The 72,089-nt window shown below is 37.2% G+C and overlaps 1 protein-coding gene across 2 annotated transcripts; it reads left to right on the forward strand.

The window, feature by feature from the left end:
• Nucleotides 1–17,854: 17,854 nt before the first annotated feature.
• Nucleotides 17,855–59,323, forward strand: DICER1 (dicer 1, ribonuclease III). Of its 2 annotated transcripts, XM_026046975.1 has the most exons (28): nt 17,855–17,911; nt 18,787–18,887; nt 22,990–23,182; nt 24,636–24,798; nt 25,216–25,346; nt 27,299–27,433; nt 27,969–28,129; nt 29,142–29,310; nt 30,341–30,813; nt 34,242–34,374; nt 34,835–35,077; nt 35,176–35,330; nt 37,261–37,393; nt 37,846–37,921; nt 39,045–39,184; nt 40,711–40,890; nt 41,705–41,918; nt 43,152–43,305; nt 44,941–45,123; nt 45,402–45,507; nt 45,612–45,787; nt 46,033–46,816; nt 48,246–48,401; nt 52,278–53,157; nt 55,195–55,463; nt 58,008–58,170; nt 58,254–58,329; nt 58,627–59,323. In XM_026046975.1, exons 3-28 carry the CDS (start codon nt 23,039–23,041, stop codon nt 58,790–58,792), a joined length of 5,763 nt encoding a protein of 1,920 aa, XP_025902760.1. In that variant the 5' UTR covers nt 17,855–17,911; nt 18,787–18,887; nt 22,990–23,038; the 3' UTR covers nt 58,793–59,323. The 2 variants fall into 2 exon arrangements, with proteins under 2 accessions (XP_025902760.1, XP_025902768.1); XM_026046983.1 differs by lacking the exons at nt 58,008–58,170; nt 58,254–58,329; nt 58,627–59,323 and adding an exon at nt 57,160–57,184.
• Nucleotides 59,324–72,089: the final 12,766 nt, after the last annotated feature.

The raw sequence follows: 72,089 nt of genomic DNA on the forward strand, positions 1-72,089 counted from the left end.
TTATGGAGGCTGAGGTTCAAATAGTCACGGCGGATTACCTCAGTGTTTGGGAGCAGAATAAACTTTCGCAGGAATATGGGCCCAAACTTTGCTTTGAATTCAAGCACAGAACAGGAACTGTTGTAGTTAGTTAATTTTCTCTAATGAGGGATAAAAGTCCTCTGCTAGCCACTGCAAACAAACCCTTTTCCTTGCTGTGTAAACATACTTTTTGAGACTGAAAGAAGATGCAACACAGACAATATGCCCATATGGATATAAAGTAATAATCTTCTTGAATTGCTATTTGTATTGATGTTACAAACATTATGACCAGGAGAACTCATTGCAATAATTAATGAAACACCTTGTAGCGACTAATTTCACTCCTTGGTTAGATGATACTACTAGCAGTTTTCTACCCCAGACAACTGTACCCATTACCTTGGCATATAATGTGACATATGATCAAAGCAAAATATATAGCTCCATCTGCTGTAAATACTTTGAAGTGATTATTTTTGCATTATTTTTTTATGACTGATCTGTGCCCTGGGGAACTGATTTATCACTTTGCTAATACAAATGATCTGCTTGTTTGCAGGAATCATCTTAAATGTAGCAGCTAAGTACATTTATAGATTGTAAAATGGTATTTTTATTGATTGTTGGCCAAAAGTTTGTTAACTAGGGCATGGTAGATCTTTCGTACTGTGCCAAACGGTCTCTTTTCTGCAGGAATTCACAGCCACGAGCTGGTAGCCAGGCAAGGGGCTGATTGAGAGGAAAGTCTTGGCTAAATTTTCTGAGACTGGATGCAGGAAAGTTGCCTTGCCAGAAACTTGCTTAAGACACTATGGCCTGCAGTATCTTCCTGGTAATCCTCAATGTATCACTGGGATCCTGTGGGATGTAGTGACAACACAGGGACACGGCTGGTAGCAGCAGCAGAGGACAACAGAGGTCACCATAGACTTGCAGGAAGGAGGATCTTCAGAATCCATTTAAACCTCAAGGCAAAAAACAAAGCAAAAAGCCTATTATGGTGACATCATTTCAGAATTCTATAGCTTGATCAAGGCCAATTACTGTAAAATAGCCAGTTGTGAAGAAGTTGCATTTTTGTCATTTTCTAACTCAAACATATTTTTTTGTCTCATATGAACAAATAGAAACAAAACCTACCAGCCCTTACTGATTCCATTTCTGGAAACAGAAGGGAGAAAAGATCTCTGTTTCTTGATGTTTTCTTGATTATAAGAAAATAACTTCCAGAATTTTTCTTTTTGGCATTTATGTGTATTGCTTTCTGTGTTGGAAGTACTCTACTTGCCTTCTCTTTGAACCTACTTGAATTGGGAAAAAAAAAAAAAAAAAAAAAAAAAAAGATTTAATCATGGCCTCCAAAGGACTAGGGAGGGTTTCTTTCTGCTCTAATTTACATTATAAATTAGAAAATGCCAATTTCCCTCAGTACTTCAGCTAAAATTGGAAAAACAGACACATGTGTTCTGACAGCTCCCACTGGACAAGACTGAACAGCTGCTCCTCTTCCTAAGGTTTTGTCATGGGATAGAATTATTCTTTCATCCATAAAAACAGAAGGATGCCCCTTGCATGCTATAAAAATACTTAAGACTTTAATATTTAATAACATTAGTATTACAAAAGAAGAGTTCTAAATGGTAACAGAGGTCTGAGCCAAGGAAGGAAAACACTTACTTTGGTAATATTTTAGGCATCTATTTCACTTTTTTTTTTTTTCCTGAAATAATTTCACTGAAGTTTAAACCTTACAGTGCTCACGTCAACTTTACCTCCTCGTAGTGTTTTTGTACAACATAGCCAGCTACATTACAGAAGGCAGTAAATCTCAGGTTGAGTGGGGATGCAATAAAAAAGGCTGTGTCTCCAGTGCCACATGTTCCATTGCCCATGCACAGTGTTCAGCACAACTTAAAAGGAGAGTTGTTGGGCAGAGGCAGCTTTTTATTACATATATGACCTTATTATTGTCTCTTTATTGGGCAACAAGGAGGATCTCCAATCTCTGTGTAAGCAACTGTGATCTTAGGACAGTCCTAACTTGCACACCTGGACACCTACAGATGTAACTTGAGCTGTAATTGAACACCCGAAACCTTGCAGTGTTTTGCAGAGCCAACAGCATCAGCGATATACAGTACACAACCAAGTCTATCCACTGGGGAAGGGAGGTGCCAGGAGCAGGCAGAATATGGCCAGGTATGTAAATTTACATTGTTTAAAGATTTCCTTGCACAATAATGACCACATTGCCCACATGTGGCTAAATCTTTACATTGTTGGTGTGGTGATGTATGAGTAGTCCATGGACCTGACTTTTCATTAGTGCTATAGCTATGTTTGTGGTTTGTTCTTCTAAGTGTGTTTGTTGCCCCATCTCTGAAGCTAATGTGAAAAAATATGTCTTTTTTTCCTGCACAGACAGTAGGAAAGCTACTTGAAAATAATGATGCTTTTGGATACGTGTATGAATGAAGGACATGGAGAAAAATTTAATGGGGAAAACTGAATCTTAAATATAGCTTGTTGGAACAATTCTCCACAACTTTTGTAACTGATGACTGGGAAATCAGCAGAACAATTGTGGTTCCACAAAAGTACAATCTATACAGGGAGGTGGCATGATGGTCATAGCATGTGATTATTTCATATCCATATCCATTCTCTAATTTTTCAGCAGGATTCACATAAGACTTTCAGACTCTAGATTTGAATTTGTTGAGAATTACCTTTACTTGCACTAATACTTTGACTTACACACATACATTGTTTTCCTTAATAAATATGTGATAAACGCTGTAGCTGTGGGTAAGTCACGAGGTAATCCAGCCTGGAGGTCTGATTGTTACCTACATCCACCACGTTAGGTGGATTCAGTCTTCTCACCAGCCACAAAGGGAACGGTATTGCCAAGTGATGCCATGGGAGCTGAGAAGAACTTTAAATTACTTAGGATTTGGAATTAAAATAAACTGTAAGGAAACTCCTATGTGCTAATTCTGATAACCTGACTAATACAACTCCAATGTCCCGCTTGAATGACCAGAACTTCAGTTATTCCTGAGTCTTCTATTTAAACCAAGGGATGGCATTTTTTAGTACAGTTGTAGTTAGGAAAGACACTTAAGCAGGTGAAAGTGGACAAGAAACAGTGAGAAAAGCAGTGCTCCAATCATCTGACACTGTCCTAAGCAATGGCAAAAGGAGCACAAGGACGTGACCACCTCCCTTGGTCCTTTCTCCTTCCATTGTCATGGACTCAGGGATGTTAAGTGGTATCTCTCTATTTTTCTTTATCTTTGGTACCTGTGGTTTTTTTTTTTTTTTTTGGAACTTATTTGACTATTTGCCCCCTGGTGACAAGGGTTTCCAAGGCCTTTCACTTTTTTTTTTTTTTTTTTTTTTTTTTTAATTATTATTATTTCTTTCACTGCTATGGAAAAGGCCTGCCCGCCCCTTTGCAAGGATGCAGATGTCCTTGCAATCACATACACAGTTCACCAGCTGTGTGGAACTTCATCGCTTCACCACCCCAGCAGGAACTAGTGAGCAGAGCTGGATGCTACTGGCAGCAGCCAGACCCACATCCATCTTGTCTGGCACTGGTGCCAGCACATGCTGAGGCACTACCTTCTGCAAGGAGGGATCTCCCCATGGAAATGACTGCCTGTGTACAAGGAAGGAGATATAGCAACGGATCAGTGAGGGAGCCTCCGTTCCTGACCAGCCCTACCAACTCCCTCCCAAGATGGCGGGCGCGGCCTCGCCTCAGCGGAGCCGCCCGCCGCCCCCGCGAGAGCCCGTGCGCATGCGCGGAGGGAGGGTAAGGCGGGACTGAGCACCTCACGCTCCTGCGGTGGGGGAAGGGAGCACGCACACACGTGAGCTCCTGCGCCGCCTCCGCCGCCGTGTCCAGCCGCGGCATTGGCTACGCTGTGAACCTTTCACCTTTTACCCGTCCCTCTAAGCCAATCGCGTGGCTCCTTCCATGCTGCGGCGCCGCGGAGCGTGCAGGCTGCGCAGGGGCCATTCTCGGAGCGGGCTTGCGCCGCGGGCGCGGGGCGGCCCCTGTGGGTACGGGTGGGAGGGGAGAGGGAGGTGCTCCGTTTGCGTAGCGCCCGCCGCGCAGGGGCAGGGAGGGAGGGGCAGGAGGCTGCGCCGGGCCCAGGTGAATGGAGCAACCTGACAGTTGGGGGGAGTGAGGAGGCGGCGGCGGCGAAATGGCGGCGGCGGCGGCACAATGAGGCGCGGCCTGTAGCGGGGGGAAGCGCCGCGCCGGGGCCCGTCCGAGCAGGTAGGAGATGGCGGCCCTGGCGCGGGGGCCGGAATGGCGGCGGCGCCTCCCGGGCGCTCCTGCCCCGTCTCCGCCCCCTTCCCTCGGGCACGGCCTGCGGCTCCGGCCCGGCGGCTTCTCCCGCCCCGCGCGGGGAGGCGGCGGCAGCGGCGCCGCGCTCCRGCCCCTCGCGCTTTGTGTCGCGCAGGGGCGGCCGCGGGGCCGCCCGCAGCCGCGGGGTGCCGGGCCGGCGTGGGGGGCACGAAATGCCGGGGCGGGGGGGGGGTTGCAAAGAGGTTCCCCCGCTCGGTGCTACGGCTAAGGGCAGTAAAAATGGGTAATTCATCGCTCCTTTTCCACCGCCTCGCGTTTAAGAGAGGCCTGTGTGGAAACAGGGGCAACGTGCTGAGGGCTACCTTGTGATCTGAGGCTGAGGAGACAAAAGGTTAAAAAGACAAATACGTCTCGCGGTAGGATTTGATGCAATTTAGGTGCTAGGTAATACATAAAACCCTGAGAAGATACAAATGGTGTATTGATACTTAAAAAAATGGATATTTTGTTTGTTACTATTTAGCAGAAATCATTGTTTCCAAAGGCAAGGTGTTTTACGGTCCAGCTGACTTCAACAGCTCAAAGTCTGGAGGCTGCTTTGCGCCTCGGATGATGGAGCTGTGAGAGTTTTTAATGTTAGGATACTGAGCTTCAGGATATACAGAGCCTCAGCTGATGAGAGCTCGTGGGTTGGAAAGGGAGGGATTATCACCTTCAAAGGAAAAAGACAAAATGTTTACTCTTAGCTTGGCATGCGCTTGGCTTCCACAGTGTAGTGCTGCGTCTTAAGAGGCCTCTGATTCACAAGCCTTTTCAGGTGACCAACTAAAGTGCAAACAGCAGACATGGCTTTTAAGCAACCCTTGGGTTTGAGGGTCTTTTGTGTGCCTTTCTTTTTGTTGTTGTTAGCTAATACAGACACAAATTGGAATTGGTTTTTATTATGCCAGATTTTTTCCTTTTAAATCCCTAAGAGGGGCTTCTCTGTTGCTAGTCTTTACAAGATACATTGTATTCTGCATACTTCCTAAAAGGCTTGAAGAAGCTGTTAGAAGTTTTTATAGATGTGCATGCAGCTTCCCACTGATCTCCCTGTTGCTTTGTTTCTTCCTAATCTATAGAACTTAGAAGTTTTTATGTATTTGTTCAGACTCTGAATTAGCTACTGCTATTTATGAAAGTATCTTAGTGTAATACAGTTCTAGAAAAATTGCAACTCAATGCCTAGCACTAATAAGCAAATAATGTTAGAATTGACAATTAATTGAGAATAAAATTACATCAATATATGATTGCATAAGTCCATGCCAGACTCTTATATTTAACATAGCATGCAGTTTGGCGGTTTTGCCTCTGTCTTCCACGTGCAAAAGATTAGATTAAGAAAAGGAAGAATGTTGATTAACATGGTTAAAGGACTAGAACTTTTCCTACAGGAAAGACTTGACAGAAGAAAGAGGTGTCTATGAAGTATAATTGTGCCAAAAGCAGTTTGGGAGCAGTTGTTAGGGTTCCCCTCCACTTTTTTGAGGTTTCTGTAGTTGACAATTTTTCACATTTTATGTAGCTAAAATACCTGTTGTAACAGTGTATTGGCAATACCATGAATATGTATAAAGGTCAAAAATAACTGGATTATAGACAAAACTCATTGGAGACATTCATCTTTTGACAAAGTAAATATCAAGGTGACTGCTCAGTGGGAAGTTGTATCTACACAGCTGCTATTTTCCTTCCTAGGTGTCCCCCATGGGTCACCAGTAGAGGAAAGCCAATAGATTAAAAATTGTTCTTGTTCTTATGTTTTTACATAAATTACACTAAAGAACACTTACTGTACTGCAGCTTAAAGATTAACAACAGAAACAAAAAACTGAATTTGTAACTCGAAAAACTGCACACTCTTTAGAGCCTTCTCATTTCCCATTGCAAAAATTCGCAAGGGCACTTTCCCATTTTACAGAAAAGGTCACATGGGGCACAAAGTTGCTTTTGCATCTGCAATTGTAAGCTCCAGGTATCACTATTTTACACATGTTGCCTTTAACTGACTAAACTTGTGTTGCTCTGTAACCAAATGCCAAATTACTGTCAAAGACTAATATTAGAAAGTCTTTATTCTCCTTAAGAGTCAATAACTTAGTATTTGAGAGTTGACAGTTGATTTATTTTGTAGATAAACTGTAAAATAGAGTTGATAGCAAGAGTTCAATTTTGAAAGGGATTGTACATTTATAGACCATAAATGTCATATAGTATGTACTGAGAACACAGACAACATCAAAGCTTTCTTGAAATGGATTTTTTTTATAATTCTCTGTGTGAATGTAGAGAGTTTGGGGTATTTGTGGGTTTTTAATTGTTTGTTTTCTGTTATGTAGCTGCTACAAACTGGAGAGTATAGTGATCATGAGATGTAATCAGTGGGCAGTGAGTTTGATCCCATGCTCAACTATTTTGTTGAATGCCTAGTGAGTATTTGTGAAGCCACTGTATCCCATCTCTGTCGTGCTCAACAGTAGTTTCTTCACTCTGATAGTCACTTCTTGGAAGAAAAATTACCGCTTCTGCCTTTAAAGAGAAAAAGTATGATTATAGTCTTATATGGAGCAGTAACTTCTACATGTGGTAGGATATTAGGATATTCTGGGGTGAAGGCTAACGGTGGCTAATGACTGGAGCGGGCAAAAGTGAGATTTCCTTACGTCCCCTGGACTTCTTCCTTTATTCTTTTGCGTTTCATAACGTACATATGAAATGTGCTAAATCAATAGAGGAAAAAGAAATAGATGCATAATAAAAACAATGTTTTTTAGCTGAACCTGCTGCAGTCTTGGGTAGGGATTTCAAGTCTTAGTGTTCCGACTGTGCTTCTTGTTTGATGGAATGGGCGGGCATGGGGAAGTAAAATAACTGTTCTAAAAGATTTAATCCATAGGATAAGACAGTGCACACTTTCTTCATAAAACCTTATGATAATCTATTAGTGATAATCATCTATTAAGTGAGTGCTCACCTTTTTGGTAGATCCTGCATGCTTTATCTACTGAGTCATAAATTTTCAAGCTTGAAAATGATATCTAAAATTCCCTTATTATTTCTACACTTTATTGTGAGCTATATTAGCTAAGTAAAAATTCTTTGTTACTTGTTGCATTTTATACTGATCCTGCTTTCAAAATAGCAAAGTGGAAAACTGAAGCTTTTATCAAGGAATTCACTTGCATTGTTGTGCTTGCTTTTGTGGAGAAATTTGGGAGCTGGTGAGATTTCTTTCTCATGTAGAATGGAAGATGATGATGATGAAGTTTTTGCATGAATACTACTGAAGCCAAGAGACTCTTGTACCTCCTGTCATGCCTTTTACTTCAGGGGTTTCACGCTGGTGAATCTGCTCTTGTTGTTTGGCTTGGTATAGATGTTACTTTTGGGTTCCTTCTTACCAAGAAAATGGAACTAAAAGTGTTACCTCTTGATTCTTGCCATGATGTAGTAGTAACATAGGAAAAAAGGAGGTTGCTTTCATGTAATTTTTCCACTTAAAGGTAATTGCTCAGTACGTGCAACATTTTCATGAAACCTGACTTAATTGGTCTCTGCCCAGGTGCTGCATGTTCAGTTACCATCAAAAAGGCTGAGTTCCTTGATTGGGCTCCCCAGATGAGCGTGCACAGATGTGCATACATCTGGAATACAGCAGAGGGCTGCTGGCTGCAGGGATTGATTGTTGGGGGCAGAGGTGGGCAGGTGGGGGCTATTTAGCTGCTGGTGTTATTGAAAAATAGTTCATCACACTAAGCCTTTGCCATTTTTATTTCATTTATGTGTATTCCCCACACCCCCCACCACGCGTGCACTTGCACATGCGTGCACTCACACGCGCGCACTCACACACATTAGTGTGAGTTTTTAAAACCTGTTTTTTAGTGTCCGGTCCTCTCTGGAACCTCTTATTCCTAGTGAAAGATGAACTGTGTAGCAGCCTTTCACTAAGTAGAGATGTGATGTTTGGAAAGAGGAAAAAGAGGCATTTTCCTCAAACTTAGAGGAAATTATTCTTTGCTTATTCCTTTCTTTATGAAAACTGGTTTGGAGGCTTAGATCTACCCACTTACTGGTAACATACATTTCCTTTCCTTAGCAAGTGAGGCAAATAGAGCCTTCTTTCACAAGCTAATTTCTTTGACTCCATGGAGGTGATTGGGATATGCAGATAACAAGCCATTACCACATGTCTGGGCCAGTTAGCTTTGCAATTCATGTTTCTCCTTTGTTTACTGCAGTCTGCTTTGTTAGCTGTGAGCCAGATCAAGTGTCTTGCTGCTTTCTTGCAACTCTTACTGGCTGTGTGTAGTGACTTTGACCTTTTTTTTTTTTCCTTATCCAGTAATTAGCATATAATTAGAAGCATATAGGTACCATTAGGGACTTCCAAATCTTTTAAAAATATACTTAAGCTGAGTGTTTTCTTATTTAGGAACGAATGAAGAAGGCTTACTTAAAGTAATAGATAGCTTTGTAATTGATAGATGTTTCAAAACCTGGTTTTTAAACACGTGGTTTAGGATTCAGGAGACCTAAACGTTGCTCTGAGAGTTTTAGCAAATTAATTCAGATATCTTTTGTTTCAACCTGTCCTTCCAGTTTAGCTTTCACATGCTTGACTCGGAGAACAGTTACTGTGTTTGCATGCTCCATTTATGCCTTAAAATACTTGCCTCCATTTAGGCAGACTTACTAATTGTGGCTTTCTGAAATGCTCATTAATTTCGTATTTGGTCATTCTTAAGAATATTAGTTCTACTTTCAGAGTTTTTAGTTCTGAACAAGGCAGACAGATTTGCCTGCTAACTTCACCGTGTGAGTAAATTTGCTTTTGAAGGAAGATGGTGAAGTAAAATAGTGTTTGCACTATAATTAAAAGCATTTAAAAGCTCTGGCATTTTCTTTTCTTTCTTAATAACCTTTTTCCATCTTTCTACTGAAGTTAAATACCTGTGTTATAAATGGCTACATAAGGTTATTAATCAAGAAGTGATACGGCCTATGTGAGAGATTTTTGACAGAAAGATTTTTTCTTGGTACTGATGATCATTTTTAGTTACTGTATTAACACAGTGCTGTCTCACAGTGTTGCTCAATATTTTAGAAACTGTGTGACTGTTAAGGGGCTTGAAAAAGCACACTTTTTTATTGTTTTGAGATCTCTTTTACTGCTTTAAGTTCTGTGAGCCCCTGGGAAGGGATGAGGGATAGAGGTGTCTTGTAAGTTTGTTTTCACTAAAATGTTTTCCTGTTTACACGAGACTAAGTGAGAAAATTGACCTCAGGAGATAAGTAATTTCTTCCAGTTTAGTGATCTGCGTGCAGATCAGCATGCCAGTCATGAATCGCAGAGGCAATGTGAGCAAAATGGCAGTAGCAAGGGGTTTTATATTATTTCTCTTCTACTTTTCTCAGTTATTTCAACAATTATTCTAAGCAAGATCTATATTTTCTGTTAGCCAATGAAAATTAAACAGTCCTTTCAACTTCTTGATTTTTTTAGAGATGGTAAAGATTTTTTTTTCCTTTCCTCATTTTCTTGCTAGAGTCTTGAAATTATCAACATCAGCCTCCTGACTTTGCTTGTTTGGGGAATAAAGGAATATGGCAAACTGTAACCCTTAGAAATGGACAGATTTTTTTGCAGCATGTTTTCAAAGATAAATACGGTAATTCAGGTGTACTTTCAAGTATTCAAGTCCATGGTTTGTATGCTGAATAGATCAGTCGATTTGTTTTCTGTATAATCAGAAAGACCTCTGGAGAAATGTGACTGGAGTATTTACTTTGTTACAGTATTTGAAAGGAAGAAGCTTGAGCTGTGGTAGAGACAAACCTGGAGATGTTGCTGTTAGGGAGGAAATGGGCACCAAATGGGTCTGCATTTTTATGATGAGTTCAATGCAAAGGACTGGGAGAATGCAAAAGAACATATAAGCTCCCTAAGCCATGGAAAAATGTATGATGAACTCCCAAGTGATGAGTAATTTTCTCTATGGTTTTCTTTGCATAGCTAATGCTTTGCTATCTAGAAGTTGACACGTGAAACCTGTTTTAATTAATACTGAATTTTCTGGAAATGTTCTCCAAAGTACATGTTACCTCAATGAAAAAGATGAGTTTTCAGCAACAGAATACATGATTTAGCATGATTTGTCTTGGTGGATAAGAGTCTACAAGAAATTGCTGAATGGTTTAAGGAGATATAGTGATTGGCATAAGGATGAAAGAGATGCTAATTTCTGCCAAGTGCTTTAAGTTGCATGGCAATAATGCTATTGATATATACTTTGCCAACTACTGTTAAAAGCTTCTGTCAGTTTGCCTTGTTAGTGCTGTCTGCTGCCAGTAGACTTTCCTTTTGTTGCATTCAGTTAGTTGGTCTTGAAGTAGATGTCAAGAAGTCATCCCCTGGGCCTTCAAGTTTATTGCATTGTGTATTGTAATGCAGTTTAGCAATAGTTGCCAGTAGAGACAGTAAGTCTGATTTTGAGTGACAGTCGAAAACCTCTTGAATCCAGTTTGCTTATTCTCTGTGGTGTAGGTAATGCAATGTCTTGTTGCTCTCAAAATAGGTAACACTTTCTATTACTGTCCTTGCTAGTATGAATACTGCCAGCTCAGTATTCATTGGCTAACTAAATCAGCTCACTGAACCATCAGAAAACTTCCCTAGCCAAAAATAACTTAAAGAAAAATCGCCGCTTTAGCAGCTAAACTATTTTTATTCCCCATTTTCCCCCCTGGCCCTCCTCCAGACAAATGGTAAAGCTGGTAAGAGAAGGGAAGGAGTAATGAGGGAAGTAGGACTCTTTCATCTAGTGCTAGGTTTCTGAGGGTTTCTAAGATCGGCAGTCTCTTGAAATCTAATCCCCAAATGCTTCCTCCCAGCTGATTGTCTTGCTTTGTATGTGAATATTAGTTTCTCTGTCACTTAAAATATTTACCTTCCCCCCCCCCCCAGCTCTTCACTTTCTCACTTATTGTTAGGTTTTTGTTACATACAGGCTTAATAAGCTTGGGTTTCCTGGGGTATGAGAATCAGGATCATTTGGGAGATTGGTATCCAAAGTTAGCCAGTGTAAAACCTCTCATTTTCATCTAGTAGTAATTTATAGATATGACACCATAATTAAGGAGCTGTGCAAGAAAATACTTGAAACTTTAAAGCATAGCTTTGTATTTTCCTTCAATCTAAAAATTATAAATTCCACAGTAGTAATATATAAACAAATACAAATCAAAGTCTAATAGTCTAACTCTTGAATGTTTTCCTTTATCCAGTTCTGCATCCTTCAGAAACAATCTGTATTTAGTACTCTTTGTGTATTTTTGTTTTTAGACACAATATGGTTAGCTTGGAGTATGGTGGTTAGGCTTCAGGGAGGGGAGGACAAAGCATTGTCCTGAATTAAAAAAAAAAATACACAAATTCCTAACTTCTTTATTACGAGTGAGATGTAGAGACTTGCAATTCTTAATTGGAAATCAAAGCTGAAGAATTCCAGCCTGAAGGCTTTAAATAATTGTGGGAAATTCTCAAGTAACAAGTTGAACTAGCTGGGGACAAACAAGTCATCTTTGTAAACCAGGAATATTTCCTGATTTTCCCTTCCCACCTGCCAACTTCAATACAGTTCTGTTGCCCCCACTCACTCATTAACTTACCTTCAGAGTAAAAGTAGGGGGTAAAACTAGGCTATGCAAATTTTCAAGACCTTAGTTTTTTCTGATAGGCCTAGGATGAAATTGTAATGCAGTTGCTTAAAAAAAAAAAAAACAAACAAAAACCCTTTAAGCAGTGCTGTTAAAATACATTAAAACTTTGAGCAAGAATGCTTTATACAAGTAGAAGCATTCTTTGATAGCCAGGATGAGCTACCATCGTTGAAACTAAGAGGGGGTAAACCTCTGCATATGCTCCATGCTTAACATGACTTAAAAAAGGCCACTCTTGTGAGTGACAGCTTGCACATAGCACCTATTGCACTTTTCTTTTAAAGAATTCCCTTATTTAATTGATTAGTCTGTCTAAGCTCTGATCTGCACAGCAAAGTCAAAGCTTTGTAAAACTATGTACTGTTAAAATTTCATTATAAACTATTTTTATACTGGAAGGTGCTAGTGGCTTAGAATTGGGATTCAGTCAGTTTTGGGATATGTATAGAGGTGTTAAAGTAGCCTTTGTAAATTATGAAAATGTCTATCTTTTGTATGAATTATTTGTTATGAGAAAAGGTTTCTATATGTTGAAACATTATGGAGTTTTTACATGTCAGAACTATATCCTGCATTCAATAAGTATCTTTAAAATGAGGAAAGCCAGAGGGTTTGTTTTTTTTTTTCTGCCAGAAGATAGTGTGTTCATTTTTATCATGAGAAAAGGTGTTCTAACTTATCTGTAAACTAAAGAGAAGCTGAAATTTTCCCAAAGGTGGGAAGGCAGTTGTAAGGAAAAGCAGGAAGTCTTTCTAATCTCTACATAGTTAAGCAAGTTAGGTCAATCTGTTGAAATCATTTTGAAAGCCATACCGGCCTGTAGTCTGTATCTTTAGATATCTCTATGCTTCATTGTATGCACAGTTAACTAAATCATATAATTAATTACAGCTGATCAAATCAAATGATTCCTTAATGATACTGAAAGCCAAATATATTTAAATATCTATTCAGCATAATGTTAAATTCTGTTTAAAAATTCAACTTACAATGTACATCTATATGTAGTGGAGTTATAAATTCTTCCCAATGCACCTTAATATGCACAGAAAAAACTCTTTTCTATGTACCATCCTGACTTATGAGAGGCCAATATTGAATATGAAGCTGTATGTAATTACATATCGATTATTAAGTCAACATTGGTCTAAATAAAGAGGGTTTTTTTTTTCTAAATAAAACTTCCAAAGCTTAATATGTTTCTAACTGATAAGGTTTCTTGATGCAAATAACAATTAGGGGATGTTAATGCCCTTTGTTGTATTCGAGCCTCCTCTATTGGGGTAGTATGGTTGAGTCATTTTCTCTAGAATGCTATTCCCCTGTTTTTTTAACCTAAAATCTTTGGTATCTTATTCTTTTGTTAATGCTGGCAAATCTCTACTTTTCCCAGATTTTGTTTGGAATTATGTTACTCTGTTGAGCTTTCACTGCTCTTTATCATTTAAATACTGGCATTTTTTTTTCCTAATACTGCTTAGTAGTTTATGTATTCATTATAGCTGCTGGGTCTTCCATTCTCTTTTGTGTTGTTTCATGGATATTTTCAGAGTCTGGATTTGATTGTCCTTGAAGATACATATTCAATCAGTCTGACCTACTGGAATTGGGCTGGAGCAGGGCATCCTTAGGATAAAAGAAAGCATGGAAATGCTCCTAATACAGACTTGCTACAAAGTGAGAATAATGTAGTATATGCAGTGCTGCTCAAGGGTCAGATAAGCTGTCAAGCACTGTTTGCCCAGTCTGAGAGCACCAGAATGAGTGAGACAATGTAGAACACCAAATTTCCACAAATCTGAAGAAAGATTTGGTAACTTTCTGCGAAAGATGTGTGAATCTGTATTTTCCTTCCCCAGTTTGAAACTGGTGGTGATGCGTTCTCCTGCTCATCCGACTTTTGCTCTTTTTATTCCTCATGTCTGTTTTCATCACCAGGACTTCTGCAGTGAGAGCAATTGCTAATCTATCACTTCTTTTAGCAGGCCCTAATACATCCTGAATAGACACTTAAGACAACAGTAAAAAGGGAAGATAATATAGTTTAGCTGATGCAGCTCTCAGACCTCCCAAAATCTTTTCTTCCTTCTCCAGAAGCTAGGAATGGGAGAAAGCAGTAAAACTTTTCAAGATATTTTACTATTAGGTAGCCAACAGCTGGCAGCCAGTGTTACTGAAAACAAACAACCTGTGAAGTTTCTGCAATTAAGCCCCTAGCAATTTAGGTAATATTAGGCAAGATGACAGGAGGGTTGACAGCTTTCATGCAAGCTACAACTGTATGTAGTAAGAGCAGAACCAAGTTATTTCCTATATCTGTCTCTTTTTCTTTTTTTTTTTCTTTTCTGTCCCCAAATTACCGCTATTTGGTAACCAGTGCCATGAAGCAGGTAATTCCAAGTAATATGAAACCTAGAATAGTGTATTAAGAAAAGAAGCTCTGCTGAAACTAGCCAAAAATACTACAATGCTCAGTTTGTAATTAATTATGAGCTTATCAGGGCATAATGCTGTCATATTTTCTGTTGTGTTTTGGTGGGTTGCAGTGTGACACAGCGTGAGTGCACCAGCCATTTGTACAGTGTTTTTATGTGATGAATATATTCATACCAACTGCAGGAGGCTTGATTTCTTACTGACAGTAAAAATTCTTGAATAACTTAAAATGCAGATATTTGTACTTCTTGCTTTGTAAAATTATTTTTTCAAAGCAGACCTCTCATATTCTAGAACACCGGTAGTGACTTTGAATGTTCTGTCAGAGGTGACAAAATTATCAGACACTCATGTTTTGGGGAGTTTTGCTTTTTGCTCTGTGAAAGAACTAACAAGGAGAAGCAACTGGGTTTATATCTGTGCAAATAAAAGGCTTGAAATCTCCACATGGGGATATTTTGAGAGGGCAGCTGCTGCTGTTACGAGACTAAACAGTACTTTGGAACTGGATCTGACAAACAGCTTCTCTTTGGATTGAGGAAGAGAGAAATCTCTCCCTTAATGTCTGCCTGATCTCTGCCTAGTTGCCTTTATGCCCAAAGACTTAGGTGTTGGAAAGGCTTGATCATAACCTATATGCTATATCTTTACAAATGACTTCTTGCTTCCAAATTAAGGAAAAAATGATAACAGAACACACTACTTAGGAATATCCATCACGTTTTGTGATACTCATATAATAAATTTATTAGAATACATACATTTAGACCTGATTTTCTTCTTGCTCTGTGTTGTTTGGGAAAGGATAAATTGTGCTCTTAATAAGCAGCAATGTGAGGGAAGTAAACCAAGAGTTGCATGGAATGCAAATGTAGATGTTGTGATTACTACTAAATATTAAATATCTTTTAGAGTGCTATTCTAGCTTGCACTCTTTCTATATTAAGAGCTGTCCTGGGCACGTGGATTTTTGAAATTTATTTATTTGTTTATTTTGACTTTTATCGGAGAAGGCTTAATTTATAGGATGTTAAGTTTTGTTTTGGAATTAACCTGAGGCAGTAAGGAATATGTAATGCGGTTTCTGTTAAACTTTACTGTCTATATCAATAATTAAAAAAAAAAAAATCAAAATTTAAGATTGCTGACATAATATATTAAAGAGAAGGGCTGGATCCTATTTTATAATCCTTTTTTTTTTTCTTCTCCCATTTCTCCTCTTACTCCTCCCTCTCTTCTTAACATCAGTTCCTAGCTGTTAATAGTGATGAGATGCTAGCCAATTTTCTCCAAATCATACAAATCATAAGGGCAGTTTATACTTTCTATCTTTTGGTCATAGAGGACTTTGATTTGTTCTTTCATATCTTCAGGAAGATGAGCATCATAGTGTTGTTTTGAGCGTTAAACCAATTGTATATGTGCCTTTGAGAGATAAGAATTTCATTTTGCAGGTTGACAACAATTTATGAATAATAGTTTAATTAAATATAGACAAAGCTATTGAGATGGAGGGAATAATAGTATAACTTCGTGCTGTAGAGGATGTTGATTATGGCATTTCAGAAGGTCTTTTTTTCTTTCTGAAATTTCAGTAATCTGGTAATTTCAGTAATCCTGGTAATCTTTAATCATAACAGTTAGATATCATATAAACATGGTCATATTTAAATACTGACTTAAGCTGCACTACTTTAGATGGTGTCTGATATTATCCTGAGCTTTTAATTAAAACAACAATATGAAAGATTTTTTTAAATTTAGGCTTCTAGAACATCTTTTATTGTTAGCAATTTAAGTGTTATGGGGCAGAGTTGGGGATATTAGCTAACTTACCTGCTCACGATTTTCTTTCTTTAACAATTCCTCAATCATAGTACAGAAAAATGTGATTTTTTTTTTTATGTGGCTAAAGAAAACCTTTATCAGATTCCAGTCCGATTCCAAGGCTGTTACGTGCTGGAGAGGTGGAGGAAGTTGTGTGCAGGACAAGCCTTAACTGTGTCCCTTGTTTGGCCACGATCATTGGCAAAGGCTGCACACGCCTGGGGCCTGCATGCAGTCAGGGTCGCGCTCTGCCGCAACAGGCTTTTGTGTGCATGGGCACCAGTGCCTTTTAGATGCTAATGTGATAAAAGCTGCCAGTTTTGTACGAGAACTTGACTGCATCTCTGGAATGTGGCCTGTCTGGTTGTACCTTGGCTTCGCATTAGAAGGGCCTACTGTAATTCATGCCTTCCAGTCAGCTAAAGCCAAAGCTGAGACTTTTCTACTTGACAGCTTTGGCATGCCAAAGGAAATTGCTGGGGCTAGTGTTGAATTACGTACTGTTTTGGGTCTCCCAAATCTTACATACTAATATGGTTGCTTTTTGTTTGCCATCTGTGGTTTTGGAATAAAGTAATTTTAAAATATTAAGAATTGAGCTCTTTTTTTTTTTTCCCCATCCGTGCTTGTTATATGGTGCAGTAGCTGAATTTTCTAGTTAGATGGTCTCTTTTATGCTTTTCTTGTAAGGTGAGACAAAATGTATGTATTTTTACAGCAAATAGGACAATTTTTCTGGCTCAAGAGAATATACTTTTCTGGTTGGTGTATTAGAGATAGTGAATAAATGAATAGCCTAGGCATAACAGGAATGTGCTGTATAAAATTTAGATGCTACTCTCTATGTGTAAGTAAGGATTTGCTGTACATTGTGCAGAAAAAGTATTCTGGATAAAAAGATATGTATATGATGCAAATGCAGAGTTGAACAGCCCTGGTGAAAAAAAATTGGCTAATTCAGTTTGATACATGAACACAGTACTCAGTAGATGTGTGTAACACTGCACTTCCTACCTTTTCTTGTAGAATGAAACAGTAATTATTTATTTTGCCAACTCAAAATGTGTTGTTTAAGCTTATTCAAATGTACTGAATCTGAAGTTAGTTGAATCTCAAGTTTCTTTAAGTTTTCATCACAGAGTTAAGTGAGATGAGCTTGAGGAGAGCACAGGAGAAGAAAAAGGTAAAGCTAAGAGGACTCAGCTAGAAATTATTTTAACAGATCAAATAGAAAATATTCAAATAACTTATAAGCACTTAAGATCTCCTTTCTTTCACATCTTTCAGGCGTGCACAGTCTGCAACCCTAACCAAAAAGGGACATATGCTAAATAGGTTTTGAAGGACCGTGTGTTGTTGCTACAGAGCTAAATGTTAAAACATAAGAAAGCTGACTGACCGATGGTTTTTCATGGCAGTTCATGTTACAATGCCTTTTTTTTTTTTTTTTTTTGTATTGGCTTTTAGGTTACCTAGAGTGAAACAAAATTACAGGATTGGAAACTCTGGAAAAGCTCAGCATCAGCATTTGAGGTAAAGAAAAAAAAAGAGCATACTGAAGTAATCCTGAGAGTGTCCTTCTTGTTAACTGCATGGAACTAATTGGAGTAGAAATTTTCATTGAGATTCATTTTGCATTTAACTTCTCAATTAAGAAAAAAAAAAAAAAAAAGACTTTGAAGTCTTTTTACCTCTGGGAAAACTCATACTTGGGTGAATACATAGAATAAATTTTGTTCCTTGAGTTTTTGAAAAGATGCTGTAGGTCTGTGTCGCTTTTGTTTGTTTGTTTCAAGATTTGTAGAGTTGCTGCTGTGTTTGTACGAAATGCTGTGACTCTGGGGAGTGGCACTTTCTGTGCAGTGTAGCTGAACATGTGCAGTTAAGATGACAATCTGCATACATATATAATATTTTTGTATTTATAGTATTTATGCAGTAATGAACTTGATGTGTTTTTTTGAGATGGCTCTACAGTGTTTTAAATTTGAAACTACAATAAAGAGATAGATGCAATTTTTTTAAAAAGTTCATTTAAATCTTAAGTAAAAGGAAATACTTGTGAGCTCTGAAGAACATAGCAATTATACAGAACATTTTAAATCTATATAGATGATAGAATCATTGTTCAGGTTTTGGGGAAGTATCTTTTCTATTAAATCTCAGCTCTTTAAATTGTTCTTTAAATTTTTATTTCTAATACTGAATTAAAATAATTTCCATGCCTGAAAATTTCACTTTCCAAAGTGAGACCAAAGATGCGCTCTGAGACAGCTGAAAGGTTTATGAGCAATTGAATTTCTAAAAATAACCTGACCCTGTACTTTTTACCAGTTCATTTTTAGCATTCATATTGGTGGTGTTGACATGTTTTTCCTTGTTTGTTTGTTTATTTTGTATTTTTTAAGAGCTGAAGCTTGCAAATTATGTGATTAATCTACAAGCTGATATCATGATGTCGAAATGCAGTTCAGGAAGCATCAAGACAGAAGTTGCAGATATTAAAACGGTGAGTCTATACTTTGTACCATGGCAGAAATATATATAAATACATAGCATTGCTTTACTGTAGTCTCCTATTTTATATTTAAGACATCTTTAGGTCCGCATTTGGGAACCAAAGGTAAAGTAACTTGTCTGTGAGGTTTGAGATCTACCTCAATTTATTTGGGAAGAGTAATGAAACTAGCTGATTTATTGTTAAATAAATAAATAAGGAAATTGCAGAAATGGTAATAAAGGATATTAGTCATGAAGCACATTGCCTTGTTATTTATTAGGAAAGTGGATATGATTAAAAATGCATTTTTTAATTTAAAGGTTGTTTGGTGTTTAGTTCTTGTATTTTTGATTCCAAGGTGCTTGTGTTGGTTAAATTTTATCAGAAATTTGTTTTAAGAGGGGAAAAAGAAAGAGAGGAGAAGTGAAGGACTGGAATTAGAATTAAACCCATCCCAGGTAAAGGGAGGTACATACAAGTTAATAACCCAAATAGGGAGAACGTATGATTGTTACTAAGAAATCGTGGGGAGGAGGCTTGTTAGTTAGGATATTACTTTTAATAGTTTGAATTGTGCATCAAAAAAAAGCAGAAGAGCATATCCTGTTGAAGTTGTGCGGAATAAATAATTGTGTATTTTGATGGCGTAGTGAGGCATGTATTTAGTTTCACTGCATCTCAAGCAGCTGTCGCGTTAGATCTTTGATTCCAGGCACGTCACCTTTTATCTTGCCCCCCATGGTAATAGAGGAAGAATCTGCATAGCAGCAGTTTTGCACCCCTAGTTAATTAAGTTTATAGTTAGACTTGTGAAGATGCTTATACACAAGGTTTAAAGAAATGAAATGCAATTTGTTCGAGAATCTGGCAATATGTCCCTGTTTGCTAAGGAAGAAACATTATCAGATTGTTTTGCCTTAAGTACTGGGACCAATATATAGACATGTGAAAAGACTAATGCATTTATTATTTTATTTCAGTAGTGGCAAATGCCTTATCGCAGGCTATTTTATGCTATTGTGTAGTGTTAATAGCTATTTTGCTTTAAGAAGTGGTTCAACATAAGCAGCGTAATTTTGTTGGTGTAAGCTGTCTCTCATCAGTTCTGTCTGATGGAACTAGGTTAGTTACAATAGAACTTCATAAAATAAAGAGTAAATAGAACCTCAATGTAGACTTTAAGTCCTGTAATAAAACTTTTACCAAAAAAAAAAAAAAGGTAATTTTTGCCACCTTTTGATGTGCTGCTAGAGACTTGTGTGTTGATTGTGCTTTTGGACTGTTCTGGTAAAATCAACTTGCAGCAAATACAATTCTTGTAGCACAAGATGAGCATTGCAATGGAGATAGATAACTGCAGCATACTGTTAATGAAAGAAGCCCCACACAGGTTCTTAGTTGTGCTCTGTTTGCACTGCTTGAAAGGAAAAAGATTTAAATCTTTGAATTTTCTTTATTTACTATTGGAAGACCAAATATTAGAACTTCTGGTAGGTAATACATTTGTAAATGGCTTTCAAGGATAAAGGTAAAAAAAAGTTTTCCATACTTTATACTTTCTGGTTAAAAAATGACATCTGTTACGACCTGTGAATTTTGATTTGGGAGCAAAAATTTCAATACTTAATTTTCAAAGTATCCTAGATATTGTCTACTAAAGGAATGGGGAAAAAATAAGCTATTTCCACAAAAATGAGCTTTTTTGCTTGTTTCTGTGCTATTTTTTTGAACAAAAAATATTTGGTGTTCAGTTTCTTTTTTGTCTAGGAAAACTAAAGATACAGGAGTAATATTTACTTTTTCTTTCTCTCTTCCTCACATCTGAAATTCACTCTCTTTCTCTGATGCTGAAGTTGTTTCTAGAGCATTAAGTAAAAATTCCTGGACGAAGATAAACCTTCAGCATCAGGAATAATATTTGCCTCGCCAGGATAAGGTCAGGTAGAATTCTTAGATGAATGTTAGCAACTTTTAGGGCATTTGAAAGTAATAAATTTGTGTTGGCATTTGAAGTTACAGTTTTGATTACCCTTATATGATTATAATGTATCCTGTGCAAGCAAACTGCATTTGAAAATTTGATGTTTCTTTTGGTCTGTAGTTCCTTCTCCATTTTCTTCGCAGCATCAGTCTCCAAAAGTTTCTAAAAGTCCTTGGAGCAGGACTAGATCCAGATGTTCTTTTCCATGCAAGTGCCCTGCTTGATTTGGCTTGTGTTCCTTAATGCATTCCTTAGTGTAGTCCTTGTTTTGCACGGTGAGGGGACAACACGTTCTACTTTGGTATCATCATGTGATGGAAAGATCCACAACAATTTCAGATTGACTGAAACCTGCAAGAAGCTGCTATTGCTTATTGTATATTTGCACCCTTGTGCCCTTCTGAAATATTTCTTTAAATGGTAAAACAGGGGTTAGTTTCAAGCTAAGTTTGCAACTCACTGTCCTCCTCAATGTGCATGTTAAGAGCATCAGATTATGTCCTTTGCTTTTAAATTCTCATCCTTTGTGAGCATAAAATTAAACAGTATTTTAGTAGGATAAGGTCAGACACTGTTCTGCTTTGTTCAGCTTTAGTGGCCTAGCATAGCAGTTACATGAGAATTATTTCTTGTCTTTGATTTTAAAAAACAAAACAAAAAACCCTCCTTTCTCACTCCAAATTTGACCTTAGCAATCCTTCTCCCAGTTTCCAAAATAATGCAGCAGATAAAGGTGAAACTCCTTAGCAGGTATTTGTTCCTCACGGTGAATTAGCAAGACCTTTTTCTGCTTCCTTTTTAAATAGTTTCATGATTCAGTTGATTTCTGTCCATAGAAATTGAATACAAGTATTTGTATCTCAAATGTTTTCAATTTAAAGCTTGCTTTTCAAGTGGATTTTTTTCTCTTTATAGATTGTCCTGTACTATTTTCCTTTTAATGAAAGAACTTGATATTTTTCCATACTCTTGAAACAGAGACTTAAAATGAAGCAATTACTTCATTATTCTGGCTTCCTTCTATAATAACGTTGACATTGGTCATGTCAGATCTTATATATCTCCAGTACAAACAAAGGCCAGGGCTAGGAAACTTCAGCACAGCAGAAAGCAGCATTAACAGTTTAGGGAGGTGAATGTTTTTACCTGGGCCACCATACAGTAATGATACCCATGCATTTTTGCTTTGTAACGATGTAAAGCAATGTCCTACTGATTAAATTTGTCTGTTTAGATTCTCTAAAAGCCACAGCTCAAACAGTAGCTCAGGTTTCAGCTAAAAAAGTGAATGGGAAGCACTTGTAAGATTTGGAGGAGTTTGGAGATTCGTTCAAAAACAACTGAAAAAAAAATCAGATGGGGAGATCCATTGGGATCCATTGAGCTACAGTTTTATCTCATTGCTTTCTGTAAAGTAACTGTATAAATCTACAAAAGGAAGGATCATGTAATTCAATCTGTTGCTTTCTCTTTCTTATGTTGTGGACTTGAAGGGGAAAGCTGGGGAGAATTGACAGCTTTTGTTCAGGTTTCCCATAATGGTTTAATATTACATCAGTGTTTCATCTTGACGTACAGTTTCTTTTTTTCTTTTTTTAATCACAACTGATTTATTTGTACTCTTTTGCAGCATCATTCAGTAGTTAATGTTCTCTACTAGATACTATTTCATATTTCCCTCAGCCTGAGTTTTTCTTTTGTGGTACGCTTAACCAATTACTTTTCTGAATAGCATAATAGAACATATAGAATAGTATTTAGCTCTCCTTATGTATTTCTAGTGAATATTTAACTTTGAAATCATGGCAAGTTCTTCTGAGATTTATGTTAAAATGAATATAGACTGCATTTGGGAATTTTGGTAAAATTAGCAATTAGAAATGTTGATTTGGCTAGGTGTGTTATCTGATTTGCAAAGAAGAAAAAGTAGCATTAGAAAGGGTTCTCCAGATTTTATTGTATGTGTATTTGACTTATTCTCATCTGTTTTATGTGAGGAAAGTGCTTGTGTGGTTAAAGTAAGGTACGTGTTAAGGCAAGATTTAGCACTTTTAATTTTGGTTATACATTAAGAAAGCTTCTTTAATACTGTACTAATACAGCTGTTACTGTTTCTCTTACTTCTCATAGTAAGCTGTGCTGGAACAAAAATGCAATGAAAGAAACACTGGATGAATGAATGAAGAGCCCTGCTTTGCAATCCCTCAGCATGGCAGGACTGCAGCTCATGACCCCTGCTTCTTCCCCGATGGGTCCGTTTTTTGGACTGCCATGGCAACAAGAAGCAATTCATGATAACATTTACACGCCAAGAAAATATCAGGTACCAATGATAATACTGGTATGCTAATGCTTCAGAAAACAAACATAGATATTTGTCTTCAGAAGATAGTTTTTCATGCTTAGGTGTAATTTTTATTAAGTAATTTCCAGTGTGGTGTTCCTACTTCAGTTATTAGATGTGTAGCGGTGCTGACTTACTGCTGACCAACAGAGATCACAGCATGCTTCAAAATAGATTTTTTTTTCTCAAATAAACAAATCATCTATGAGGGAGGGCTTAGGGAGCAATGACTTGTATTAATTTCTGTGAATACATGACTTCAAGCGATTTTTCTATATTTGAAACATTTATTTTCAAATGCATCCTATCCCATGTTTGACTAACTATCACAAAGATATCCAGAACAAAGTAAGTTCTTGCCATTTTCTAGTGTATGCAGTGCATTAGACTACTGTGAATGAATTTAGCTACCAGAAGGCTCAGTTAACTTAGGGACTTGGAAGCAGGATGGCTGCTCTTGCCTCCCACGACTGCTGTCTGATAGCTGCTACCAACAAGCAGTTTTGGCCACGGAGCTCTTGTCACAGTTCTGTCCCCTTGCTGGTGAGCACAGCGCAGGTGGAGTGCTGGCCCAGCTGGTGCACAATTCTGTAGCAACATCAGCGTACTTAAGGTAGGGAGAGGAAAGAACCGGAATAGCCGGAGCAGCACAGGTTGTGCTCAAATGTTCAAATGGCTCTCATGGCTCCACCTTTTGAGAGGTAATTTTGTCATCTCTTCCCCTTGCTTGGTTGCATCAAACTTTATTAATATCCACCACTCCTTTTTCACAATCTATTTTATTGAACTGAACAGAGTTAAGGTTACTGCTGTCTTGAAAACACTGGAGGACAAATGTAGTAAACATTACTCAGTTTCTAGGTTGCATTACACACAATCATGATACATCCTTCTCTATCTGATCTTGTTGTGCACAGACTTAGTCTTTCTTTTAGTACATGTGTTAGTCTAAGCAGATTAGTAATGCCAAACCCTGACAGGCCTATCTGATTTTTTTTATTTAAGAAATTTGTTTCTTAGGTTCTAGAATTTTACTTCTGTTTTCCAATGAGGTGCCTGAAAGCTAGTGGTTGGTCAGTACTACCAAAAAGAACATATCACCTTAAGCTAATATTTCTGCGGAATAAATAAATGGTTCTTTGGACAGCTTATATAGCAACATTAGTTTTAAAAGATATAGCTAAAAAGTTATTTAAAATAGCAGCAAATTCTAATACTAGGGGAATTTAGCATTAGAAGTCAGGCTACATATCATATATTAATATTTTTAAATGACTGTGATAATGCAGTATTCGTTCTGTGTCACTGGAAAGATCTCTGCAGATACTACTGACATGTCTAGAGCTCGTGTACCATTTCTGTGATGTCTTTTTTTGGTCAGCTATTTTTACTGTACTGCTGGAAGTAATGAGATTGTTACTCTTAAACCTAGGTTGAACTGCTTGAAGCAGCTTTGGATCATAATACAATAGTCTGTTTAAACACTGGCTCAGGGAAGACTTTTATTGCAGTACTACTCACTAAAGAGCTGTCCTATCAGATCAGGGGAGATTTCAACAAAAATGGAAAGAGAACTGTGTTCTTGGTCAACTCAGGTAAGAGCAGAAAATGTACCAAGTTCCCAAATGTATTGACACATCTTAATGGAGTACTTCTTAATACATGTCATGTAAATTAATTTTAGATGAAAATTCTGTGTATAGTGCACAAATGGCATAGATGTATGTTAAGCTGAATGTGGAAAGTAATAAGTTTTGTCCCTTGCCTATAACCCATTTAATTAAATTGTTTTAGATTAAGTTATTAAATGTGAGGTACCGTTTAATCAAAAATCTGTTTTCTTACTGTAGCTGTACAAATACTGCTTTATATCCCTCATTTAATACTGTCATAGCCTAAAGGTCATATTGTGAAACACTATAATATGATGGATATCTTAAGATTTAATGCTTATGAGATGTTGCCAGTTTGTGATGAAGGGCATTTTTTTTTCTTTTTTAATTTTAATTTAGCAAATCAAGTTGCTCAACAAGTGTCAGCTGTCAGGACACATTCAGATCTTAAAGTGGGAGAATATTCAAGTTTAGAGATAACTGAATCATGGACAAAAGAGAAATGGAGTCAGGAATTCTCTAAACATCARGTAATATTCTAAGCATAGACTGTAAGCATAAAAAATATAAACTAAGTCTTGATCAGAAGTGATAATTTCTTTACAATTTTAGCTAAACATTCCTCATAATAGACTTTTCAGCATAAACATGATGTTTTGCCTCAAAAACTCATATACATATACTTAAAAGTCATGTTTAAAAAGCTACCTTTAATTCTGCTTGCAGAAGGAATTTTCAGTGTGCACAATGTACTTTGAAAGGTATTACATGATGTTTAATACTGGATAATAAGTATCATACTGAATACTGAGTAAAAGATTATAAAGTTGAATGCTCCCTGGGGAAGCAGTGTATTATCTCCTTGACATGTCTTTTATTTCTATCTTTTTGGAAAAGTTATTTCTGTATCATTCTTTTCATATGGAAAGTCATTTACTTCCAGAACAAGTTTTTCCTGAGTAATGTTTGTCCCTATCTGTTGCAATCTATTTCCAACATCTACGTTAAGTATCTTGCACTAATGTCAGGGTAAAACTCTTAGATTTTTGAAATCTGTAGGGTTTGTGTGTGTGCATTGTGTGTGTGCAATGTTGACAGAGGCCCATAAATAAATCTCTGAACAATTCCATCAAATGAACAGGCTATTACAGTTAGTGAAGTACAGCACCAGCATAAAACACTGGATAATCTTACCAAGAAACTCAACCTCACTTCATGTGTTATAATCACATGCTAATCTCTTCGTCTTTTAAATCATTAGACTAAGGTATTAATAATATATAATTAATTCTAAAAGGAATTCTGGAAAACCAGAACTGAGCACTCCGAGATACCTGAACAATAGCAAGAAGATAATACAGCACTGAATCATCCGATAGTTTTTTTTTTTTTTTTTTAGGATATTAGGGCAGAATATTTATTCTCTAAAGTAACTTCTCCAAATGCTTTGGTTAAAGATGTTTCAAGAAAAATAAACTTTTTTTAAAAGCCTATTTTAGATGAGACTTTATCCCATTCATTTACTCATTTTTCTTATCAGTTACTTCATCTTTAGATGTTAGAATTCATAATTGGGGCCTAATTGTGGTGTCCATATTTAAAGGAATTCCCTGATAATGGATCACAAGCTCCAAAGTCTGAGAAATAAGATGAGCTAGACTAATTTACCTTCAACTGTATTGCATGATACGCCTTTCTGACTTACCTACCGAAAGCATTGCTAAAAAATTGTGACGTTAAAATGATGCTGTCTTTAAATAGTAGCCATTTAAACTTTCTAGAAAAATCTTTGCGATCTTCTTAGAAGATTAAATGCAGTTTTAAAAATGTATAGATTTAGATCAATAATTTTGCATTAAAGGATGTAGTTTCTGAAATTTTTGTTATCATTTATCTTAGTGTTGTCTTTACTGCTTTTATGTTTCACTTTTTTAACTAAATTTTAGTGAGAAAGACACTTGCACATAGGAGCTATTTGTGTCCAAGATATCACCAAGAAATGGACTCAAGAAGTGGCAATCTTTTGCTAAATACTTTTTTGGTGATAAAACACTGCTTTTCTGCTGCAGTTGCAAGTAGCTTATGAGTTCATGAAGAATTTTCTTGCCAGAGACACAATGATGAGATTGTTTAGGGGGATATCAGCTGTTTTTGCGTTCTATAAGATCTGCTCTGTGTAGTTTGGCTGGAGTCCAATATTATCTGTTATATTCATTTTTTTCTAGGCATGTGACTGGAGGCAAGATTTACTTCTGTTGTTCTTACCTTCAGCCAGATTACTTACTGAAGTGTGTGTAACCCTGGAGTAGCAAATATGTTCTTCTCTTTTGTTCCAGGGTGGTGTGGGTTGATGAATAGGAGGAGTTGGTGTCGGCTAGGGCTATTTAGCAAGACTTGAAGAGCTTTTCTTCATATAGTCACCAAAGATGGCTTGTACACGTTATATATTGACTTTTCTTTTCCTTGTTTTCATTTTGCATAGGTTCTAGTTATGACATGTCATGTTGCTCTGACTGTTTTAAGAAATGAATATTTATCCCTGTCAAACATTAATCTTTTGGTGTTTGATGAGTGCCATCTTGCAATCCAGGACCACCCGTATCGTGAAATTATGAAGGTAGGTTGCCACTGTGTGGCTGCTGCAACAGCTGGTTAAGGAGCGTGACTCAGAAGGGAGGGGTGAATGAGTGGGAGATGATTTAGCCAGCTTTGCTACAGAGAACAACATACATGGAGCTGTATTTTAGCATATTCTGATATTGAAAATTTACTGTAATGAATTCACATTTCAGAGATGTTATGAGAAAAGCATTGTTATCAGGTCTTTAAAGTGGTGATTTATAGAAACACCTGATAGAACACAGAAGCCAAACAGGCTTGGGGTATTTTTCAAAGTTCATTGATAAAAAATATTTGATAGATGGCTAGAGGTTGGGAATGGAAAGTACTATTTTTATTATTATTATTTTTAAAATATTGTTTTCTAGATATGTTTGTAACTTTGAAAGATCCAAGTTTGCTTCCTTGTCTAGAATCTGCTCTTGATATAATAGTTTTCAGCTCTTAAGTATCTAGATTTGCAATCTGCTAGCTGGATGGTAAGCTTGCTGAACAGCAGAAGATAACTGTACTTTTAACTGTTGACTACACAGATCTGTGAGGATTGTCCGTCATGTCCTCGAATCCTGGGATTAACAGCTTCCATTTTAAATGGGAAATGTGACCCTGCTGAATTAGAGGAGAAGATCCAGAAACTGGAGAAAATCTTGAAGAGCAATGCTGAAACTGCCACTGATCTGGTGGTCTTGGACAGGTATGTTTTAATATAACTTTGGTTAATTTGATACCTCTCTTTCATTTTTGGATACATTAGAGAAAGAAATCACTAGAAGAAGTAAGAAGTCTTACGAAAATTTGCACGTATGTGATGCTGTCACTTTTACTGGGGCTGGGGAAGGAAGGCCAACTGTTAAACTTTCTGAGTAACCAGAATTGAGGTTTTGCTTTCTTTAAGGTTGCAAGTATGAAGGCTGCCTGACATTGAAATCTTCAGAACTTCTACATAGTCTTAGTGGGGAAAGAGAGGGAGGGAAGAGCGAAGGGAGAGAAAAAGAAGAGGAGAAAAACCAAAACAAAACAAAAAAAAAAACCCTTCGTATCTTCATATTCAGATTTCATCAGATTTTCAATCTTGTAAGATTGACTGTCTTATGGTTGAAGAGTAAATTAGAGTCCATTTCCAGTATATACCATAATCTTACTAATTTAGAAAAATGTTGTAGGACCTATAGCAAAAGATATTCATAATACTCTAAAGCTTCTTTCTTTAATGAGTAGCTTGTTGTTTAGAAGCTAATGAAGTACATTGGAGAATGAGAAACAACAGCAAAAGCAATGCTGAAATACTACAGAAAGTGGTCTTTTTTTCTTTCCTGTGTAGAACGCTGTGGATAATGTTAAAATTAGTACAAGTTGTCATAATTGTGATTATTGGCTATAGAGAAACAATTAACATTGAGTAATTAATGTTGCATGTTTTCTCACACCAGCTAGATTGCATTGTGTGGTCTTCATCTAATGCAAAGATGATTGTTCTTGCTCTAGAGGAGTTCTTTAAAATATATATTTTTTTCTGAACGTGTGGAAGTTATTTTAAGAATTTTGCTCTCATAGCTCTGTCATTTAAGAAGAGTCACTTGTGTAAGTGAAGGTGTTATGTACTTGAGTCTACTTCTTATTGTCCTTACTATTTGCTGTAAAATAAGAAGCCAAAAGTAACTGGCTTACAAAAGCTGTATTTGACTTGATGTTTGCCCTCAATTAAGATATACTTCTCAGCCATGTGAGATTGTTGTAGACTGTGGACCATATACTGACAAAAGTGGGCTGTATGGAGGACTGTTAAAGGAATTGGATGAAGCACTTACCTTTCTAAATGACTGCAACATATCTGTACATTCAAAAGAGAGAGATTCTACATTAATTTCTAAGCAGGTAAGCATTCAGCTATATGCAAAACCAGAGGAATTGAAATCTTTGCCATTGTTTTACTTCGTGGTATATGTTAAATTACTGAAACGCTTTTCAAGCCAGCCAGCCTGGAGGATCTGTGGGAGGAGGGAGCATCTTCTAACTTTTTTTTTTTCTCCATTAATGGTACAGGACTTTTCCTAAATATGAGTGGGTCTTGAATATTAACTGTTTGATTCCTACATGAGAACTTCATTTGATTTGAGAATTCTTTGTTCATGCTTAAGGCAGTGAAATAATTCTATACTCTTACGTTGTTGGGGCTTATTTCCAAGGTCAAGAATTTGACATCATTGTGACCCCCAGTGATACTTGAATAATTCAGTACAGAAGAGGAAATGATACCAAAGGAATTATTCAGAGATGTTATACCTAATTGTTTTTAAAATAAAGAATTCCAGCTTATTCCAGCTAAAGCCTTGCAGTTTCCACAGTTTATCTTAATGAGAAGAATATAACCAACACCATTTGTTTTTTCCTATGAGAGGCTGCACTTACCAAGATTAATCTTCAGCAACTACACAACTTCCTAGTTAGATATTTTGAAACCATGGCAAGTGTCAATAACAAATAGCAAAGTAAAACTGTCCTTAAATGTTTATTATGATTATTGGAATTGTTACTAGCTTTAATGTTAATAACTAGGAAGAGCATTTTCTGCTAATCTTTTGAGTTATTTTGGTTTTGTCATTTGAAATTTACCTTAAGATAATTGTTAATTCCATCAGAGTGCAAAATAGTAATTAAAGTGGCTTTTGTTGCAACACAGGAGTGTACAAAGTAGCAAGTTGTGATAATTTCGTAACAAAAAACTCGAGATGTTTCTTCATCAGCAACAAGTTCCAAAGTCTACTGAATGACAAAAGCTGATTTCTAAAGGTTTTTATGATAAATTAATCATAATGTTGATGCTAAAAATGAAAAACAAAATCACAGTCTAAAATGAGTAGTTAAATAGACTCTTTGAACTGATACTTGAAATCTTTTATTGTAGATACTGTCAGACTGTCGAGCTGTGTTGGTTGTTCTGGGACCCTGGTGTGCAGATAAGGTAGCTGGAATGATGGTGAGAGAGCTACAGAAGTATATCAAACACGAACAAGAGGAGCTGCACAGGAAATTTTTATTGTTTACAGACACTTTCCTAAGGAAAATACATGCACTCTGTGAAGAGCACTTCTCACCTGCCTCACTTGACCTGAAATTTGTGACCCCAAAAGTAATAAAGCTGCTTGAAATCTTGCGCAAATATAAACCATACGAGCGGCAGCAGTTTGAAAGTGTTGAATGGTATAACAATAGGAATCAGGATAATTACGTGTCTTGGAGCGATTCTGAAGATGATGATGAGGATGAAGAAATTGAGGAGAAAGAGAAGCCGGAGACTAATTTCCCATCTCCTTTTACTAATATTTTGTGTGGAATTATTTTTGTGGAAAGAAGATACACAGCAGTTGTCCTAAATAGGTAAATCTTCTTTGTTTAAACATTTCTTTTTTAAGCAGAAAGTTGCAGCTTGCACGTTCATGTGCAGGCTGCTGAGTGTGGCTTTCTAGAGGACTGAGTCGTATATTTTAGAACTGTTTAAAAGTTGGTTTAGAAAGTCATAGTGCATTTGCCTAAAGGAGGAATAATAAAAAGTGAAATATTGACTATGTGCATTTGGGATTCTTAGGTACTTTTAAAAATGTATTCAGTAGCTGGCTTTTGGACCTTGCGTTGTAATTTTATTTCTTTTCCAGACAATATACAAAATGTTGTATTTGACCTGTAGAGTGGACATATGCTGATTTGCTGTAATTGCTCTTTAAAGTAATATTTATTATGAACTAATTTGTCATGAATTAATATTTATCATATTGGATTTTTTAACATAAAGTACAAAATTTTTGAAATGTTTATCCATACCTTACTAAATGAAATTATTTTATGATCAGAGTTTAAAGAAGATCAAATTTATGTTGCATAAAAACCTCCTTTTAAGATTTACTAGTACTATTTTAACAGTGATTATTTATAAAACACCTATTCCGTAAAACTTTTGAGTAAAACGTTAAGTACTCTTATAGTCTGAAACAAGAAAAATACGATCCCTGAAATATAGGCCAAGACACAGTTTGCATTACTTGCTTCCTTACCAGATTTTTTGAATTATTTTCTTCAATGTGATTTGTGCTAGCTATATATACATATATACAAACACACACCTTTTTTTGTTAAATGCCATTTGCCACAAACCGTAGCATGTTTGATTTTATATATATAATATATATATATATGTATCTTTTTTTGGCTGCATCGTGTCCTGTGTGACTTGTTTACTGCACTCCAGGTAGTTTCTGCCATCAGCGAGCCCTGAATCTGACCATTTCTGCTGTTAGCTTTTGCCTGAACAAATTGCTCCTTTGAGTGCATACAGTATTCTTTGTTCATCAGAATTTACTTTTTAATGAAATTCCTTTTTCTTTTATTTTTAATACTATTAAAAGTATATTTACAGTAACATACTATATAATGCAAATTAAACCTTTCAGTAAAATGAATCTGTGGTCTTAGCAACTTCCAAAAAATATTAATAGATTCTGATAAATTTGTACTGAACTGAGTCTTTTGCCACCCTAGAGACCAGAATTGTAAAGATATTTTTTGTCACATGTTGTTTTTTTGATTCAAACCCTTTCAGTTTTCTGATTGTGTTCTTGAAAACTGTAATTTATACCCAATGTTTATCATATGCTGTTCAATGCTGTTGAACTTGACAGAGAATATGATTTCTAAATGGCATAGATAACCAGTTGGTGCCATCTTTAAGTTCTAGGCACTATGAAACATGTTGTGGACAGCAAAAAAAAAAAAAAAAAAAAAAAAAAAATTATTCTCCAGCTCTCCAGCAAATTTGCAAAATGCTCCTTTAGTTTAAGGATTCCTGGGTGACCAGCAGACCAGCGCTGTTTGACAAGGCTGAGGACCTTCACTGGAGACCCTCCCTGTTGGCTCGTTAAGACTGAGGCTTTTAATTCTCGCTTGCAGCTATAGATGCTGAACGAGTAGAAAGGCTTTGCAAATAAGAGAGCCACGAGATGGGATGGAAAGAATATATGAAAACTACTCAAGTTTCCGTGTGTAGCACAACCCAGCATGGATTGTTGTGTAGAACTAACTTTAAAGCAGAGGTATCCTGAGCCTCTTCATTATCTTTCTGCTAGTGATTCGATATCCCACTTCACGATGTCTGTAGTTTATGGTAGCTTAGAAAGGTAACACATGTGTGTTAGGCCATATGGGAGAAATGAGTAGGAATTTCTTTTGAAGTAATTGGAACCACTGCACGTATGGTAGATGCCCCAGATTAGCTGCTTCAAACTTCATCAGGTACCCAAGCTGGAGTTGTGACTTGACAGAAATGCCATGTGGAAAGATAAAATAAAAGCTTAAGTATTTTGTTCAGGTGCAACCCATACTTACCTTGTATGTGTCTCTAAATGCCTGGATTGCACAGGGAAATATAAAGCCTTTGAACTAAGAAAACTCATATATTGTAATACAGGAGGATCCTTTCGGTCTGTTCTCCTGAGAACAGTTATTGCCATTGCCTCCTTCTCTTGCTGGTTCCCTCAGCCATTTCAGTTTCAAAGGAAAGGTTAAAAATCTTCAAGGTGTTTTAGGTGAATGTCCTTAAAATTGTTTGAGCAGGTAGAAGAGAGACTGCAGTCGTGCTCCAGTGGAGGAAGGGGAGGACTTGGCTCGTGCCCTTCTGCTTGGCAGCATCTTTTGTAGTGCCATCGTCTTCTGCACAGCCCAGTCTGGGGGACGTGAGGGGTAGGAGTGTGAGTTGTTGTTAGAGGGCAGCAGGTTGTCCCGGGGATGTGAGGAGGACCTGCTGATAACGAGATGACTGTGCCGAGGGTGGCTGTTGAGAGAGGTGCAGGGGATGCAGGGTTTTTTTTTGTTTGTTTGTTTGTTTGTTTGTTTGTTTGTTTTTTAAATGTATGACTCCTTGATTCCTCCCGGCTCTGCTGCTCATAAACCTCTTACAATTGAAAGATACCAATACTGTCCCTGCTGGAAACAAATCAGTTAAGGATGCTACAACATAAACAATTTGGTTACATTAGGCATTTATGCGGACTCTGATTATGTAAGCAATCTCTGATTAGTCAGAGAATTCAAAGCATCCCAGGAACCTTTCCTACTTCTGTCACCTAAAGAAAGTTGCAGGGGAGTAGAATGAAAGCATGAACAACCCTAACCTCTGTTTACTGTTCCTCGTTAAAAGACTTGGATTAAATGCACGCACTGTAGATACATTTGGGTTAATTAAAACCTTATACCTGAAATGGGCTGAGATCAGTTTTTAGAAAGAGACCAACAATATTTGTCATTAACATATCTGAATAGAACATATATTTTAAACTGTTATTCTTAACTTGAAAATTTAAACACTTTAACATAATTTAATACGTCGTACTGGAGAAGCATATTTTTTGAGGACCAAATTAAAAGATTTTTCTACTAAAGCAGCTGAGCCAACATTTACTGAAAATGATGTTAACTTGCATCTGTCTTGAATAGGATTTTGATTAGCTGGAAACCTCAAATTAATGTCTTGGTTGAAAAATATTTCTGCTTTTAACAATATCTTTTTCCATGCTAAGTCTAAAATGTTTGTGTTGCCTGCACACATACCACATATGAATGCATTCTGTTTTTTTGTTATTTTTAACAAAGTTTTCTCTAGAAACTAGTATTTTTAGTAAACACAGAAAACAGTTTATTTATATTTACTATTTATTGACAAAACATTTAATTGGTGTGCTTTTTTTTTCCTTTTATATCTTACAAGCAAAAGGTTATTTTTCATTTTCTGTCCTGTGTAATTTATAAAATACTTTTAGGTTGATAAAAGAAGCTGGCAAACAAGATCCAGAACTGGCTTATATCAGCAGCAATTTTATAACTGGACATGGCATTGGCAAGAATCAGCCTCGTAACAAGCAGATGGAAGTTGAATTCAGAAAACAGGAAGAGGTAACTTCAGTAAAGCATAATTGAAGTTAGCACTACCTGCAGAACATCTCTCTACTGGCAAAGTCTGGAGCAGTCATTGGAAGTCCAGTCATTGGATTACCCTGGGTGTAACAAACATGCCTGCTTAAGATATAGATGTCCTTTTATAAAATAACAGATAGTTAGAGAAGTTACTGTCACATTGCACTAAGAGACAGAAATAAAGCTGCTTGTAAAATAGTGCTGGTCTTGTCAGATCATCTAGCATGTAACTTTTTTTTCCTCCATTGGATTAACAGTGATACAGGAATATTATACAGAAAATCATATGCATTTATAAGAGCATATTTAGGCAAGCGTTTAGAACGTCTGAACTGTTTCTGTATGTTTTACTAGTTGTTAATCAACTGCATGATGCAAAGAGGTGTCAGATTAATCTCTCAATTACTTTTGCAGATTATTCTTTCAATTACTTTTGCAGGTTCTTAGAAAATTTCGAGCACATGAGACCAACTTACTTATTGCTACTAGCATTGTAGAAGAGGGTGTTGACATACCAAAATGCAACTTGGTGGTGCGTTTTGATTTGCCCACAGAATACCGTTCCTATGTGCAGTCAAAAGGAAGAGCTAGAGCACCAATTTCCAATTACATCATGTTAGCAGACACAGACAAAATCAAAAGCTTTGAGGAAGATCTTAAGACATACAAAGCAATTGAGAAGGTATGAAGCTTGAGTAATGTACCTGTTTATATCTTATAGTAGCTTTGTTTTTAATAGGAAAAAATAACCCTTCTATGTTCTTTTTTTAAAACACTAAGATCCTGAGAAACAAATGCTCAAAATCTGTTGATACCAGTGAAACTGAAACTGAACCCATCGTTGATGATGATGATGTATTTCCACCGTACATTCTGAGGCCAGATGAGAACAGTCCGAGAGTTACAATTAACACTGCTATTGGACACATAAATAGGTAGGAGGCATATTCACTTTTTCCTTCTACTTCTTGTCTTCGAAGAAAAAGTCTCTCAGTCTGTCAGGACATGGTAGTGTAGGTACTGTATATACTTCCCCTTAGAAGTCTGGGCAAAATTTTCTGTCTCCAAGAGAATTGTGACAAGGATTTAAAAGGGATAGTTTGAATTGCGTGACTTTATTCTGCAAAGGTTCTAATTCTGATGATTAATATAGTAATACAGACTTCTGAAAATATATAACTTTAAAACAAGTAGTAAGATTTTGTTGCTTTTGCCAAACTAACTTGAAAATAATAAGTTACGTAGCTTATTACAGATGAAGTTCTCCAATTCTGATATTCACATTTGTAATAGCAAACTGTTGTCTTGTTTAAAAGCAAAATAAAAAGAAAAGTAAACTGAACATATTCAAGTTAATGAGACTGAATGGGATACTTCTGAGGGGACTGGCCAATATCATCTTTGTAAGGTCATGGCAATTGTAGGTCCTGAGAGATAGGGAAAGGTAAATGCTTTCAGGAAAGGAAAAGGATCCAGAGAGCTACAAAGTGATCTACTTTATCTCATTCCTTTGGAGTTTTATGGACTAAGTCCTCATGGAAACTATTTCCAGGCACATAAAGGACAAGAAGGTGTTTGCAAACAACTAGCCATTTTATTACAGGCAATTTTTGCCATACCAACTCATTTGCTTCCTTTGATGAAGTACTCCATTCTGTGAACAGGGGAAGAGCAATGAATATCATTTACTTGACTTTGAAGGTTTTGATGACATCTCCTGTAACACCCTTGTAGCTCAGGTGATGGGAGGCAGACCAGTTGGATGGTCTGCATAGTAAATAAAGCTTGGCAGTCAGTGGGACTTAAAAGGTGTAGTAATAACCCACACAAAGTCTAGCCGGCAGCTGGATATGAGCAGCATTCCCTGTGGGCCAGGAGAGCTTAACTTCCTCATCAGCGAACTGTGTAGTAGCACAGAGCATATCCTCAGCAGATGTGGCTTTGATGCAAACTTACTGGGGGAGCTGTTGCTACAGCGGAGGGCCAGGCTGTCCTACAGAGGGGAGTCATGTCAAACTGAAGAAATGGGTCAACAATAAACTAGAATCTGGCACCTCAATAGCCCTGTGCATCACTACAGGCTTGGCAACAGCTGCCTAGAGATCAGCTTTGTAGAAAAAGACTTGGAGGTCTCCTCACTGAAGATGAGCCAGCAACATAGCCACGCACTAAGAAAATATTTATAATCTTTGTGATTTAGTATAGCCACAGGTTGAAAATTATTCCCCTTCACTCAGCATTCACGATGCTGCATCCGGCTCATACAAACAGTGTCCAGTTTAGGGCTTCGTAGGGATAAAAGGAGTACTGAGAAACTGGAAATAGTCCAGATGAGGATCACAAAGAGGGCTGGAGCACGTGGTCTATGAAGAGTAGTCGAGGGACCTGGTTTATTCAGTGTGGAGAAGAAATAGCTAAGGGTGCTATAATTGCCACCCTAAGCTTCAGAGGACAAAACTAGCTTTGCATGGTAGGAAGGGCAGGAGACAACAGATGCAAGTTGTAGCTAGGGACATTCCAGTCAGTGAATGTTATTCCTTATAATTAATGAGTAATTGCACCCTGAACGAGGTTGCCTGGAACCTCCATCCTTAACAATATATACAACTTGATTGGCCAGAGCTTTGAGCAGCCTTGTCTGACTTTGAAGTTAGCCCTGCTTTGAGTAGGGGGTTGAACTCCCAAGAGTCCATTCTAATTAAATTACTCCATGATTTTAATTATTCTGCTTTATTAAATAGTAATATTTGGAAACTGAAGGCCAAAAGAGCCTGTAGTTTCACAAAAGTAAGACAAAATTCTCTGTGTAATATCTTCCAATTTCAGTGTGAAAGTATTGATTTGGAAAATCTTTTGTTGATTTAGGTACTGCGCTAGATTACCGAGCGATCCGTTTACTCACCTAGCTCCCAAGTGTAAAACACGAGAACTACCTGATCACACCTTCTACTCTACTCTCTACCTGCCAATCAACTCACCTCTTCGAGCCTCAATTGTTGTAGGTATTTGGGGAAGGAAGAGAGTGAAAATGGGTGTATATATTTGTTTAGATGTGTGCTTTGTTAAGAATTTGCTTTTCTGCAGTGCTGCTAATGAAAATTGCTTTCTGTTTTTGTACATTGTTCTCCATAACTGTTTTCAGATTGCTGTTTCTCTATTGTAATCTGCTTTTCAACAGTTATTGTTTATTCTAAAGGCATAAATAGTTAGATTTCTTGCCCAGCTGTGAGCTGTAAGAATGTGCTTTATTGCTCTATGGTCAATATTATGCAGAGTTCAGAAACTTGTAGTTGCAGTTTCCACAGAAAAATAATGTTAGTCAAAGTATCTTTGTAAAGCATTATATTGACAATTTTGCTTATATAATATGGATGTTAAACTACTTGTGTAATGCCTAGTAATTAATATACTATTCAATCAAAACTTTACGCAATGTTTAAATGTTTATAGGGTCCTCCAATGAGTTGTGCAAGACTGGCAGAGAGAGTTGTAGCTCTTATTTGCTGTGAAAAACTGCACAAAATTGGTAAGAGCTTGGAAAGCAAGATCTCTTTAGTCACGAACTATTTGTAACTGAGAAACTGAATAGTATTTGGAAGCTAGGGATATGTTACTCTTTCAGCTATTAGAAATTCCTAATATCCTGTTTCACCATGTTTTGCTATGTGGTCGTGTAATAAATTTAACTAGCTTGGTGGTAAAATAGTTTTATTGAATGTACATTGCCTTAAATGGTGAATGTAACTGTATCTGAAAACAGATTTTGATGTGGAATGTACATAACAAAGGGGAAAAAGATCTTTTTCGCCAGCGGGTCATGGCTTTAGATTAGGAAATACATGTTGCAGCCAGAAAAATAAAAAAAAAAAAAAAAAAAAATTGAAGTGAGCTGTAACAAAACAGACTCTAAAATACAGATCCTTAAATTTAGTATGTTCTCTGTATAATCATAAGTTGTAGTATAAAAATAGAACACTTCAGAATTATTTCAGCTGTCTTGTCTGTAATAAAAATACCAGAGATAATCTTTACTGTAGATTGTATTTAAGAGCGTCTCATATTATTATGGATGCTTTGAAGCAATACAAAGATATTTGTATATCTTTAAACAGCAACAACCAAAAGACTTTCTGATGAGTAAGCCTTTTGATCATTCGATTCCTACTGGAATATGAGTATCTGAGAATAATCCTGTAACATCTTAACTCGGAGTTCAGAGTGCACATTCAACAGTAGCATTGCCCTTTCTAGAATGATACCAAAATAAAATTGTTTCTCTTTTATTGCAGTAACTGTGTGAGTCATTTTAATGAAGTATTTTGGTTGTTGGTTAGTTTTTCTTGGTTGATTTTTCTTTGATATTTTCTCTGTATAGTTCAAATTTTAATTGAAACTTCCGAGGGAATTCTACTATAAAATTGTTCTTGCTGCACACAAATTCAGAATTTAGGAAGAGAATAATAAAACAATAATTAAATTAATTAAATTAAGCAAATAATTAAACTAATCTATTGCAACTCTTAGTTATAAAACTTTGCTTCTATAAGCATATGAGGAAAAAAAATTGTTTTACTGAACTACTGTGTAACCTTTGAAGAGACCAGGGTTTGTATGTTCATTATGTTATTTCTGTTTGCCCTTTTACTCAGGTGAACTGGATGATCATTTGATGCCAGTTGGGAAAGAAACAGTTAAGTATGAGGAGGAGCTTGATTTACACGATGAAGAAGAAACCAGTGTTCCAGGAAGGCCAGGCTCTACAAAAAGAAGACAGTGCTACCCTAAAGCTGTTAGTATCACTTTGTGCTCTCTACCTCTCTAGTCTAAGACTTTGTCTAGTAACAAGAATACAAAATTGCCAACTCTGTCTTATATGATATGTAATCGTTAAGATGAATATCACATTTACAGTAAAAATGTTTGTGTAATTAACTATATGGAAGCTTGTGGTATTTCCTGAATGAGTTTATGGGAACATGTTTTCCCTAAATCTGTAGTTCAAAGAAATGGTTGGCTCGTTTTAAGAGCATGAACAAGCGTGGGAGTAAGAAGTTGTGTAGACCTGTAAGGTGAAACTAACCTTGAAATAAAAGAGGAGATACTTCTAGTAAAGCTTATTGACTGTATTTTCCTAGTTTTCCTTCTTCCAGCTATACCTGCAAAAATAAGGTCCTGCATTATTAATCTATTTAAAAATTTCTGGTAACTCACCTTTCTGGTAAATATACTAGAGCAAAGAAAAAATACTAGCTTTCTAGAGGAATAAGTTGTTATAAGTTCGGTGGACAGGCTCAGGGGTCAAGTTAATTGCCATAGTGTCAGTGCAGAATTTGCACTCATTTTTTGGTTTTGGATAGTTGATTTAATTTGATCCCTTTTTGATCAAATGAGTTTTTGGCATTTCTGGGTGCTTCTTGTCAGTAGTTGGGGTTTTTTGAAATGGGATACTCTCAATGTTTTAGTGTGTCTCATTCAGAGGAGTGGATTTGGTAAGTGATGATGCATCTTTCTCTTGCAATATATTTTTCTACAGGATCCAAGAATTATTTTAGTTTGTTTTTTGTTGTAGCTTCTAGCATCTGGAAAAGGATCTACAAGATCCTCTTGAGCTTAATATAGCTGCTAAACTAAGGATAATTTTCCATTAAGCCAAGGCCACAGTTTTGTCACGATATAACTCTGAAATCGAGGACTGTATCAACATATTTTCAGATAAACAGAAGAATCATTTTAAAGACCTAATGAATTTCTACCCAACACAAAACGCAATTTCATAAGAACTGTGTATTTTAGGAAGGGACTGGAGGGGGGATGTTGGTGGTGTTGAAGTGTTGTTTTGTTTTTTTTTTCTTTTTGTTTTTGATGAATGACTTTGCCCACCCTTTCTGCTGAGATTTAAAGAGCTTGAACATGAAGGAATGCTTCAAAGTTACTGGCATACTGGCAAAATGTGAAAATTGGTATCCAAATTTAAGTTTTATTAATGGTGAAGTTACGTCTGTTCTACTGTTAGACTTGAGTTTTTAACAGAGCATGGATGAAGCGGTGAAAAGCAAATTCAGCGAGGACCAAGTTCCCTTTAATGCTACTATTCAGTGAGATCTCACTGTACCCAAGCCAGATGGGGCCACTGACCAATCAATTTTACTTAATTCTTTATTAACTTTCTTATTGCTGCACCTTTTCTTTTTCATTTTTTTTTCCTCATGCTTAGTAGCACCTTTCCTAATAAGCATAAGAAGGCTTGTTCAAGGAATAATGTTTAGGTAAATTTTGCTGATAAAATTCTGGGTTTTTTTCCCCTCTTAATTCTAGATTCCAGAATGTTTGAGGGATAGTTATCCCAAACCTGATCAGCCTTGTTACCTGTATGTGATAGGAATGGTGTTAACTACTCCTTTACCTGATGAGCTCAACTTCAGGAGGCGAAAGCTGTACCCTCCAGAAGATACAACAAGATGTTTTGGAATATTGACAGCCAAACCTATACCTCAGGTGATGAGTCCAGCTCCTTCCCTTACCCTGCATGCCGTGCAACTTGTTCTTTCTGCTCCCTGCCCCATTACTCTTCTCCCCTAAAATGATGGATTGTAATGACCATATTGTGATAAGTGCAGCTTTTATTAAGTACCTGCCGTAAAATGAGTAAAAGTATGAAATATCACTATGTTATGTCTTTAGGGATGGAACAAGCCATTCTGTTTCTACAGAGCTTTCAGAGGAAGCATAAGTGAAATGAGTACCAAAAATGATTTCAGCTGTTGCTACCAAAACCAGCACACTCCCATTAGCACTTCCTAGCATCAGAGATCTCCAGGAAAGTTTAGTTAGGCTGGTGCATGGGAAGATCTGAGAGCTCTGTTTTGAAAGAGGTCTCAAGAATGCGGCTACAGAACCCTAAGAATCTTAACCATGGGATCACCGCTCATGACTTTAAAAATACACACAAAAGGTGTGTTGCCTTAACCAAGAGGGGAAGAACTGTCAGACTTCAGAACTGCTGTGAGGAAGAAGTGGAAATTCTATACCTGTTTTAATTCTATACCTTCTTTTAGAAAGATTTTTTTTTCCTTTAGATGAGGGTCAGCTAAAGACAGTATTTCAAAGTACATTTTATATTATCTGAAAAAGAAAAAGCTTCAGAATTATTGTTCTTCAGGACCATTTTGATAGCATGTGACAGCATTGGTCTTTGCATGTTTAGATTTTCATTTACCGTATCTGAACTAAACATTTCGTACTCCGTAGAGGAATCCATTATGGAGTGTTTTTGCTTGATTTCATTTGTTTGTTTCTTTTTCTTACTTAGATTCCTCACTTTCCTGTGTATACTCGCTCTGGAGAGGTTACAATATCTATTGAGCTAAAGAAATCTGGTTTTACTTTGTCTCTGCAAATGCTTGAGTTGATAACACGGCTCCACCAGTACATTTTTTCACATATTCTTCGTCTTGAGAAACCTGCACTAGAGTTCAAACCCACAGAAGCTGATTCAGCCTATTGTGTTCTACCTCTTAACGTTGGTAAGAACAGACTTTGTTCTTACTCCGAGTTCCCTTAACAAAAGCTTTGTTAATGCTTATGTTACATTGACGATACTAGCTCTAGAAATGATATTATATGTGGCAAGATTCGTTTGTTATAATTTTGCTTTCACGTTCCAAATTAGTTGCAACTACTGCCACAAGCTGACTTGTAGTAGACTTCAGCTGACTGAACAAGAATCCAAAATCAATAATATGTGAGCAAAAAAAAAACAATTTCTTCTGACACCTTTGAGGGATGGATGAAATAAGTGAAGTGTCCTCCAGAGGGACCTGGACAGGCTGGAGAGTTGGGCAGAGAGGAACCTCATGAGGTTCAATAAGGACAAATGCAGGGTCCTGCACCTGGGGAGGAATAACCCCAGGCATCAGTACAGATTAGGGGTCGACCTGCTGGAAAACACCTCCACGGAGAGGGACCTGGGAGTCCTGGTTGACACCAAGTTAACCATGAGTCAGCAGTGTGCCCTCGTGGCCAAGAAGGCCAATGGGATCCTGGCCTGCATCAGGAGGAGTGTTGCTAGCAGGTCGAGGGAGGTGATTCTGCCCCTCTACTCAGCTCTGGTGAGGCCGCACCTGGAGTACTGTGTGCAGTTCTGGGCACCCCAGTATAGGAGGGACGTGGAGCTTCTGGAGAGGGTCCAGAGAAGGGCAACCAGGATGATTAAGGGAATGGAACATCTCTCGTATGAAGAGAGGCTGAGTGAGCTGGGCCTGTTTTCTCTGGAGAAGAGACGGCTCAGAGGGGATATGATTAATATGTATAAGTTCAGGAAGGGAGAATGCAGGGAGGAAGGGGACAGGCTGTTTTCACTGGTGGCCAGCGACAGGACGAGGGGTAATGGCCACAAGCTGAAACACAAGAAGTTCCGTCTCCAGGTGAGGAGCAACTTCTTTACTGTTAGGGTGACAGAGCAGTGGAACAGGCTGCCCAAGGAGGTTGTGGAGTCTCCTACTCTGGAGGTCTTCAAAACCCGCCTGGATGCCACCCTGTGCCACATGCTCTAGGTGTGCCTGCTTGAGCAGGAAGGTTGGACTAGATGATCTGTAGAGGTCCCTTCCAACCTTAAATATTCTGTGAATCTGTGAAATGAAAGCAATGGAATTCTTGTACAGAATGAGGGGAAAAAAAAGTAATTCACAAATTTCCAGAAAACTTCTTCCTGGGAAAACACGTTCCTGACTAACTGAATTATGCACTTTCTTTTTAAGTTGATGACTCCAGCACTTTGGACATTGACTTTAAGTTTATGGAAGACATTGAAAAATCTGAAGCGCGTACAGGCATTCCCAGCACACAGTATACAAAAGACATGCCTTTTATTTTCAAATTAGAAGATTACCAGGATGCAGTTATCATTCCAAGGTGAGTACCTTCCAATGTAGTATGACCTTAAGTCTGTACATGTTATAGAAATACTGTCATAATGGGATGTCAGTGTTCACAACATGTGAAAGCACTTTTTTTGCTTGGAAGAAGCATTCTTAAAATAGATAAGACACCAACCTATCTCTTCATATTTGGAGGAAGGTTGTGTTTTTGTTCTTGTTGTTTTTGTTACTTTTAACAGTAGATATTTCTTCATACAGAGGGTCTTAGCCAACATGTGTAGACCTCACAAGACTCCTTCCCTTTCTTTTTTTTTTTTTTTTTTTTGAAGCATTAGAGTGCACATACTTTAATGAGTATTCTTATGAAAAAGTTGTGTGGCTTCAGCACTACCAACTGGCTTGCTGAAACTAATTTTAACTTGGGAGATTGAGTGGGTGTCCTGTTCTCTGGTTACTGCTTATTCACAGCAAAGTCTTGCCAAAGGAAGCATGCTGTTTGGTGGCTGGAAAAAATAGCACGTGCAAAAGATCATTTAAGACTTAAGCCTGAAAGAATCTTTCTGTTGAATGGTATTTAGAAAGAAAACTTTATATAGAAGAGTTTCCAGATCTAATAAGAATTTAGTGCATCAGTCAGCAAATTACACCTATAAAGTACTTGACAAATTTCAGTCTTGTTACACATACTCTGACATCTCTGTTTATTATGTTACTGCATGTTTGTGACTGTTCTGATGCTTTAAATTAACAGTTACTAGTTTTAACCAGCAAACTGTAGTCAGGTTCAAAGGTAGGAAAAGGGAAACTTCTTCAGAGCCACCAAGGTTAGCAGAAGACACACGGATTTAAACAATGCAAACTTTGTACAGATAAGCAAACAGCAACAGGTTTTTGTATGTGAGGGTATCTTGGAAATCAGGTATGAAAGGACTCTCTTTAATGTTAGGTTCTCTTCTGTCTCATAATTTAATCTTGCCGTCAAACTTTATCAGGCTGCATTTTTATGATTATTTCCCAATTTCTCTTTTTTTTCCCCCCGTTAATGTTTTTCCTTCTAGTACCCAATTAGTGTGACTAACAGTGATAAATATGTTGCAGCAGTTTGCCTTTACCTTTTCTCCCACCCCCTTCCAAGTTTTGCATCCTCCTAGAGAATTGCACTGTTTTAGCCTCCTTAGGAGGCTTGTAAACTTACCTAATAAGGAATTGGAGTTTTCTGTTTTAACTTTATTTGGAGGGTGACTTAGCTTAAAATGCCAGTTTAGAAATTAGGTTGTACAGTTTTAGTGTAAGGTAGAACTTCATTTCTGCCAATTCTAGTACCTGAGGAGGTCAGACTTTAATGGCTAGAAATTTAGAATTAATAAACTATCACTTGCAGCATTGTTCTGAGGTGCTTGTCCAGAACTTGACTATATATTAGATTTTGAGAACATGAATCATTTATTTAAATATCTCAGCACAGTAAACTGCATTGAGTATTGCTTGACTTTATTTTTCCTTATTCTACAACATGAACTTCACTTATTATCTGATTTGCTATTTGTTTTCTTAAAAATTCAGTGAATTATGTAGTGGTTAAGCATCTTGACTACGTTAACTGCACTGCAGTGAAATGATAGAGGTTTTGTTCTAAGGATGTAACACATGTTACTCTGTTTTTGTTTAGGTATCGAAATTTTGATCAGCCTCATCGATTCTATGTAGCTGATGTATACACTGATCTTACTCCACTCAGTAAATTCCCTTCTCCTGAATATGAAACTTTTGCTGAATATTATAAAACAAAGTATAATCTTGACCTGACCAATCTCAACCAGCCACTGCTGGATGTGGACCACACATCTTCAAGGTAACAGTCTTGCTTGGTGTTTGTAGTTTGACAACAAACAGTTTTATTTGTTTTGATATAAAGTGATAAAGCTGGAGACTTTATTTTACAAAATAACTACTGATTTTTAGAGGAGGTTGTATCGTAACAGCTCTAAGGTGAGAGTCCCTCTTTTTCCATAGGTAGCTAGTTTGTCATGTTGTTAAGGATGAGTGCTCAGAATAATCTGTCCTTCAGAAAGTTTAAGCTATTCTTAATTTTTTATACGTTTATATTAAAATACTTATACCTGTTCTTAGACTTAATCTTTTGACTCCTCGCCATTTGAACCAGAAGGGGAAAGCACTTCCACTGAGCAGTGCTGAGAAGAGAAAAGCAAAATGGGAAAGTCTGCAGAATAAGCAGGTAAAACAGAGAGAAACTATTTGAATTAAGTACTTCTAACAGTGTTATGAAGTCTACCTTCAAAAGTAAAATTCTCTTCTCACCTTTTCCCTATTCCACCCCAGATACTGGTTCCAGAGCTCTGTGCTATTCATCCTATTCCAGCATCACTGTGGAGAAAAGCAGTTTGCCTCCCCAGCATCCTTTATCGCCTGCACTGCCTGTTGACAGCAGAAGAACTAAGGGCTCAAACAGCCACTGATGCTGGTGTAGGGGTTAAATCTCTTCCTGCAGATTTCAGGTATGTATTTTTATACCACTGTTGCATGAATTTTAAGTTGATACTGTTTGACTCATGTCAGCTTTCAGCAAAAGATACGATTAAAAAAGACTTGATCATGAATAAGGTTATTCAGTTATCTATGAGTCTCTGAGGATGCTGCAGTCTCTTCAGAAGAATGGTTTTTTTTATTATCATATACATGCATAAGAGTTTTCTTTTGTGGTCTTATTTTCTTTTAACAAAATCAGCATATATCTTTACAGATATCCTAACCTGGACTTTGGATGGAAAAAATCTATTGACAGCAAATCCTTCATCTCTATTCCGAACTCCTCTTTGATAGAGAATGAAAATTACTGTAAGCACAGCCCAATTGTAGTCCCTGAAAATGCTGCACATCAAGGTGCTAATAGAACCTCTTCTGCAGAAAAGCATGACCAAACGTCTGTGAATTACAGAACATTGCTCAATGAGTCACCCAGTAAACTCCAAATTGATGTCTCAGCAGAACTTGCAGCAATTAATGGTGTTTCTTATAATAAAAATCTTGCCAATGGCAATTGTGATTTAGTTAGCAGAGACTTTTGCCAAGGAAATCAGCTGAATTACTGCAGGCAGGAAATACCTGTACAACCAACTACCTCATGCCCCATTCAGAATTTATACAGCAGTGAGAACCAGCCCAAGCCCAGCAATGAATGTACTCTACTGAGTAATAAATACCTTGATGGAAATGCTAACAGATCTACCTCAGATGGATGCCCCAAAATGGCAGTGACCACCAGTACTTCAAAAGCTCTTAATCTTTCGATAGACAGAACGGATTTTGAAAAGAGCCCTTCCAGCGGGTACTCCTCAAAAACTCTTGGCCCCAATCCTGGTCTTATTCTTCAAGCTTTGACTCTTTCAAATGCTAGTGATGGTTTTAATCTGGAGCGACTTGAAATGCTTGGCGATTCATTTCTAAAGCATGCCATCACTACATACTTGTTTTGCACTTACCCTGATGCTCATGAGGGACGGCTGTCATATATGAGAAGCAAAAAGGTAAGTAGCAATGATCCAGGGATATTGGGTAAAATGCTGGCTGTAGCAAACTGTATGTATAACAAAAAATACATGATGACTGAATGACCGCAAAGTGATCTGGGTCCACAGATTTACTGATTGATTGCTCATTTGGTATCGTAAGTATTAGAAGCAAAAAGCAAACGAAAAAAAAACCCAGGAAGACAGAGTTAATGTTACATTAACTGTCATTAATGAAACTGTTTTTTTTACTTTTCATTTCTAAATCTAAACCAGTTGATTACTAGCCTAAGGTGAGATAGGACTAAATAGAACCAGAAGTTCTGAATTAGTGAGGACATGTTTGGTAGACCATGCTGGAGCTGTGTTAACTAGAAAGTCTTTAACAGGAGACCCTCAATGAAGAATTGAGAGTTAGTAGCACAGAGCCATGGATTGTAGCATTACTGACCTTTTCAGTTGTTTCCTTAATCAATTACTTTCCATGAAAGCTTTTGCATTATCTTACATGAACATTTACAAACAAAATATACCTCTCAAAATTGTTAGATGAAAACTATTTAATGTGTTTTAATATAAACATAAATAGTAGGGAGCAGAGTCTCTTCCGCTGCTTGTTCAAGTTCTGGACTAGTCAATTGTATGAAAGTTTTATTCCTCATAATGTAATGACTTGAATCAAATACTAAGGATTTGACTCTCTGACAAAATTGTAATTAATAAAATGCATCATCTTGGCAATTAAATGATTGAATACTCGTTTAATCAAGGAAATTAAGAAAGGATAAATAACTTGCACAGTTCATATAAAATTCATTGAATATTCAAGTTCAAATTTCAAGACTTAAACATGGAAAATCTGTTTATAGTGAGAACTGAAGATCAGAAGTTGTTAGTTAAACAGGAAAAGTAAGAATGTGTGTATATGGAGTGTTGTGGGTTTCTTCCCTTTCTTTACAATAGCTAAAAGAATTTGAGGTGGTATCAAAATAACCTCTAGATTATGACTTAATTAAAATAAGATTTGCTGTGCAGAACTGTTTTAATACTTTTCTGCTGCCAAGATTCAGGTCAACTTACCATAGCAGCAATCATTTCTCATTCTGCATCTAGTCTGAATGTTGTTTATTAATGCTGTAATTAATGGCACTTGAACAGATTATTCTATAAAGGTAGCAGTAATTCTGTTTTTTGAAGAGAATTTAATCTATCAGATTTCTTTTGATGAATTTGTCACATTTTATGTACCTAGCTTAAAAAAACAGAAAAGAAAGAAAGAAAAAAGAACTCTTGTATTAAGCTGAAAAGTAACCCTTTTGAGAAATAGAGGAAATACAGGCGAATAGACAAATAGGACAAAAGATCAAATAGAATTGACTTGGTTCTTTGTATTTTACTTTTTGTCTAACCGTATGTCTGGAGGTTTATCCGAGTATTTTTCTTGAAGGTCAGCAACTGTAACTTGTATCGCCTTGGGAAAAAGAAAGGACTGCCTAGTCGTATGGTGGTGTCCATTTTTGACCCCCCTGTCAATTGGCTTCCACCTGGTTACGTAGTGAACCAGGACAAGAGCAACACCGATAAATGGGAGAAGGATGAAATGGTAAGATTTAATTTAGCTGTGTTAAGCTATAATTGTCACCATATATCAATATAATCCAGTGACTGTGATCTGAATTCTTTCACCTATCTTCCTGACCCCAAATATTTTGTTATACTTTCAGTTGAAAAAGTAATTCTACGTCTTTGTCTCCTTTCTCTGTAAAACTACATTATTAATTAGAGAAAATGTGAGAAAAAAAACAAATAGAACCCAAAGGAAGGGAAATTGTTGTGACGATCAAGCAGTAGTGAATGTCTATATTAAATAGAAGAGCAGAGAAGAAGCCGTTTTACTTTTTCTTAAAAGATGAACTCATGAGAGCAGGCTCTGAAATTTCTCACAGAGCTTATACTGAATTATGTGTAGTCTTTGTGCTACAGCACAAATGTGCGTATAGTGAAGTCTCTGCCTCTGCCTTTCAATAAAGAGTAAAGTCACCTTTGTAGAAGGTGAAGTGAAACAGTTCTTGATAATAAGCAATATAATTGTCAGTCATCTGTCAGCTACAGTGTTGGAATAATAGAGAGCTACTCATCAGAAATAGAATACTGACAGGCCCCATCATTGTCCACCAGCAGTAGCTTAAAATGACCAATTTTAATGAGAAGCTGTTCAGATTATTTACTGTTTTTGTTTGCTATATGCTTAGAGTTAAAGTGAATGTTTAAGAAATATCAGTGATCACAGATGTCTAACTTACTGTAGTTACTGTCACTCTTTCTGTTTGTGGATTTTTTGTTTGGTTTTATTTTTTTTCGTTTTGCAATTCTGAAGATTATGCTCAGATTATGGAACCACTAGAGGGCATATGAGAGGTCTTTTACGTAGATGTGCTGTGCAAATAAATGTTTATTGCAGAATAAAACAACCTGATTATTGTAGCTTTATATTGTGCCAAGATTTCATTTCAGGCAACTTACTGCTATACCTTTCTAAAAATAAAATAGCACATTTGGGACAGGAGCAAGTCTTTGCTTTTTAAAAACTTTCAATTCTCCATAACTCCTCAATAGTCTATTTTGCTTCACTGGCCACAGTTTGTAAATAAAACACACAATTAGAGTCCTAAATTCAGACAGTTATTTAAGCAACGTGATGGTATTTTTCTGCCAATTGACAGTCCAGACATTTTGCAGTTTCGTACATAAATTTCATTCTTAGTCCATGAGATGATGATGTTTGCCACTTTTGGGAAAGAATTTCATAGTTCTTTAAATTATTACTAAAACATCCTAGAGAAATACTGGTACATTTGGCATTACCAAGCATTAGGAGTTTCCCGTTGATTGAATCCACATAAGTGGCTGGTTTCAAAGAAGCATGAAAGAAAGAAATCTATTTTATCTTCTGCTTGAATTGAAAGTGGCTACAGCTTGTTTAAAATTAAGCAGATGTTCCTTAAAAAAAAAAAAAAAAAAAAGCTTATTTGTTGTTTCACTGTTGATTATTTCTGAACTGCTGTCTAATTAAAAGAGTCTGACTTCTTTTATACAGCATCTTTTTACTACTTTTCTATGTAGGAAATAACATGCAAGTGATGTTAAGGTAGTTCACTTAGCTATGTTGTTAGTTTAGATGGGAAGCTTATGAATGAAATCTTAGAGAAAATGAGATTGATTCATTTTTTGATGGGGACACTGACACTGTTATTGAAATTTATTTTTAAATCTTCCACATGAACATTCCTCGTTCCAGGACTTATGGTTTCAGTTCAAGGACAGCCACAGTAGTGGGGTGTGATATGCAAAAATCAATACTTGCTTTGTGTAGAAACTATCCTGCCTGGAGCATCTTGCTGTTACCAGTATCCAAAATAAGTACTTTAAATCCGATTTGTAACCTGTTAAGTTCCAGAAATGGACAGTTTTAATTTGTCATTTGAATAATTAGCAGCAGAAATTTGGGGGGCAAGATGTGCCGAAGCTATGGCTTTCTACAGCCACCCTTTTTCTCTAGCTGCTAAAGCTGCTTCATCAGGATGAGGAAGGCTATGAGCTGCTTGACCGTCGTGTAGTCTTGAGTACTGCTCGGTGCACCCCAAGCTGCCGCACGTCCGCAGCGCTGAAGGTGGTTCCTTTAGCCTAAGCCAAGGTGGACAGGGCAGCACTAGCAGCTGCCCCGCAGGCTGTCATGGTTAGGTAGCTGGGACCTGCAGGTTGGCTTGCAGAGGTGGAGGACAGTTACAGGCTCTGTTATCTCACTTGCTTCAAAATGGTGTTGGCTTTCAGGACCCAATCCAGAAAAGCACTTTGAAAAGAGTAAGATTGGATTCAAATTCAGTGGCAGAATTCCCATTCATATCACGAGCACAGGATTGAACCTCTGAGTAGTCCTTTTGATATACAGAGGACTACTTGTGCACTTAGTTAATGTCTAAGTGCTTTCCTGGATTGGGGCCATCGCGAATTGTCCAGCATTATATAGCCTAGGCATATCTGTGTTCAATTTGTAATTTACTTCAGTCCATATCAGTTTGCTGCAGATGAGCAGGGAAAAGAGACAAGATGTCATTACTTTGCTGTCATAGATAGGTACATATTAGAAAATCAGAGGCAAGCTTAGGTTTTCTTTTAATTAAGGGAGGCTGTAAGCAGAACTTGAATTTGAAGTCTGTATTTCAGTATGACTAAAATACAAGTTCAAAGAGACAAGTTTAATACTAATTGCCTTTCCATTGCATTATACTACTTAACTACTTAATGTATATGTTAATCACACACACAGAATCTCAGGATGGTTGAGGTTGGAAGGGACCTCTAGAGATCATCTAGTCCAACCTCCCTGCTCCAGCAGGGACACCCAGGGCGCGGGGCAGCATCCAGGCAGTTTTGGAAGATCTCCAGAGAAGGAGACTCCACAGCCTCCCTGGGCAGCCTGTGCCAGGGCTCTGTCACCCTCACAGTGGAGAAGTTCTTCCTCATATGGAGATGGAACTGCCTGTGTTTCAATTTATACCCATACTTAATAAAAATAAGTAACACTTCAACCTTATCAAAATTGGTGTTACTCTTCCATTCTTAGGTTCGTTCTATTCAAATCCTGGTAATATTACAAAAATGTGTGATAAACTGGAGGGATATCATCTCTGTTAAAATTAAGAATGCTTAATTTGTGTTCTGTGTCTAATGTCGAACCAAAAATTGGTCTGTATCTGATTTCTTCAAATAGCTCAATCACTCACTAGATCTGCCACACTCTCCAGTCACCCACATAAATGTTGCATTCTTGCCAACTAATCCTCATCATGCTCTTGTAGTTATTCTTTAAAATTATTTTTATTAGTCTACCAAATAGACTGCTACCTGTTATTGATGTAGAGAAATATATTTTGCTGCTTTTGAGTGATAATCATACCAAGCACTAAGGTAAAGGAACTTCTTACAGTTGTTTCATTGATTGTATTTTCCCTTTGTGTATCCCAAAACTGAGATTATGGTGACAGTTACTATAGCAAAACATTGCAAAGACTTTATAAAAATGCACATCAGTCAGTTTCTTTGTACTTTTTAAAATTTATTAATTTTACATCTTTTTTCCTTTGTTTACCTTGGTGTACCAGTGTAAAATTGCATTTGATATATGCATCAGAAGCAACTATTTTTTTATTCCTATGAAATGTTACATGTTTTGCAGGTAGAATATATACTACTTATTATAGAATAATATTGAAGATTCTGAATTTCAAGGCCATTATTTTAGTATTAGAATGGTGACAATTAGACAATGTAATTAGGAACATTATTAATATTTTTCATATGTTCAGACTTATTATTAGCAGATAATACTCACATCCTACTCTTATGTCATTCCCTAAATCAAAGATTATCATTTTTCTTATTTGTGCTGCATTTTGTTTGTATGTGTGTTCTCTTACAGACAAAGGAGAATTTGGCTAATGGTAAACTTGAAGATTACGATGAGGAGGAGGAAGATGAAGACCTAATGTGGAGGTTACCCAAGGAAGAAGCAGACTTTGAAGATGATTTTTTGGAATACGATCAGGAACATATCAAATTCATAGATAACATGTTAATGGGATCAGGGGCTTTTGTGAAGAAAATTTCTCTCTCGCCCTTTTCAACCACTGATTCAAACTATGAATGGAAAGCACCCAAAAAGTCATCCTTGGGTAACGTTCAGTTTTCATCAGATTTCGATGATTTTGACTATAGCTCTTGGGATGCCATGTGCTACCTAGACCCTAGCAAGGCTGTTGAAGAGGATGATTTTGTAGTGGGCTTCTGGAACCCATCAGAAGAAAACTGTGGCGCTGATGCAGGAAAACAATCCATCTCCTATGACTTGCATACGGAGCAGTGTATTGCTGACAAAAGCATTGCAGACTGTGTGGAAGCCTTGTTGGGCTGCTACCTGACCAGCTGTGGCGAGAGAGCTGCTCAGCTTTTCCTGTGTTCCTTGGGGCTGAAGGTGCTCCCTGTAATTAAGAAGACTGATTGGGAAAGCACTTTGGGTGCTAGCAGAGAGAACTGTAGCAGCCAGCAGAAAAATCTGGCGCCAAACTCTGTTTCTGCTTCTGTAGTTAATTCAGAGCCTTCTCTGTACAAAGACCTGGAGTATGGCTGCTTGAAGATTCCACCAAGGTGTATGTTTGATCACCCAGATGCTGAAAAAACCCTGAATCATCTTATTTCTGGCTTTGAAAACTTTGAGAAGAAAATAAATTACAGTTTTAAGAACAAGGCTTATCTTCTTCAGGCATTTACGCATGCCTCTTACCATTATAATACCATAACTGGTGAGTTGCCTTAAAGGAACTATTTCCTATATTATGAATAAAGGTAGGATGTGTTGCATTTCCATGCATAGTCCTTTTATGATATTTCTTCTTATTTTAACACTTTAAGAAGTCAGTGGCCTCTGAATGCAAAAACAATCTTAGAAAATACTGTTGTTACTGATTTAGAGGAGGACACTTATGGAAGCTTTAACTTGAGAATATGAATAATTGCTGTTTTGTCTTGATCCAGATAAAAGACTTCCTGAAGCTTGATTAAGCTTCAGGAAAGAGCACTTTACAGCTCTGACCTTTTAGCATTACTTGTATACAGCTGGTGCTAGATACGCATTTAGCTGGCATTTTTCCTGACCTAATTCTAAATTACAATAAATTATTTTGAGAAATGTAGCTGTCATTTTTTGCAAATATATTTAGCAGAATTTTTCTCATAATATAATCCCAAATATACTAGTCTATATTTTTGAACAGTAAAATTAGACCATAGAACATTTATTAGGCAAATAATCTGTCTAACAGCAAAATAAAGAGACTTCATTTTGAAGTTGAATTTAAGTCCAAGTATATTATAAATATTTAAAACTCAAGCAGTTTGCTAAATCAGACTAAATATTGATTTCAGGTTGACTGGTTAATGCATCTGTACATGATCTCAAAAGATTTGACACAAATACACATTCCGGCGTTGGGAAATGTTTTCAATTATGTTTGCTTATACTATTTAAAATATTAATTTAGTGTTCTTTTTTAAACCCTAAATATTTGCCTACAATAATATGCGATTAAAATCAAAGCAAGGTAAAATTCCAACTCTATTTGAAGTGGGCAGCAATTTTTTAAGCAGTCAACAGTCTCAATCTTTCTCCATACTGAATTAGTTCCTTATTCTAAGAAGTAAGAAAACTCTGCTTTAATTAAAGAAATATTTCATTTTAAAATCTTCATACATTAAGAAACATTTCAGACACTGCAGCTTTTCTTTCATTTTTCATTTGAAATGAAAAATGCATTGCCTCCTTACATATTTGTAAAACAAATATGTCACAAAATCTCTGGAAGATAGTAATTCTTTTAATATAGATAAACAAGTGGGAGCAATAAGGCATAATATCTAGATAGCTTTGTGCTAACAACATAATTTTAACGGGCCCTTTTCTGTGTAACAAGGAAGACAATTTTGAGTTGCTCTTGCAGTATTTTATTTATTTTTTTCCTCAAGAGGAACAGCCGTTGAGATCTGGCATTATCTTAGGTTCCGCTGCTATAAAGGTACTTTCCTACTAACCATTTCACTGTGACATTACTTTTACGGTGATTCTGTCTTCCTTCTCCTCCCACCTGTCCCTATTGGCTTTCTACAGGTTTTTATTTTTTGTTGTTATATTCTAAAAATACACTTTTATAATTCTCTAACTACCATAATTTTCAATTTTAAATGGTGAAAGCTTCCCAATCTCAGTTTTCATGGAAAAATGGAAAGAATCCATTCTGAATGGGAATCTTTTTTCAACACACTTCAAGAAATCTGAATGTGTAGGAAATTGGATCAAAAATTCACACTTTATATTCCTTTTTATATATTGATTTCTTTATTCATTTTTGGGGATTTGATTATCATCCATTCCAGATCAGCCTGGTGGTAGAATTTCTTGATATTTCTTTGTGCATTTTTACTCCTCAAGACAGTGTAAAGAACTTGAGCACAAGTATTTATTCATTAGAAACATAGAGGATTTTTGCTAGCCTTGCCTGACATGAATTAATGTTTGGTTGAAAAATGTCTGAAGTTTGGTTGAAAATTTTGGTGTATTTTTTGTTGCTGTTTTGTTTTTGTAATCCACTAGAAACTTTAATCTAAACGTAAACTCAGAGAGATGCCCGTTTTAAAACCCACATTGTTTAAAACCCACGTTTTCTTGACCGTTGGTGAGTTTGTGGTATTTATATGGCAGTCTACCAGACTTCTATTCAGAAAGGCCTGGAAAGTATTGTGTGCATTAAACTTGTGTAAACTTCTTTTACTTCCAATGCCATCAGATTGTTACCAGCGCTTAGAATTCCTGGGAGATGCAATTTTGGACTACCTCATAACCAAGCACCTTTATGAAGACCCACGGCAACACTCTCCAGGAGTTCTGACTGACCTGCGATCTGCTCTCGTCAACAACACCATCTTTGCATCGCTGGCTGTGAAGTACGACTACCACAAGTACTTCAAAGCCGTCTCTCCTGAGCTATTCCATGTTATTGATGACTTTGTTCAGTTTCAAATGGAAAAGAATGAAATGCAAGGAATGGATTCTGAGGTTAGTGCTAGTAGGAAAAAGAACAAATGTTTGGGAGCTTGTCATTGGATTTCTTAGCATGATGCACTTACTAGTACCTCTTTAGCCTTATGCACAAAGCAGACAAAGAAGCAGGTAGCTCACAATAAAAAAGCACTAAATATGCAAAATAAAATACAATCTTCGAAAGGCGTAAAGTGAATAAAAGCACTCAAAGTAATTAAATTGAAACCAGGCTTGCCTTTAAGATTTTTGTTCTGTGGCACCTGATTTCAGTCAGTTTTTTACCTTTTTTTCTTTTTTTCTTCCCCACATTTTTCTTTGTTTTCTTCACCAATTGATTAAAAAACATGATCATGAATCTAACTTGGACGAAGAAGCACTAGGTCACGTAATAGTGTCTTAGGATAGGACATCAGTGTAACACCATTAACAACGATACGTTGGCACAAAGCAGGGCTTATTTAATGTAGTAGTGGAGTGTGACAGAGTTCTGTGCTGTTTCTACTCTGGTTTCTGGTGGAGCAGACATCATCACACTGTAACTCAGTGTGTGTTTCTGACAGGCTGCTAAAGGCTTTATTTCTGCTAGCCATGGAGACGTTACAAGCTTCTTTCAAACAAACCACTTGGAAAAAATAGTTTAACTGAATATAGAATAGTTTAACTTGAATATAGAGATTATAACTATGCTATTCAGAAAAAGACCATGATAATGAACACTTACTTGCCGGAGAATGGACTAAATCCAACTAATTTAAAAGCGCTGCTTAGAAAATGAAAGCAGTGGCCCTCTAGCTTATATTCTAAGAGGTGGACTTGATTATTAAGATTATTAATGATTCTTTTTAATGCTTCATTATTAATGATCTTTTAAAATGCTATATAGTAGACTTTTTGTCGTAAAAACTGTGCTTTAATCACTTAAGAAATAATCTGAGAATCTCACTAAACAGGTTATAGCCACCTTTAATAATTTCCTCTCTGATAAACAATTTAAAATCTTGGGAACCAGAGAACTTCAGTGTGTGTATGTGTTTACAAGCCTTGCATCTGTCACACAGTGAAATCCATATGTTTTCTGGGAAGGCTCAGTAAACAAGGACCAAGAAATTTGTCACTGATATTTAGATAGTATAAATTATATTAATGACTCAGATTGCTGTCTGTATAATATTCTTCATGCTGTAAGTAGAAAGACTGGGAACTCATTTTGAGAGCTTGGAGGAGTAATTTCTTACCTTTGTTGTTTCTACTGTTACACACAAAGATTGCCTCAAAACTTCCACAAAAGTTGCAACCAAATGACAAGAATAGCTGTTTCAAATAAAATTCTTGTTCATTCTCCCGGTGCCTGCTCCCTATCTTGGTCTGGCACTAACTTGCTGAAACTCTTATTTCATCACAGTTAATGCAAGAGTCTTTGTTTCAGCAGTTCATGCCAGCTAGACTGGTCTCCATGTGTGTCTCCACATCATCTGCTTTTCTTTTTCAGATCTCACTTCTGAAACATCTGTTGTCCCTTGCTGTATAGCTCTTAATTTCTCTCTCCTTCTGTTATATAGTACTTAAATAACTCTCTAAAGTACTGGAATATATGCTTAGAATGCAACACATTATTCAAAATATAGTTCTTTTTTTTTTTTTCTTGCCATCCAAATTCTTATTTGGAGGGCATACAAACCGAGTTTCTCCTTGTTTGATTTATTTTGAATAGAAATACTGAGTGGGACTAGCTCTTGAAATATTATGGTGACTTAAAAAGTCTGGAGCCTTAGCATAGGCTTTTAAACCCTGAACTGGATTCCACCCAAATGGAGCAAGAGCCACGGGTAAGAGAAGAGATAGGCAGACACTTGTGTCTCTCTCCTTGGAGGAGACTAGTGGTTTATAAGGGGAATAGGCTATTGTCTTAAATTAACAGTACAGAGAAAACAATCTGCCGACCTTCAAAGTACCTTAATGTGCCTTTAATGGTACCGTTATTTGCCTTTAATGTGCCTAGTGATACCATAGTACCTAAATCTGACATTGCTAGTTATCTCATGGCTTGTTTTATTAATACTTTGTGCCCGTCTTCTGGGTAGAGGAGATATAGAAAGGGTACATCCTGTTTTCTTCCAGAACCTCCTTCTAGTTGTTTAAAATATGAACTCTTTTTTTTTTTTCTCATTATGAATGGCTTTCTAATATTAACTGGTAGAGGCAAGTCTGTTTCTTATTGGAAAAAACAGACCTGTGGTGAAATCCTACAGAATTATTACAGGAAGAATTCACAAAGCATATAAGGTCTCTGTACACAACGGTGTTTGGGGAATTTTTTTTTCACATTTGAAAAATTACATATCCAACAACTTGCTTTCATTGGGGAATAAAAGAATGATTTCACTTTGAAAAGTTGACAGTGAAAGACTTAAAGGAGGTAGCTCAGGATAGGGTGTAAGAAAACTTACTTTTTTGAAGATCTTTGTTTTATTTTAAAAGGAGCAAATGTCTCTCTCTCCTCCTCCCTTCTCCTCCCCTCTCCCCCCCCACCCCGCCCTGTCTTTTTCTAATTGCAAACAGCTCAGAAGATCTGAAGAAGATGAAGAAAAAGAAGAAGACATTGAAGTACCAAAGGCCATGGGGGATATATTCGAGTCCCTTGCTGGTGCCATTTATATGGATAGTGGAATGTCTTTGGAAATGGTTTGGCAAGTGTACTATCCGATGATGAGGCCACTAATAGGTATTGTCGGGGAATAAAGACATTAATTGTTAAGTACCATATGCTCTGAAGACAACAAAAATCGATGTTTTTTCTTTTAATAGAAAAGTTTTCTGCGAATGTGCCTCGTTCCCCAGTGCGAGAGCTGCTGGAGATGGAGCCGGAGACAGCCAAATTTAGGTAAGAATAAATTTTCTTTCATAGACAGTACAATAAAATAACCTTAAGCTATGCTTCGTAAACTGCTGAAGACGTTTAAATGTCATGAGTGCCTTTGAATTTCTTCTTCACTAAACACTTAGGGCATTCGTGTTTTGTTTTGTGTTCCCCATTGTAGCTTTTATTCTTTCCTTTTTTCTCTTTGTGAGAAAAGTAAAGATTTCTGTTTGACTCTACTGCTCTAACTTCAGTAGAACAGAGTCTCATTTCACCTTAACTTGCCCGGGCAATAAGTAATTCTTGTGTGTGTTTTTGCAGTCCTGCAGAAAGAACTTACGATGGAAAGGTCAGAGTAACGGTGGAAGTTGTAGGGAAGGGCAAGTTCAAAGGTGTTGGCAGAAGCTACAGGATTGCCAAATCTGCAGCTGCAAGAAGAGCACTACGAAGCCTCAAAGCAAATCAACCTCAGGTCCCAAACAGCTGAGACTCCTCTTAAAAGAAAATAAATTGGGGGGGGAAAACACACAAATAAAGCAAATTTTTAAAATTGCTGATGTTGAGAGGAACAAATTGAAGACAGAATTTAAAGTTTGTTTGATAACAGATAACAAAACATTTAACGTGTATAAAATTTTGGAACTAATTGTAGTTATAGTTTTTTGCGCAAACACAATCTTGTCTTCTTTCCTCACTTCTGCTTTGTTTAATCACAAGAGTGCTTTAATGATAACATTTAGCAAGTGTTCAGAATAATTGTTGTCAGGTCTTTTTGCTTTACTTTCTTGTCAGTACAGCTTTGCTTAGTGTTAGAAGGCCAGGGAGCTTAGGCCTAATGCAGTTGCTAGATTTATATATAATAACCTTGAAATTCTTCAATCTGTGCACTAGTGCCAGTCATAAAGCAGTTGGTAAACTGTACTGGATGATTGGGTATAAGAAAGAATAAGTGTGCCAGTATTGTCTTTTTATTCTTCTTTCTCCTTCATGTCATCTTTTGCATTAAGATGATATTCCTAATCATTATTGCACTTATTTGTTAGGGACAGATTTTAATTGAAATGGCTGGCATACTGGTAGAATGAAATTTCAATTTCCTTATGCCACATAGTCTTGCATTTAAAAAAAGAAAAAAGAAAAAAAAAAAAAGGTTCTTGCCTTAAAAATAAATAAACCCTCATTAATAATCTTTAATTTCTGATCTTTTTTGGAACAAACTATTTTACATTCCCTTCATTTTGTTACACATTTTGCAATGATACAGCTCTATATTTACAGTACAACTCATTACTATAGCTGTGACTTATTACAGGATTATTATATAAGTTTTACTCATATATATGTAATTAGGTTATTTTTAACAATTCAGAGGAGGTGGTTAGTCCACAGTTTTTTGTTTTTTTTTTTTAATACCATAAACAAAATATGGTCTTTGGCTAAAATTCCAATTTTACACAAACTTGCAAGCTAGATAGTTCCTATACTGGAAACATTAATGAATAATGCACAGTACAGACTGTCACTAACAAAATAACCTTAGACATATCACACCTAAAATATGCTGCAGATTTTATAGTCAGTTGGTTATGTATTTAACAAATGGAGCACCTTTAGACCTAGCGATATTTCCACGTAAATTTCTTACTGTACTTTTCAGAGTTGCATGCATAATTCACCTACCAAAGCTGTGCTGTTAAATGCCATGAAAGTTGATGTTTGAGATAAAACTGCCGTACTTTTGATACATCTGTGATTTAGGTCCTTAATTTAGAGAAACTAGCTCATTGGTGTTTCGATCTACTTGGGGGTGGGGGGAAGTCATACTTTTATTTTTTGGGCTTTGCCTATACTTCTTTAATTAGATTTTTGTAGGCACTCTTCACTTAAATACCTCAGTTCTTTTTTCTTTTTCTTTCTCTTTCTTTTGTTGCATGCGTTTGTTTTTGTTTTGTTTTTTTTTTTCCTGTTTTGGTGCTATGTTTATATATTATGCTTGAAATTTTCATTTTTTGCACTGTAACTATTATACCTCTTAATTTACCTTTTTTAAAAGCTGGGGGTCTCGTATTCCCACCAATATCAGTAGAGGTTTGCTGCAATTTTGCCCTGTTTAATTATGCTTGAAGTTTGAGAAAGCAGAGCAAGGTGTTTTAATGTTTTCCAGCACAATAGTTTGAACTTGATGCTGTGTCTTATGTATTAAATTGCAAATAAATACTGTATTTCCTGCTTTTAAAACCCTATTCCTTTCCTCACAAATGCACACTAAAACAAAACAAAAACTGTCAGCTCTAGCTTTCTTTAAAATAAAATGACAAAAAAAAAAAAAAGCCTTAGTGGCAAGGGGTAGGCATTAAACTTTTCTGAAATACAGTTTTCAAAAGTTTACATATTTTCTATTTTAATCATTTTAATTTTGCAAATTGAGCAATTTTTATATTAGAAAACAGCATTACTATAGTAGTCAAACCTAGACGTCTAATACTAGCTTGTAAATGAGTTCTGGCATTTCTTTGGTACTTGGTCATGAAAAGGATTTGAGGAAAGGATGAGTCTTTATATGTGCAAACAAATGTAAATGAAATGAAACAGTAAAAACATACCAACTAAATTTTCAAAGATTATTTACATTGAGGTGGTCATTTAAAATTGCAGATCTGTTACAACTGTTTCTTTATGATAGAAATGAAATTTCATAGGGAAAATACATCGTTAGGGTTAACAATTCTGTCTTTCTAGCCAGAAATGAATTGGCAGAGAAAAATCAGACCTGCTCTTATGTAGCGTAAAATTTAAAGGTTAGTCTTTTAACACCTAAAATTTCTTATGATTGTTACAAGGTTGTAGATTCTCAGGGTTTTGGGGTAATGGTTAGAAGTGCTGCAAAGTGTTTTGATGCAAAGCAAACTAACCACGTTTGTTCTGTATTTCAGAATTGCTTAATGATCGCGTTGTTGCTAGACAAAGCCTATGAATTGGAAACCTGAAATGTGTAGTAGCTGACTATAAAGTAGTTTCTGCTGTTGATGCATTTTTAAATGTGTTTTAAATGCCGCGTTTTTTTTCCAGTGTGACCTCATTGAAATGCTTTGTATCCTTTGAGACAGAAAAACCATTAGTTTCCATGTTGTACATCTGTGTGTTTTGCCCTTCAGTAGATATGATTTGAATTTTGGACAACGTATGCTATTAAAGACCTAAATCAGATCGTTTGGAGGTTGGGGTAGAAATCGCTTGACGTGCTGTAAGCGCAAGTGTGAGCGGAGTGTTGCAACCCATCTTCAAAAGCAACCACACCGGCTCCTCATAAACAGTGTGGGGGTTAGTTGGCATGAACCTTGTTTTTTTTTTTTTTTTTTTTTTTTTTAATTATTATTTGTTTTTTTTATCTTCTTAGTCCTATTATACTGTACTTTAAACAGTCCTCCTAACTATGCTGCGTTTTTATTTTTATGGCTTTTTTTTTGCGCTGTTCTGTTCATGTAGCACAAATAAGCATTGCACTTGGTACCATGCTTTACCTCATTTCAAGGAAAAAAAATGCTTAACAGAGAGGAAAAATGTGGTTTGGCCTTGCTGCTGTTTTGATTTACTGAATTTGAAAAAGATAATTATAATGCCTGCAATGTGTCATTTACTTGCACAACTTAAATAGGTCATTTGTAATGTCTGTGGCATTTTTACTGTATGTGGAAAATACAACAAAGATGTGTAACAAAACTCTTGATTGTATTTTAAAGCTATTGTTTTTTATAACATCATTTTTACTGTTATGTGAAGTAATTAAAATTAGAATGACCTCTGACACTCCTGTAATTATCTCTGAACAAACCAACGTATTATGCAGATAATGTAGTTTTTGCAAGAAGACAGCCTGTAGTAATTTGGTCAACCTCAACTAAATCTCCACTCACTCTAAATATTGAGTGCCCAGTAGTGACTTCTGAAGTGTTTGTTCAGCTTGATGCTGCTAAAGTTCATACAGAAGAAGCCTCCTATTTTTTAGCCTTGTTACACGATGGTCTGTTTTAACCGCAGAGCGCAGAACGTCACAATCCAGACCAGGTTCCGTGCTGGGGAGGAGGTAGAGTGCTGGCCCAGCGAGGAGGTGCTGGATCCTCAGCTAGTGCAAATTGATGTAGTATCGTTTTAATCCGTAGAACTGCATTGATTTTTACATATCTGAAGATCTCGTGCTTGTGTATATATGTTGCAGAGTGTGTTTTTTCTTTTTTTCTTCTCCTTATAAGTAAATATAGAACCATCAACTGGAAAGTGGTTTTTTTTATGTTGCTGCGTACGACATAAGTATGTTACAAAGATTTTTTTATTATTATTATTATTCTCTATATAAATGCATGTATCCCAGGCTCAGCAGCACGCATAATCTGAAAATGACAAAAAGCTTTGTGATCTGCTGTGATTTTACACTTGCCTCTGTCTGACAGTGTTCCCTCAAAAAGGAGTCTCACGCAAATTTCTATTTATTATATAAGTGAAGTGAGAAAGAATTTGAATTTTGGTACGTAATTACTGACATTGATCCTTTTTAAACTGCTAATTTTCACAAAGTAAAATGAAATTATTTTTCCTATTAGGTTTAAACCTTAAAACACTACAGCTCATGACCATGAAATGTAATCTTAATATCAACTGTAACTCAATCTGAATTAAGTTAGCAAATATCTAGAGGTCATTGTAGTATACTCCACTAGCAGTTAAAATTAACTTCTGTCAAACCTAACAACACTTTTTAAAATAGATTTTATCTGATAAATCCCCGGGGTTTCTTCCCTCTTTTGTTTGATTGGCAACCACAGACTATTTTAATTGCTTTGTAGATGCACTCAGAATTTACTGCAGCAGCAAGTTATAGAGAAAAATGTTTGTGAAGAATTGGAAATTGCAGGCATTTTTATTGTAAATAGTTTGACTGAGAAGATGGTTAAAATCAAGTAGAATGAATAACATTGTAGAATGAATAATGAATTTGATGGACAATAAAATACCTACCATCACATGCTGCAGCTGTCTTTAAGGGACATAAAATGTAATTCATTCATACTGTAATCATGCTGCAGAAGTTCGCAATCTGCACCTTATGGATCACAATTACCTTTAATAGTTTTTTGTAATAATTGTAGCTGAGTATATCTCCAATAAAGTTATGGTCTGTTCACCTTGTATTGTCTCTCTTCTTTTGTTTTTGCTTCCTGTTGATCTTTTCAAAATCTTTTGTAGCTTACCAGAGTTTACTTTTCAGTCTTAATGACTAAGAAAATTAGGAAAGCTGTATGATCTTACTTAGTCTTGTTTCAGTACAGGCCTACTTGCCTCCTTCCTCTGATGAACGGACTTCTTTTCATAGCTGTGTGAAACCAGTCCTAAGGGACACGTGAGCTGAGTGGCCTGCGTGCTGCAATTTCATCTCTGTTGGCCATTATACCTGCAAAAGGTCTGTTGAGGCTGGGAGGCCCCAGAGCACAGGGCTTCAGAAACATGGGTCTGACTGCAGGATTAGCATGTGTTTTTAAGAATAACCTTTGTTAATCTTTGCTAGTGGTTCCCAAATTAATAAAATTGTTTTTAATTATTTCTCCTATGTTTTACCTTAGTATTTTGCTTATGTTGAATATTAAAACCGTTTTCTGACTCTTGCACCAATGTCACATGTCAGTGCTTTAAGGAGCAAAGACCTGCCCAGCAAGATCAAGGTTTGTTCGTTCTGGAAAGCGTCCCGGTGCAGTCTCTCCCTCGATGTTTGCAAGGAATGTTTTCTCCTGGCTCCACATTTTCTTAGATTCAAGAGGAGAGAACTATTTGCAGAAATTTTCCTGGGAAAGTGAGCCTGAAAATAAAGAATTCTGCAGGAAAGGGACCTTGAAAATCATCTTCATTCTGGAGGAGAAAATTTGAGTCCAAACTTGAGTCTCAAAGGAACTGATCCACTGTGCAGGATGGAGTGGACCTGAAGTTCCAAACTTCCAATCCAAAGTTCTCAAAAAAATGCCCCCGCCCCCCCCCAAAAAAAAAAAAACCCTGCCAGCAGAGGAGCTGGCCCTACTGCTTGTCCCTGTAATAGCACCTGAGGAACTCTGAGGCACAGAAGGCCGCCGTGGTTTGCAAATCTAAAGATTGGCCATTTTCAAATCTGACAAATGAAGGCACTGCTTTTCTAATCAGTTCTCTGAACCTTCTGGGTCCTGAAGCTAACATCAAGATACAAACATGAATTATCTCTCACCCTCATAAACCTCAGGGGTCGGTCTGTAGTAATTTGAAGGGACTTCTGCATCTGTCTTTAAAAAAAAAAAAAAAAAGTTACAGATACTGGTTCCTCATACTCCTTAATGCAAAAATACATGTGTTTATAATATATTTTTACATATGGTATGTGTATTTATATACATATCGATATGTATGTTTTGTAATAGCTATACATGTTTTATAATACAGCTAACATAGCTATAGCTGCAATTCTTAAATAAAACCGTACACTGAAAAAGGAATTTGATTAAAAATTGAGAAGAATTAAGTTCTTGAATAAGCTCTTCCTACAAAGAGCTTGTAACTTTGAATCCAGGCACATGCAAGAGCAGAGCTGGCGTTTGGCTGAGCTTCCCCTCGCTCTGCTGCTAATGTACAGGTGCAGGACTTGTTCCTTTGAGAAAATCTTGATGTCGATGGACACAGATAATATTGACATGTGAATTAATATTTTTCTCCTACCTATGACTCTATCCATCTTTAAGGTACAATATGAATTCACCGTCTAGTGCGTAAAATAACCAAGGGCCTTCCACATGTTATGAAAACACTATATTTTACTTTGTAGTTAAATCATCTTCCACTTACCTGGCTTATACTCTTACTGGAAACCCCTTGGTAACTCTTAAATTGAAGCAATTTTCCTCTGTTAACTTGAAAATTTCCTGTAGTTTTTGGGTTCCAGTCCAGCTCCCACTAGAGCCACTGGGAAGACATCCACTTGGGCTCTGTGATTTGAGTGCATTATAGCTTAATACAGAAGTCCTTCACATACAATAAATGTAAATTCCAGATTTAAAATAAAAGCTAAGCACTCTGCAAAGGCAACCTGTCACATTTTGTTTTTATTCCTCAGGCCCTTAATTTCAGAGTGTATCATGTTGCCTGGCTCTCATATTTTGAGATAATTTATTTTGTGAATATCCACTCGTTTGTTCCATTTTCTTGTGGAGGGTGGGAGAGATTTAGAGGTGAGGAGCACAGCCCACCTTCCTCAGAGCTTTTATTAACACCAATGGTTCTGCAGGTGACTTGAGATCTGCAACCTGCTGAGAGCTGCATTTGGGTCAGTGTAGACATTTCAGCACCTGCAGGGCACACTAAGCTTATCTTAATGGACATTATAAAGACAGGTGAGTCAAATGAGGGAATGGTCCTTCCTGAGGGGCTGATTCTCACCCGGGCTGATGAATCCCGATTTGTAGCTAAATGCTGAAAATATTCCACTAAAGAGAAGTGATGGGACAAAGAGGAGAAGACCTTTCTCCTAACTGGAGACACTAGTTCATCCAGGCAGGATCACACCCATCTGTTTGGACCAGTGCAGTTATCTCAGTGTATGTTATAAACTGATGCTATGTCTGGGGATTTACCTGGCTCTGAAGCACTGAGTTACATGAAGGGAGTGCAACATCATCAGTCCATTCCTCAACTCTACATCCCTTAAAGAAAACAGCTTTCATATGTGTACATAGGCAGAAGAAACAACCTGCCCCCATCATTTTTGCTTCCATGCTGTTCAGCCTCCAGTTTCAGTACAAAACTGTCCCTGAATTCAATAGAATATCAGTATTTTGACTGCTAAGATCTGCCCTATTCTCATGCATCCATAGTAATTAATAATACTTTTGAAGCACAGATTTGAGGTTAAGAAATTACTGCTTTCAGAGTGATTTTAACTGAAATAGCAGGGAATTACATTCCTGCCAGCAACACTCATCACCTTCCTCTCAGCTTTACCTAATTACACATGCTCCAGGCAAAGGAGATCTCATTATATAAATAAACGTGGCTTGGGCAGCAATAGGAGACCATTCTCACTGTCTGGCCGATTGCTGGCAGGGCCCTGCATGCCAGTCAAAAAGCTCACTTAAACAAGGGCAAAAGTTCTCCGAGACTTCGCTCCAACAACATCCTTGCTGGCGATGGAGGCAGGAAGGGGGCCATGATGCCTAAGGAACATAGCAGCTGTTTTGTCCCTGGCCAAAGTCATTTGCTGGGTGCTAAAAAGTTGCTTTTTCTGTGGGCTCTATCGGCTAAATAGGTTTTTGCATGTGTGTACTGCCCATGGAGAGCTTGGGTCCCGAAGAGACCCAGTTCCCTTCGGAGACAAGGAAAGGCAGAGGGTGTTGGGGATTGAGACCTTCCTGACCTGCCTTGCAGAGCTGAATTAACTGCCCAGGCTTTGGATGTGCCCATTGCAAGGGAGCTCCTAATTTTCTTTCATCTTGAAATAAAAGCTATTTAGTGTAAAAGATTAGTGTAAAAGAACCAAACAGCAACCCCTGTAGAGGGTTCAGGGAAAAGTAATGTTGCGGTTAAATTACAAAAGTAATGTAGCGGTTAAATACATCTCATCAGTTACAACAACAATAGTATATAACCTATATGAGTTATATAGGAGCTGTTTTTTGTATAGGATGCAGTAGGTTGATGTGTGTTAGGGATCTTGGACATGGCAGTGAGACTGAGGCAAGGAACAATTCACTAAAGCTTCAGGAATATCAACAGAGGAGGCTGTAGGCTGGAAGTATTAAGTAAAAAGTGCCGAGACTTGGAGTCAGCTTAAATACAAGGAGGAAAGGGAACAGACCCGGGCAACTCAGCTCATAAATCAGCTGCCCAGAGAGAGGTGAACCTCATGAGAAGGGACAGACCGTAGTGGAAACATGCAGAGCCAAAGTTCACTTAGCTTTAAGTAGGAGAGAGTTGGAAGAAGGAAGCCAGCTGAAAGAGTCTTGCAAAAACCAGAGAGACGGAGCTCAGCCACCAGATTACTGCAAGAGTTTCTCAGTAGTTCTCATCATCTCTAGCACACTACAAGCTTCAATTGACCCTGAAGATGTAACTTAGTCCTCTGAAAACCAGAACATGTCTTGTTGTCCAGAGGTCATTTTGCCATGGACATTCACTCTTCCCAGGGCGGTTGAGAGCTTGTGATGTCTTTGTGCAAGGCCACCTTTGTGTGGACTCCAAGCCCTAACTACAGTAGTGAAAACTCTGCCTTATCCCAAGCAAATCTGCTACCAAGAAGCTCATGAGAAGAGCTGTGGCTTGTGCACTGTGCTAACAGCCAAAGTACAGTTTCTGTGGCTGGTTACACATCAGCAAAATGCCAGCCAATACACAGTGAGCAGGCATGGTAAAGATTGTACTTGATAGGCTGAGAACTGTGTTTTTGCTGTCAGAGATACGAGTCCAATTGCACTCCTCTGGCATCGCTCATCTTCAAATCCTTTAATGATTTGCACCTCATCATGAGGGCTCACATTGGAGGGTATGTTTTGGCATTCCCTACACTGGCATAATCTTCTGTCTTTTTTGAAAAAGCAACTCTGCCCTGAGCATTCACCCAAATTACGTGGCTCAAACTAGAGAGAAGCAATTGCAGCTTAGGGTTACAGTCATCTGTTTGAAGTCTAGCAGGCCGGACTGCAAGACTGAACTGGGTCTATTTGTAGTTATTTTCAGTGGACAGCTTTAAGCTTTCTAACTGCAGGCTGATCCTCTTGCAAAGCTAAATCTAACCAAATGCTCAGAAGAAATGGACACCTCACCATGATCAAAGAGGTTCTGAGAAGTTCCTCAGCAAGAACCAGACTGAAGAGATTCAGGGCTGACTTGAAGCCACAGGAGGTTATTCTGGCTCCCGTAAGCAGTGAGTCTGAAGAAGTAGATGGAAGCTGTGATTACAATCAACCCAGGAACATGAACATTTTTCAACAGTCTATGTAAGAGTGGTCTTTGATGGCCAAGTTCTAAACGGATCAATGGCCTAACCATAAATCTACACATTTCCCTGATTTCTTCTATAACATTGTGTTATTTTTGGACAGTTTTGCTGGGCTGTCTGCCACACAGATCCCCAGTGAGTTGGCCACGCCACCACGTTGTCCTTTGGTTTCCTGGAAGTGCAGGTGGGACCATCTTCTCGGAATCGTGAGGATTCAGTGTGACAGCGGCGGGGACTGGCCGTGCTGTGGGTTATGCCGCTCCAATCAAAGCAAGTGCGATGTTTTGCCTCAATCAGAAGGTACTGGTGATAGCTACCGCGAGGGTGCCTCCGGTCGGTGCACATCCCGGCGGGGCCGGCTGCACAGCAACGAGCCTGTAACCAGGTTGTGTTTTTCATATTACGCTCTTGAGATGCAGGCACAGCTTTCTCCGCTCGCTGTCCCAGGCCATCTCTCCGCTCCGTCAGTGTTTACGGCTGCTGTGGAGAAGGGCTCTGTTCTGCGCGCCTGCGCTCCACCCCGGGGGCAGCCGCATTTCCACAGCGAATGGAGCAATTCCTGTACGTGTGATTTTAAAGCGCGTCAGGATCCTTTGGGAAAGAAGGTGCTATTGTACAAGTACAAGATATTATTAAAACAGGATAATGGGTAAAGGGTGATAAATTTTGATACTGTATGTTTAATATAATGTGACGGTTGTAAATCCAATGAATTACCATAGGTATTTGCTATGTAGTGTGTTTATGAATTGTTTGGGCAGGTGTTTTTCAAGTCCCAGTTTTTCACCCAAAATGTGAATTATAGGACAATTTAATAATATTCCTTCCTGAACTCCAATATAGTACCATTAGCTGCAGAAAAATTATCACTTAATGATTGAGCTTGGCTGGCAATTAAGTCCATATATAACAAGGTAAATGAAAAATAGTACAGGGAAGAAACTCTTTTAGATCAGTCTTTGATCTGTTATAGCAGATATCTTTTAAAGTAGCAGAAATCAGAAACTTTATTGTCGCCTATAGTATTTTATGTCTGCTTTCATATATGTTAGAAGCAGTTTATTTTGAATCCAATGATGAAATAGTTCTCTAAAAGTTTATATTCAATAGTTATACTATTAATATTTATTGATGTGAAGGGATATCTGTACTGCACATGTTATTTGAATCAAATCTTGCTTGATAGCTTCCAAATCAGATCCAACATAATGTTATTTGGGACTACATTAGGCCAGAACTTCTTATTTGTGTTTTTTGCTGACTTCCTTATAAAACAAGGTTTATAAGATCTTGAAAAAATGTTCCCCTTTTTTGAACGGGAAGAAATCTATGCCATTATTGCATCTGCCTTTGTGCCGCAAGCTGAATCTCATCCTGAGCAGTAGAGCAGAAACAATTCAGATAGATTGTTGGATAGAGGCTTTAAAACGTAGTGATTGAAGAACCCATCTTCTCAATCACTATAGGATGTGGGAAATGTGAATTTCCCACATTCAGTGGGAATAGTGATTGAGAAGATGGGTTCTTCAGTCACTATAGGATGTGGGAAATGTGAATTCTGTGTCGCTGGTTTTATTAATGCCTATTGCGCAAGCTCTTTGGGGCTTGGCGCTGTTTGCTCCTTGCACTCGCGTAGGTGTTTGCAGCCCTGCGGGGTGGCTGTGACCCACACGTCTCTGTGCAGGTTGCTGGGACCCTCTGGGCACGCGGCGCTCGGGGCGGATGTTTTGGAGACATTTCTCCCACGGCTCCAGAGGACACCTCGACCCGCGGCACCGACCCCGCCGGTGCAGCGTTGTGAGCTGGCAGCTCAGACGGACGTTTGCTTAAAGGTTTGATTTCCACTTGTCTCGTAGAAGGGACGTGTGTGCAGGTCTCCCCCGCCCCGCGCCATGACTTGTGCATGTGTAAAGGCTGCTTGGACCCAGACGATATGTTTGCATTTCATAATTAATGCGGAGCTCGACGTGAGGCAGATACCGAAGGACAATTTTTTAAACAGATGTTGCAGGTCACTTGTAAGTTATTTGTCAAATAAGTTTCAGAACACAAGGCGCTGCTTTTGCCATTGGAACCAAAGGCGTATGCTGTTCAGCAGCAGTAATTACAAAGCCAGGGCAACGCAGGGAAAATTCATCTTATTTAAAAGTGTTTTAGTGTCACCAAACAGCTTGCTATGCCATTTGGGCAAGTTTTGCTAGACACGTTCAAGTTGAGGGTTTTAATTTGTTTGAAGTATTCTCTAAAACAGAATTATGTTGGAGTTTACATAAAATGAGAGAATGACATGAAAAGTTTTAACTTAAGCAGCAAAATATAAAGGCTAATCTTATTTAAAAGTAATATGTGTGTCTTGATTGAGTGCCCAGATACACTCAACTGGGACATTTTAGTGGAATCGGTTCTAAGCTGTTACACTGAGTTATACAGAGTAGGTTTTCCTGAGCTCACATTGCCAGACCTGAAATACTCTTGTGGCTGCATTTAATAAAGAAACGAAAGTCTTGGGTAAGGGGATATGATTTTTTATGACAGAAGGAATGCAAATAACTTTTAGTCTCATTGCCTAGACCGGGTTTGGTCTGATTTGATGGAGTTTAATAATGACTTATAACCTGTGCTGACAATGTGCAGACCCGCACAACGTCATTTAACTCATTTATTCTGCTTGCTGTAAAAACAAAGAGATGGCAAATAAATATATGGAAAGTTCATTGTTTGTCAGAGGGCCCAAGCCAAAAGTTTTCAGTGACCTTTTAAAATATGGTCCCAGGCTAGTACTAAAATGTCTGTCACTCAGCGCACACACTTGCACAATTTGGCCTTTTAACCCGTGCATCTTGTTTTTCTCTCTTTCAACTGGTTGTATGAATTTCAAATCAGCTGCAGCTATTTAAGTTTTTGCATTGGAGGATTACTGTAAATTGCAGTCTGACAATTACAATGTACAGCGCACAGGAGAGTTATTAATGGATAGGCCTACTGATGGCCTTTCAGCGCTGGCGAGGGCCTGGTATTCCTCAGTCATAATTAGATCCAGTGGCGGAGGCCGAGATGGATGCGGCAAAGAGAGGGCCGGCCGTGGAACGCCACTTTATCAGAGGAAGATATCAATTGATCATAGATAGTTACTATCGGCAACGTCTAAATCTCTAATTCACCTTCTTCTTAATGACTTGTATTGGCTTAAGAAGCTAAGTTATTTGACAGCGTAGAGCTCAGCTGACAAAGCCGGGCAGGTGGTTTTAATAGAAGATTTCTGCTGCTTGAGATTTTACTAAAGACAGAGCAACAGTTCAACAGACACAATAGAGGCCAGTAAAAAGCCCCAGTCTGTTACACTACTCACCGGGAATACCAACGGCGCTCGGGCTGAAGTTAACCACCACTTCCATTTATTTGGTGCTTTTTTTCTTTCTTTACAGATCCTGCACAAGGGGTTTTCTCAAAGGCTTCAGTATTTATTTTAAGGAACAAATCCTATGAGAGCATATATTATATGTGACAAACGAATATCTTGGGAGAGGGCATTTTATTTTTGCTGCCCCCAAAAAAAAGCATTTGCCAGAACACAGAATGTTTCTGAAAAATATATATATATATATATTTAGGGCAAAGAAAGAGCCAAAAGCCCAGGAAGAACTACTAGTCCTTATAAAAGTTGAAGGTAATATTAATTTACTGTTGATTTTTTAAAAAATAATAAAATGATTACACGTAAAGTGTGTAGATTAGGCTTGGCATCACAAAATAAAGGCTCAACTTTCTAATGTTGAGTTTAAAG

Source organism: Nothoprocta perdicaria, unplaced genomic scaffold (genome assembly GCF_003342845.1).
Source record: "Nothoprocta perdicaria isolate Ctin4 unplaced genomic scaffold, notPer1 scaffold_108, whole genome shotgun sequence".
Taxonomy (NCBI): Eukaryota; Metazoa; Chordata; class Aves; order Tinamiformes; family Tinamidae; genus Nothoprocta; species Nothoprocta perdicaria.